Source organism: Vigna unguiculata, chromosome 6 (genome assembly GCF_004118075.2).
Source record: "Vigna unguiculata cultivar IT97K-499-35 chromosome 6, ASM411807v1, whole genome shotgun sequence".
NCBI classification, from domain to species: Eukaryota; Viridiplantae; Streptophyta; class Magnoliopsida; order Fabales; family Fabaceae; genus Vigna; species Vigna unguiculata.
Genome location: NC_040284.1, coordinates 21,857,694 through 21,929,782, shown reverse-complemented (window position 1 = coordinate 21,929,782; position 72,089 = coordinate 21,857,694). Strand labels below are relative to the sequence as shown.

The window sequence follows — 72,089 nt, the reverse complement described above, 5'->3', positions numbered from 1 at the left end:
TTGTGTTATTAGAAGTATGAATTCAAAATAAATAGCAAAAGCATATTTTCATTGTGTCAAATTTCGGTAAATATATTTTTAATTATTATAAATAAGTAAATTTTGTTATTGGTCCCTAAGAAAGTTAAGATAACAAGTTCCCTCGTGCTAACAAGCCATGTCTTCATCAAAAATAATTATTGGTTGGGAGATTTTAGAATATAACTTTGGGGGGCCCAAAAACAAACCGGGCTACTTCATAACGACCAACACGATAATCGCTATTGACACCCACCTTTGTTATTTAATCCCAACCTTGAAATTACCACCTCTCTATATTTGAAAATTTATATATAAAAAAATATATAAATTTTTTAAAATTCATATGTAAATACTTATAAATTACACTAAATTCCTTTTTTTCCTTTTTATTTTTGTATTTTAGAAGTATGTAGAGATGTTTTTACACATGTAACCTTATTTTCGACCGGCCTAACACAAGTTTGGCTACATATGATTGTCATTATTTTGAATGGACGTAATTAACAAGCCTGCTACAGCTTTTATCTTCTCATCCCATTCTCTTAAATATTTCTCTCACACAACTTCATACATACCTCAATCATCACTTCATCACTCTCTCGTACCAATGGCCAATGATCACATGGCAAAGCCAAAACCAGGACTTGAAGAACTGTACCAAGGAATCCCTGATGAGTCTGTTAACCTCACCTTTCAAGACCTTGCCAATGTCATTTCATCACACCACACAGACACTACAATGCCCGCAACTCAACATGTTTCTGAACCTAACAATAACCCCACAAAGGGACCATCACCTTCACCTTCACCCTCACCTTCTCTTTCCACTGTGCCTAGCCTTGACTTCAGAAAGGGCTTGGAGGGACTCAACCGCAACAATCATCACTATCAGCTTCATGGTTTTGGCCACGGAGGTGGTGACTCATCGTGGGGTCATTTTAACCATGCAAGTGGTAGTGCTGCAAGGGCTCAAATTAGCCGACCCAGTGAGTATAGCATGAGCTATGATGGCATCAAGAGTGGTGAGAGTTTTGCTTCTGGAAAAGGTGGATCTGGTCGACGAAGGAGGCCAGGGATTCCTCACTCTACTATCTGCACCATTTGCAGTAACTACGTTTATCTTTTCAGAACTAGATGCCTGGTATGTCTTTGCACTGATATATATTGATTGTGTTTTAAGATTTCACACATTTTTCTGCCTTTTTCTTTTCATATTTACAGCAGTTTGTCTAATATGTAGATTACAGTGTAAGGTTTTTGAAATAATTATTCTGGGGTATATGCAGGTATGTGGTAGGGTTTATTGCAGGCAGTGTGTGGAAATAGGCATGGGAGAAATGACAGAAGGAAGAAAGTGCATCGAGTGTCTTGGATTGAGATTCAGCCAAAGGTAATGATATCAAAATTAACTGTTTTACTTGTAAATGCTGCAAGAAACTCGTAGACAACAAAGAAACCATGCTTCATGCAAAAATTGTTCTAAATCAAACATAAGTGGGTGTAATCCTCACCTTTTATGTCGGTTTGTGAGACTTGAGTTAGGCTTAAATCTCATTCTTTAACATATTAGAATACTTAGAGTCTCTATATTTATAGTGTGCAAATACTTCAACTTAATTTAAAGTATATACGTGTGGTTGTAAATCTCACATTCCATGCCGATTTTTGTTGTTTTGAATTAGGTTTAAAACTCACTTCTAACATGAATACAGTAAAATGTTAGCCACTACGCCATTTTTATATTTTGTAACATGATAAAGTATTTTGTGGGATACATATATATGATGATTGGTGACACAGGTACATAGAAAGAGCAGGGATGGGAGGGTGTTGCAGTTGGAGGTATCCAAGCACATTGAAGCATGCTGAGGTTATGTGGGCTGAGAAAGGACCAAGGAGGAGTGGTGATAGAGGGTATGGTCACCATAGCATGGCCTCTTCAAGACCTAGAAGGTCTCCTCTTTCCATTGCCAGCACTGAAGCCTCCTTTGTCATGTCTGCAACTCATTCTCCTTTCTCAGCTCATTACAATCTCCCTCTTTGAAACAACAACAAATATTAATATATTCTACCATATGTTATAATTAATATACTGCCTCATGATAATGTCTTCTTTCTCAGTTTGTTTTTATACTATTGTTTCATTCTATTTGTTGATTCTATTTGAATTGAAAGCTCTATATATTATATATCATTGTGTCTTTTCTTGTTGTTACTGGTATCAGTATGCAACAACTGCCAATGTCTGGCATCAAAATAATCGCCAACTATCTTGTCTGCCACCATCTCATTCTCTGCTAACTTCCTAGTCATCCTAAACGACGAATACAAGTTGTTCAAATTGCACGGATCAAATTGATGAATGAGAAAATGTTTATATACTGCTAATGCCGGCTATATATATATAGTGACTTCTTCGATCAATATTTTGCTGGCTAGTTCTTTCTCCCACATGGTTTTTACTTTTGATTTGTCTGTCTTTGATTGTGTAGTTACATTCGAATTACAGTGGTATAGGTAGAATTTTTTATATTTTCATGAAATATAAAATTTACTGAAAATTACAAAAAGAAAAGCTTATAAATTATTATAAAAAAGTTGTCAAAAATCATAAAATATATATAGATATAAAAAATCTAATAGTATTAAAAGAAAATAAAATGTTTTTATTAAAAAATATCTCCAAATTGTATTAGAAATTAGGGGAGAAAATATGTACCGTCACCCATCTTAATAAAAAAGTTTTTTATTTCTTCATAAGTATTATTTTAGCATTACAAGTTAAAACTAACTCCGAAAGTAACTTAAAATAAAAAATAAATAATATTATTTTAATATTATTTGGAAAAAATTTGTTTGATTTAAGATTTATGTAGGAATAAAATTGTGATAAAAAAGTAAATTTTTATATTTATAAAAAAAAAAGTGAAAAGTATCAATGATAATATCAAATAAGAGCAAAACATTTTGAATGTCAAAATACCATCTGTCCATGTTTGCTCTTCATATATATATATATATACTGTTGTAGTTATAATAATCTTCAACAACAAAAAAACATATCAACAATTTAGAAGAGAGAATATTAACATTGATCAGAGTGATAACAATCATAATTTACAGCGATGATAAGATACCAATGGAGTTTATAAGAAGAGGATCAAGACATATTAGATCTGGGTTTGATCTTAATTGGGAGACCCATTGATGGATATGGCATTGGTTGACGGGTAATTGGTTCTTCTGGGTTTACTTGAGACCATTCAAACAGTTTCACAAAGTTGTGAATAGTTGTCAAGGTCTCAATCCTTGCAAACTCGTTCCCTATGCAGTAATGAATCCCTGCACCAAATGGAAGGTAAGAATATGGTGGAATTGGCTTTGTCGGATTCTCAAAACGAGATGGTTCAAACTTCCGTGGATTCTCAAATACATCATCGTTCATATGGGTTCCATATGCTGCCCAATACACCTGACCAAACAACCAAATTAACATTAAAGTTTGTCCAAAAAAGGTGTCACTGTCTCAAGCATAAGAGGATACACATGTGAGAGAGAAAAAAAATGATTTATGAAGTTTTGAGCATGGAAATGTTACCTGCCACCCTTTGGGTATGTCATATCCTTGAAAGCTAGTATCTTTAAGTGCTTTCCTAAAGCTTCCAAACAAGGGAGGGATCATCCTCATCAGTTCCTGAGCCACTCTCCATGTATATTTCATCTTTTGAATCTCTTCCCATGTTAGCCTCTCTTCTGTTCCTTCCCTATGCTTTATAATTTCCATTTGTTCTGCATAAAAACATTCATTTCCTTCTTACTTTTTTGTTTCAAAAACTGTTTCTATAAATAGAAATCAAACACATCCTAATTCTCTTCAGTGTAAAAATGTGGTACCTTCTAGAACTCTTTTGTAAACTTCTGGATCTCTAGATAACTTCCATATCATCAAGCTCATAAGAGTGGCAGATGTGTCATGACTAGCAACAAGTAAAAATATAAAATTGTCTGTGATTAAATCATGTGCCAGAGGTTGATGATGTTCATCCCTTAGTGCAAGCAAGCCAGAAAGCATGTCATTGGTAGAGCTCACAACTCCTTTAGACACTTCCTCCCTTCTTTTGTTCATAATAGGAATCATTCTGTCAACAATTCTTGCCCTGGCTTTTTGGCCTCTCCAAAATGTGGTGCCAGGGAAATTGATGGGAAGAGAATGAATTGCTTTAAATGCTAAAGTGAAATCCACAAACAAAGCCTCTCTGCTCTGCTCATCCTTAATGTCAAACAATATATTGCATGATAAATCATAAGACAGTTTCTTCATGAAGACCACAACTCCCATTGTTTCTTTCTCTGTCACTTCTCTCACTAATGTAGCATTCACCAATTCATCCATCTTTTTTACATAGTTCTGAAGGCATTCAGGTTTCAAGAACTTCAGCATTTCCCCCTTCACCAACTTGTATCTGCATCAAAACATTAACACAGCCCAAAATAAAGGTTGTTTGATCACATCTGAAAACCATGTTGGAAATCAAAGTATTTGATTATCTCGTTAAGAAGTGGAGTAAACCTAATTTAACCTCAGAACACTAGTTTTTTTAACGTGAAGTTTCCACTCATTTATATATTTTAAATTGATTTTATTTCTAATTGTTTAGATATTATTTGATATTATTAAGATATTGTTAATCACGATATCAAACAATATCTTCTATTTACTCTATTTATTTTCAGTTACTCTTTTTAATTGTACTTCTCTCTATTATAAATAGATTACTCTATGTGTGGTTTATACATAAGGGAGATTAATCTCAATTCCTATTTTCTTTATTTTCAACATGGTATCATAACCGATGGTTAAAACCAGTTCAGACGAGTACAGCATTATATAAGAATAAAGACACCCATAAACTCCTAGCCTTAAGGTTTTGGGTTAAGAGTGGTGTCGATTCCTTATGTGATTGAGCTCAGGTCTCATTGGTATTGTATCTCCCCAGTGATACCCTTTATTTTCAATACTAATCGATATGAGATTTTCGACATACGCTCTCACGTTCCCTCATATCAAGATATATACATATAAACGTAAAACTGATATGAATGAGTTGTCTGATAACGAATGGAACAGTATATCCAACAAACAACCAATCTTGCTACGATAGGTTTTGATATATCCATGAAGAAATTTAATTCATTTTGGCAATTTCTTTTTAGGATTTTCAAAATAAATTTTGTGGTGAGCGGAAATAATATATGAGGAGTGAAAATTTCTAAAACTTTTTCTTAGACATGGACTGATTTTGGTTGAGACCTGCAAATAGACATTTACAGTTCTAAAGTGATTTTCCTTTACCATTCAAATAAAACCATTTCCTTTAAACCCCCTCTTAAAATATCATGCCAAACACAAATAAACTGTTTGACCTCAACTTTTTGAAAATGTTTTCTATCAAAAACTGAAACAAGGACCACCAGTAAATTCCTTCATAAGAGTATTTGTATCTATCTCAGTACTAATGAGTTATCCTTCATAGAGTTGAAGATTATGTACCTGTGTCCTGTGAGTTCAACCAAGCTTTGTCTTCCAAATATCTTTTTCATGGTGAGGGGTTTCTTAGCAGAAAGAACATCATCTGGTGAAGCAAGGATAAATTTGTTTCCTGCTTGTCCAATTGCAAACACTGTGGGGGACCCCATTAGGCAGGTTTTGAAGACAGGACCATACTTAGATATCCGTTCTTCCAACCAATCAGAACCACCCTTGTCTTGTCTCTGTGCTTTAAGAAAACTAAGGGTCTCTCCGATGATAGGGTACCCCAGAGACCCTTTTGGAACATTTTTTGTTTGACCTTTTGAGAACCATTTTGAGAGTAGAAAAGCTAGACTCAAAGTGGATGAAAATAGGACAAAGAAGGATATCCCCACAACCATTGACTTTAGCCTTATCGAATGTTGAGCTTTGTTTGGCAAATGAAACAAACACAGAAATAGCTATATGTGCATCAGATGACAGAAAGACTCAGATTACAGAAATCATTCATGCCCTTCTTAGACATTCAGGGATGAAGAAACATTGAAAACAGAGTTTCTTTTTTCATTTTTTAATTTGGTACGACTAATCTACTCAATAATTTAATCAATTGAATAATCAAATTGATGAGATCAAGATGTTTAGTACTTTGTTCTTTAATTAACTGAACTCATCTTAACATTATAAAATGTTTCTTTTACTTTAAAAAAGAAAAGGTATATTTGTGTTAAAGAAATAGCGTAAAATCCCCACCTTTAACATAAATTAAAGCTCATCGAATGACGGCCATAATAAGATTTTATTAAAAAAAAAAACAAGAAAACATGGGGTACATCAAATTTATGATAAAAATACATGGCATTATATAAAAAATATGGGTTAAATATGTTTTTATCCCTTAACTTTCGGTAGAAATTGAAAATAGTCCATCCTTGAAATTTTAGATTAATTTAGTCCCTCAACTTTGGAAATGTGTTTATTTAGTTTTTTTAACCAAATTTTTTTTTAATTTATTTGACATTTTAAACGCATCTCATGATAGACGTCAATATTTACTAGAAACGCATTTAAAACGTCAAATAAACTTATCAAAATTTGTTTAAAAGGACTAAATTCACCTATTTATTAAAGATGATAAACTAAATTGATCTAAAGTGTCGAAGATTGACTAATTCCAATTTTGACTAAAAGTGAAGGGATCAAAAATATATTTAACCCAAAAAATATCTATGATAAATAAATTGAGAAATATACATAACCCACATTCAATCTAAAACTACTTTGAATACCTTCATTTTCTTTTTTAACATCTAAAACATGAATCCAATTACTTCAAAAGCGGAAGCAAAACACACAGTTAATAACACCAAAATAATTAGCGTGGTTAGTTAGGTTATGAAGTCTAATTATTGACTCAACTTAGGTTTTAAATAAATTAGAAATTTTGATAGACAATTAAGGAAACAAATTGAATTAGAAAAACTAAATTAAAAGCTTTAAGTAAAGTGAGAAGAATACTTTACCAACAAAAAATAAGATCTCAACAACTTGAATCTATATATCTTACATTATATCCACCACTAGTATCAACTAGCAATTTAATATGATTAAAGGTAACAAATAATCATATTAAAACATTGAACTTCTTTACTCACATTTTCTCATATAGTTTTATTGATGTCGTCACCAAAGTACATTATTCAAATAAACTTCCTTCCAAAATTATGTTCATTATCTTATTAATCAATACCTTAATTGTATAGTTATAGTTTTTTGTATTTTAGGATCTCTTTGAATCCAAATTTATAAAAATGGATCTCTGACTTTTTTTTTTGTAATATAGGGACAAGTCGTCAGGATACAAGACGACATTACATGTGAAATCATCTTGTATCCTATCGGTTTCTATTTTTTTTTAAAAAAAAACAAAGTCGTCCTCATGCAGGACGGTTCCCGTTCATGTAAAAAGTGAAATCATCAGGACACACGACGACTTCACTTTTCAATTTTTTTTAAGTTGTCATTTTTTTTATATAATTCTCTCTTTAAAGTCAAAATAGCATATACATATGGTTACTTTTTTTTCTATTCAAATTTTTAGGATGCTTTTGATGGTTGAGTGTGGGACTCTAGAAAAGAAAATAAATTAGAGATCAAATTAGTCCAACAAGTCATGTATTAATGTGATTTAATTTGATGTTAAATCAAATAAAAAAGTTTTTAGTAAGAAGCGAAAATATTGAAGTCGTGCTTTCGATAAAAAAAAATTAAAATTGTAAAAAAAAATTGAGAAGTGAAATCGTCACGTGACGACTTTGCTTTTTAAGAAAAAAAAAATAGAAACTGACCTGTAGTGTCATCTGTATCTTGACGACTTGTTCCTATATTATAACAAAAAAAAATCAAAGACCCATTTTTACAAATTTAGATTTAAAGAGACTCTGAAATAAAAAAATAAAAAAAACCTGTAGTTACATGTAGGACAAAACTCTGCCCAAGGTGATATAAAAACGTTTTACATTACATCCACATTAGATGTAAACATTTTACAGCCACATAATAAAGACTTTTTACCTCCATGCATGAAGTGTATTTATAAGTCAATATTGTAATAAAATTGTATTAAGTCAGTTATTAATTAATCCACACAATCCTAAATGTTCACGATAACTGGCCTGATTTACGGAAATTAAATGGGTCCCTTTAATGCATTATTAAAAGATATTAAGTATTCATCATGCTCAAACTTCAAACATATGGTAGAATTAACCTAGAAAGAAAGTGTCTTCATTAGTTGTTAAAGTTAGTTAAAACTTTAACTTATAGCAGGTAAAATATTTTTCATTTTATTACGTTACATAGAATGGATCCTTAATGATTGACAAAGAAACATTACAACAGTTATGGGACAAATATTGTCGAAACAAAAACTCTTGTTTCTTTTACCACTGATTTAAAGTAATAAAAAAATAGGAAGCCTTTAGTAAAATGATATTTATTATCTTAAAAATATAAAGAAAATAACATTTTAAACATTTTTTTTACTATTAATCACTTAAAATAATCTTACAAACTAATTCTACGGTACACGTACTAAAAAAACATTGAATCATTGTTTTCCTAAACACTTCTAAATAAAACAAAGAATGAAATATCGATTACTTAAAATTAATTTGTGTTTAAACTAACTTTTATTTATATATAAGATAATTTTGCGGCACTCGTTACCATTCCCCTAAAACATCTATGGAAGTATTTGTAATAATAAATTGGATGTGAATTAAATCCCGAACCAATCATTGTGTATTAAATGTTTTTACCCCGTTAGATAGTTAAGTAATTAAAGTCGTTTCCAAGAGAAAAAATTTAGATTAAATTAACTTTTGGTCGTTACTTTTGTTGATAAGTGTTAAATTAGTTTTTTAATTATTTTTCCAATTTGGTTCTGGTTGTTTTAATTTTTAAAAATGATTAGATTTAGTTATTGCTGTTCGTTTTTTCATAATCACAGATAATGTTAAAATCAGTGTCACGTATTAATTTGTGTTTTTTTTAAATTTAACGTTATTTGTCAAAAATTAGCAATATGTACCAAACTAAATTATTTTAAAAAAAATTAAAACTAAATTAAGAAAAAAAGACGGGAAGACCAATTTAATACATAATTTATGAATGTTTTTTCACGACAAGAAAGTGAAAATTTATTATTTATGTTTTAGTGAGTGGTATTTTGTCTTGAATTAACATGATGCAATGAAAGATTTTCTCAATTTGGAATGCAAAAGCGAACGAGTAAAAGAGCAGCATCATCATTATCCGAACTTAGCTTCAATTAATTTTAACGGGCAGCATGATGATTCATGATCATAATTGAAGCTAGCTTCCATTAATCTTAGAGTGATTCGAATTTAGGACCAAACAACTTTTTGAGAGCATGCTTTATTAAGTTATTCAATTTCCCTACACTTGTCTCAACTTTTAAATATTTATTCTCATCGCTCTTGGTTTTAAAATTTCCATTGCACTAATGAGTTTTCTACATTACACTAACGAGTTACTTGCACTTTTCTTGTGGCCATTATAATAAAAAAAAAATTGAATCATTTGTTATTTAAGAAAATAAATGAAATTACTTTTGATCATATTACACCATAACAACTTTTTTTTTATTAAAATGGAATGTTTTTATATCAAAATTTTAATGAGGTAGAATTTAATATTTGTTCTTTTAGTTAAACAAAATTATCCATCTTCAAATTTATGAAGTGTTATTTTGTATTTTTTAAACTATTACCAAGATATCATTATAAGGACGTAAAAATTGTTTTAAGAGTGGAAGAATTATGAGGTAAAGTATAAATATTTTTTTTATTAAAGTATAAAACTTATAAATACAAAATATTAACAATTCAAACTTTATTTCCCAAAAATTATAATCTCTTTAGAAATATTTTTTCTCTACTGTAACTTTTTTTTGGATTTTTTAGAAATTTTCTCATCGTTTTGTAAATCAGAGTATGTCATATAAATTCTAATGGAGAATAAAGTAAGTTTGTCAAACCAAAAGTTTTTTTTTTAATAAGTTTCTCTATATCTATTTTCTTGAGTTAGTTTTAGAGAGTTTTGCACGCATAAAAGGAAGGGATCTTGTATGTGATCTTGTTAAGGTAAAGATGAATATTTGTAAACCTACAAGTGTAAGGATACTTTAAAATCTTTTATCAGAGTCTTTGTATATAGATATAGCTTTCCTACGAGAGTATTGATTTTTGAAACCTTGAACTTGAGTCAAAAAGTCTTAACAAGTAAGAGAAGTTAGTCCAATTTTTGATAGTACACCAAGATAAATTATCTGAATGTGGAACTAACTTGATTACTATACTTTTTATTTATTTATACTTCGTGTGTCTGTTTAATTGTTTTATATTTAGTGATTTGTGTTAGAATGAGTAAAGAAAAGTCAAAATAAATCAAGTCAAATTGGTTCGTTCAGAATTATGTTACTTTATTAAACCAAATATATCATGTCAGACATAAGAAATAACAGTACTGCAAATTGACTTTTTAACAATGGTTGAAGTAGGCATGTAACAACAAATTTTTGATAGTCATAATTTTAATTGTTGTTGGAACATTCAACGATGATATTTTAGTTGTTAAAAATGTGTAAAATATTGGAGGTCAATCGATAACCATCTTGGATATAACTAAAAAAGGTAAAAACAAATAATATTGCGATACAATGACTATTGGTATTATAACCATTATTAAAAATAGGATATATGACAATAGTTGATATTGTAACCGTCATTAAAAGTCATATTTAAAAAAAGATATTCATTTTTTGTGAAAATCACAGTCTTACATAAAATTTCATATACAAATTCATTTTACAGCTTGACATGACAACAATTCAATAGTACAAATTAGTAATGTTCAAAACAAAGTTTAAATAAAAATATAAAAGTTATATGAGTGGAATGAGCTCCTATAATTATATTGTAGCAACAACTTAATGAAGCTAATATTACAAGTGTAGATCTTTGAGATTTTATCTCACGAGTCTTCTGAAAATAAAATCAAGTCTTTGTGATATATGATGTCAGTAATTTGTCACATGAGAGGTAGCTAGTTAGACTTAGATATAAGACACTTGTTTTTTTTTTTTATTGATGTTAAATGAATTTGAAATTAAATCCAAGAGGAAATGGATTAGAATAATTTCTATAAATTTGATATATGCATACTTGTTTGAAGCTTGAAAAAAAATCTAACATACCATATCTTGTTTGTATGCTTGTGATGTTTTATCAACTACGATGATCATGTGTTACCCATGAACAGAAGATGTTACACGAGAATAGTCTTGTCAGTGATGAGTTGATGATAAAAAAGGAATTATGTTTTATAGTTTTATTTACTTTCTTCAAAAATTTGTATATGTATAAATGTTTTTTTCTTATTAAAAGCATATGTATGTGTCTGAAAAAGTACATGTACCATGTGTCCTTAAATCGATAACCATAAAGAGTAGTACATAAATATTCATATATTCATCTATTGTCTATTGATTACAACCTGCTCTTAGACCGTGACTCACTCTCTATAAACCTTGTAGAAATGCACATATATAAACTAATTATTTAGTAATTAATATATTTATATAAAATAAGTATGTTGTGAAGTTTTTCTTTTAATATAAATAAGTCATAATTTTTCAACCAAAAGATTTTAATGGAATTAAGAATTATCTAAGATGTAAATAATTTGATTTATCAAATACTCAAGTTAATGATAATAGATACTTGATGACACAAATCTTTCAACCTTAAAAAAAATAATGAAACAAGTTCCATTTTTTTTTTTTTTGTGGAAAACTTGTCTTTACTATACTGGAAGTTAAAGTTTGTTTGATCTCACACATTAAGTCCAATATTTCATGTGTTATGAGCATTCCTAATAAATTCTTTTATGATCCTCAATTCTAATTCATCATTGAACAGTTTTTAACATCTTACATGGATAAAAAATTATTGGAAAAGAACTATGATTCCACGTGACTTTAGATACTAAGCTAAAAAAGACTTAATAACATCAATGAGGATTCTTATATAAATATATAAGATCTCAATTTTCTAAAAACCGAGGTAAATTCAAAAGACATATTCTAATTATACCTCAATTAACTTAATTAACTTTATAGTACTCTTCTTATATATATATTCATTTTAAATTCAATCTTTCACATCATCTATACTATCATAAATTTTTTAAACATTTCTTAAAGTCAAAAGGCCAACTGTACAAATAAAATGTTTATTGCACGTTATACTAGGAAACAGATGTTAAGTAACCAAGTGAATGTATTTGCAAAATAAAGTAAATTAGGTTTTAATTAATTAGACTATTTGAATATGAAATTATTGCGTACAAATATGAGCCACTCCCCTAATAATTATTCGCTGTATAGCAACATATCAATCTTTATCAATTGAATCACATTATTTGCATGTGAAGCTACATGCTTTTTGAAAATGGTGTACACGATAATAACCTTTATTACCAATTAAGAAGTGAATTAAGTAATGTTTGGATTTACAATAGAATTTTTCTTCATCATATTCATTCATTTTCAAGCGATTCACACCGCAAGAATAACGTGAAAAATGTTTTCAAATAGGGTATGTTTCACGATAGATCGTTAAACGTTTACGAAATAGTAAGAAAAATTATAAAATATGTTTAATTTTTAGTTTTTTTTTTTCATTTTTCATAAATTATACTGAGATGTCAATATTTTTAATCTGTAGCTAATTATATAAGGAAGTTTAAAATTTGCATTACAAAGATGAAAAGGTTATGCAATTTCTGTTTTAATGATAAGTTTTTAAAATTTATAGTTAAAATTATTTTATTTTCTCATATTAGAAACTTATATTTTTATATTAAATCTTGAAAATATTAAAATACTTTTTAGAATAAATATTATATTAACACTCTCTGAGTTCATATTTTGTAAGATAAAGACAATTATTGCATTTTTTTTGTGTGAAAATATAATGGTATTGTTATTGTGTAAAAATATTTCATTTTAAAATTTTAAATTATTTATTCTTTTATACAATTTCTGTTAAGTTAATATTTTCCTCAGATTAAATTTCGTTAATTTTTTCTTAAATTTAAATAATTTATTATATCTAATTACTTTAAACATTTTTCATTAAAATAATCATAATTTAATTAAAATGTAGTGGAGAAATGAACACATCTAATATTATTAGCTAACTATTACATGTACATAATAAGTCGATTTTATAATAATAAACATTTCGTTTCATAATTTACAAATTTTTTTTTTTATTTTTTGCAATGCCATAAGAGTTTTTTTGCAAAAAAACTAGAGAGGAAAAATAATAAATCCGCATAATATATACTATGCTAAACAGGAATTTTTGTTATTTTATAAACAATATTAAATAATATAGTTTTATTTTTCTTTTAAGAATCTTTAATATTTTATGTGTTGGCAACGTGGGGAAGAAGAAAGACGAGAGATTGCGCGTTATTGTGTTAGAAACAGAGCATCGATCGGAAAATAACAGAACTCAGAAGAGAATGGCCACACAGACGCAAGATTCACCTTCAAACCCTAATCCCAATGCCACATCACTAACGCCGTCTTCTTCGTTGTTCTTTCGCGGCGCCGGTGCTTCCGCTGCTCCTGTCGCCGGCTCCGGTGAGTCCCACTCGCACCACCGGAGAGCACTCTCGGAAGTCAGTTACCGGCTTCCGGATGACATGATGGACCTCTCGCCGTCGGATCCGTTCAACGGCGGATCCTCGACGGCGAGCCTAGAGGAGATCGGATCCGAAGACGACCTCTTCTCCACCTACATTGACGTTGAAAAGCTCGGCAGCAGCACTAACGGCGCCGGCCGTGGAAACGGATCGGATCAGAGTGGTTATGGAAACGGTACTAACGGACACCATGACAGCGAGAAGAGTCCGAGAGATGAAGAGCGGCCGAGACACCGGCACAGTAGCTCCGTCGACGGTTCTTCGTCGACTAACATGTTCGGAGAGATCATGGAAGCAAAGAAAGCAATGCCTCCCGATAAACTAGCTGAACTTTGGAACATTGATCCAAAGCGTGCCAAGAGGTCTTTTATCATCTTCCTCCAATTTTTTTCGGAATTTGTTTTCTGGGAAATGTTTATAGTTTTCCTCTCATCTATCCGTGTATCCGTGGTTGCCGTTGCCGTCGATATCAGTTTCCTATTTAAATAATTAATTTCATAATTTGAATTTCGCGTTGCTCTAAGAGAGTTTACTTTACTCTTTTACTCACCAAACAAAGACATATTCTTTGATTCTAATATCTTTCTAACCTTGAAAATTAGAAAATTAGAAAATTAGAGTTGTTTTTAGATGTAATTAGATGATGCGAGACTCTTAAAATATAAGTAGAAATACAAGTAGAAGGAGAATCTTGCTATGGTTGACCATACATTTGTATATTTGTATTTCTTTGTTTGTTTCATAACTCTTCATAACTCTGCGTGTATAGATTGTAGTTACATTGTAGTTACATGGCATTCTGAATCATTAAATTATATAAAATACTTTTCATGGGTTTTTTCATGGGTTTTGTAATGGGATGACTGACATAGTGGGATGTGATTGATTTCTGAATAGTCAGGGCAAATATTTCACCCTGTGTTATCGGTAGAAAGTATGACTGGTGTGGTGCATTCAGTCTTGGAGGGTTCGAAGTCCGCAATATAATCGCAATGTAATTGTAATTGTAATTGCTGATTGCTACTTAAAAAATGATCTGTCATTAAGACTATTCTCTCATTTTGACTGCAAATTATGTTAAATCTAATTATAATGGTTTTATGAATTGGTATGTTAAAATTTCTAAATGTGCAGAGAGACCATTATGACAATTATGAATCTTCTTCCTTTATAGTCTAAATTATTTTGATATAATAAATATATAACGGCTGTGTCATTGTGATTTCTAACAGTTGAGCGTTTAAAATAGGGATGGGAGGGAGACTGCGAATGCGAGTGAGTGAGCGTTATGCCAGAGATACTGCTTTCTAGTTTCATTTATCTTCAGTACCTGTATTTTGGTAGTTGCCATGCATTTGTTTTGTTATTCTCAATAAGTATTGTTGTTGTGTATAGAATACTAGCTAATCGGCAATCTGCTGCGCGTTCAAAGGAAAGAAAGGCGCGCTATATACAAGAACTAGAGCGCAAAGTTCAGACCCTCCAAACCGAGGCAACAACACTTTCTGCCCAACTCACATTGTACCAGGTTTGTTTTTTATTTACATCTATATGTACTAAGTATTTGTCATCCTCCCTTCAAAGAAACAGAGGCGATAATGTTTATTGGCTCTGCATTTTATTGGCTTCATATTTTTCTTTTCCAGAAATATGTAAGAAGTTGGCTGACCTAGCCTGCTACTGCAGTTTCTTGTTTTTTCTCTTGTTATGATTCTTATTATATTACCTTATTAACTGCAAAAATTGATTCGACCTTATGTGAGCAATGCGCATATCTGTTCACTGTGTTCTCAAAAAATGCACTTAAAATATAACAGGATAAATATTTTTGTTGGTACTATTTTAATGACAAGAATTTGACATAGGTGATTAGATACAGCTTTGTCTTTCTTTTCACAAATTCCTCTACTTTTTTAAATCATAGGTTTGGGATTTAATTTTACAAATTACCTTAGTAATTCCTGGTACACTTTGAGTTTTTTTTTTTTTTTTTTACTTCACATTTAGTTGACTTGCTTCCTCATGCCTAAACTTGTGGCTGAATAAGAGTACGACTTATACCCTTATACCGTTTCTTGGTTACTTATAGAGGGATACAACTGGTCTGAGTAGTGAAAATACCGAGCTTAAGCTCCGTCTGCAAGCCATGGAGCAACAGGCACAACTTCGTGATGGTAACTGTCTTAGTCAATCACTTCCTTTTGATACAACATCATACATATATTTTACATAATTATATGCTAATTTACCTCTGTTTTGTTGTAGCTCTTAATGATGCATTGATGAAGGAAGTTGAGAGGCTCAAGATGGCTACTGGCGAGGTATTGAACAACCACTCTGAGTCTTTCAATATGGGAATGCACCAGATGCCATTTGCAGGGTCAAATTTCTTTTCAATCCCACCACATTCAGGTCCTTCTAGTCACCAGAACATGCAGTTGCCTCCATATGGTATCTCCCAATCTAGCATGCCAGCTCATCAGCTGCAACAAACACATTCTCACCAAATCTCAGATATATTGCAAAACGACCAGCTTGGTCGTTTGCAGGGACTTGACATTAGTAGCAAAGGATCATCCTTTGTGAAATCTGAAGGCCCCTCAATATCAGCAAATGATAGTAGTACCACGTTTTGAATTTGACGTAAATTGCTTGACCTGCTGACTTGTCCATGGCATCATTCCCTTCTCTTCAATTGTCTATAGTGTTGACGTGCAGTCATCTAATGAAGGTGCTCTGTTCCATTAAATATTCCTTTCAGATCAAGGATTAATTATTAATTGTTTATTCTTAGGGATGCTCCCCAAAAAGGGAAAGCAGCCCTGGGGTTTTGTCGCAAGATTTCACCCACGCAGTCATCTTCTTGAAGCGTGGCATTTTGGTGTTTGTGGGTTTTAGATCACTGGGAATGAAAGGTCATTCTCATGGTATCTTACGAGGGGGAAGAATCTTGACCTACCCCTTCCAGTCATTTGTATCATTATTCAACGTGATCGTGATTTGTTGTTGTGTTCCATTTCAAGGATTGTAAGATGAATCAAAACCAAGGAAAGGATGTGTAAGATGGATTCTGTTCAGTCCATAAATGTGTCTTATTATTGTAGTTCTAGATATATTGAAATAGTTGTGTACACTAGAGTTTTGGAGACTGGACTTGTGTATTATTATGTTTCTCAGTTTCTCAGGTATTTATGAATAACAGCTAGAATATCTTAGCTAACTGTATCTGATTGATATTTTATAATAGGTGACTCTGGTGGGGGACTGCATCAATGATGAATTTGGAGATAAGGTTTGAAATGTCCTCCACCACGTATTTTGATTTTGGCATTGGTAACAGCTCCTGTCATTTGTCGTAAGTTTTAGGGATAAGAACGACAATCGCCCGTCCTCGTCGTTCTCTCTGTCACTTCCTAACCTTTTAACTCTCTTTCTAGTTTCCCATCTACTTTTTGTCTTATAATACATTAAATTTCAAATCTGTTTGGTCGGTCCCAAAAACACTGAAAAGATAAAGGCATATTTGTGTTTTTAGCAGCTGTCTTTTCTTAGGTGACCAATACCCAACTCTATTTAACCTGCACTGCTACCTGAACCCAAATTTACCTGGATTATTGAAGTCCCTTTTTACCCTCATCTGAAAAAGTTAGTAATATATTATAGGGGTCATGCATGACACAATAAAAATCTTAAGTGATGGACTCTATTATTGTTGTGGGTAGGTACCGGCCTGCCAATTTTTATAGGCGTGGCCCATTTTAGCTTTAATTGTTTGGTTCTTTATTCATGCACCTCCAAAATTTTTTTTTACACCTCCAAAATTTTTTTAAATCTCAAAAATATCTTTTGACCAAACAATACTTCCAAAATTACTAAAAGTACTTTCAGATGTCAACTTTCGAAAGTCAAAATATATTACAGGAAATCGACTTTTGGAAATCAAAATATATTACGGAAAATCGACTTTTGAAAGTAAAAATATATTACTGGAAGATGACTTTCAAAATTTAAAATATATTACCGGAAGTTAATTTTCGAAATTTAAAATATATTACTAAAAGTCGACTTTCCGATTTTCGGAAGTCAAAATATTAATTCTGTTTTAAATATTTTTAGTTTTATTTAAAGTGTATGTTTTCTCAATTTTAAATGTTTTTTTTAGTTTATTATTTTACTTATTTTTTATGTTTTCATATTTCTTAATATATATTTGAAAAATAAAATAAAATATTAATATCTATATATATAATTTTATTTTTATTTAATATAGTGAAAAAGAAATATAAGTAAAAAAATAAATAAAACTAAAATATTATTAAACTTTAAATAAAAAAACGAAAAATGAAAAATTTATTTTGTTTTAATTTAATAATTAATTTCTTTAAAATAATCAAACTTTAAATTAAAAAAAATAAAAGAAAAAAATACACATATATATATATATATTAAATATAAAGTTTTTTAAATTATTTTTTATTTTTATTTTTATTAAATTTTTAATAAATTATATTAAAATAAATTTGAATTTAAAAATATAAAAATAAATCTTCAAGTATATATATATATATATATATATTTTTTTTTTTTTTCACATTTGAAAGTCTAAAATTTTAATTGGATGTTGAATTTCAGAAGTATCTTTTATTGAAAGTCGACATATGAAAACAATTTTAGGATTGTGATTTTCGTGGTTTCGCTCAAATGATTAAAGGATATTTATAGAATTTTAGAAATTTTTGGAGAAGTAGAAGAAATTCTTGGAAGTGTAGAAAGAAAGACTCTAATTGTTTTAACTGATGGGCTATTTTGTTCATAGAGTTTATTACTGATTCATCAAAAATAATTTAGAAAGAAGAATTAAAATTAAAAGAAATATATATATATATATATATATATATATATATATATATATATATATATATATATATATATATATATATAATTACATTGTTTGAATATTTTAATAAAATAGAAATCATAAAGTATTATTAGCATAATAATCATTGACAAATAAATCTAAACAAATTAATTAGTGATCGTTCCTAACTCAACTCATTTGAGGGTTAGATAGTGAGGATTCTAACAAATTGGTCGGTTGAAAGTGTGTCAACTTATGTCGCGAATACTATAATTGTAGTTAGTCCTTAAATTCAATTTCTCAATGAAAACACGAGATGAAAATGATTTCAGTGATGATCAATCATGAAAAATGTTAAATATAAACGAGGAGAATCAAGAAATTAATGATAATGTTGTTACATAAAAATTAATCCCTATGGAGATTACAAACGTGTAATAGACAAAAGAAACATTTTGGAAGTATAAACCGTTAACATTTAAGAAAAAAAAAATCGATGACTTAATTTAAAAGTAAAGATATTAACTGTAAATAGAACCTGTCTACAGTAATTTTGTCACTTAAGTGTGATTTTCAGGAGTAGATATTATGATCACTACAAGAATCTGATTATACACGTACTCTTAACTTTAAATCTGGTTTCGTTATCCTAAAAAAATATGTTAAGTAGAAAGTGATTTATATGTGGAGAAAAGAAAAGAAAAGAAAATGATTTGTTAGAATCATTTGTTAAACTTTCTAGCTTTATTAATCATTTGTTAATTTTGATTAGACATCATATATTTTTTCTATAGTATTTTAACATATATATTAAATATGATAAATGAAAATTGACACGTGAACATAATTGAAATATCAATTTAAAAAAAAAAAACCATCATTACCAATGAATTTATGCCTTTTATTTTGATTTGTATTGGCATTTATATCTTACTATCCTCCAAATAATTTTTTTTTAACAGAAGATATTTTGATAAAATAAATTGTATGTGTAAGAATGAATAAAAAGAAAAAGTCATGCATAATTGATGCGATAATCCCGGAAGAATATGAGGTTTTTATTCCACAAAATGTGTGGTTGGTATATGGTAGAGAAGAATCAACGTGTTGTGATCCATGTCTTTGATTTGAGTCAACAAAACACAGAAGCAAAGTCCTTAGAAAATTGATTTGATTATCTTTTTTCCACACAGGTCACTGTTGAATTGTTGCTACCTTTTCAGATTAATTTCCAACTTTGGAGTTTGGTGCAGACTTTTTATAGTGATTGGTTCCAACTTCATGCATGTCTGCTGCAAACAAAACATCAATGATCTTGTCAATTACATCTCAATTTTCTGGGCAAAGACAACTACAACTGAGTGTAATTATTCCCCACAAATTTACAAGATTATGCTTGTCACTGCATATATATCAAGTCAATAACACAGGCAGTGACTGTTTGGGGAATATGTGGAACCTTATCACAGATATATGAAAATTAAAATTAGTTTCGCTTTCATTCAATTTAGTCTTTAAATTATGTAACTATATTTACAGAATTTTAAAATTAAAATATTAAATTAGGTCAAAATCTAAAAAAAATAAATAAATACAATTTTCACTAAAAATAAAAAATTAAAAACATATTTAATCGTTTTATTACATATACAATAATAATTTTGAATTAGATAAATTAACGTTAAAAGTCATCCTTTAGATTGAAAAGTTATATTATAAAAAACATATTTAGCAAAAGTCTATATTAATTTAAAATTATTAAAAAAGATAATCAAATTTTAAGCAATGTAAAATTATTCAATTCTCTATTTACTTATTCACATAAAATAATTATACTACATATAAAATATTTTATTTAATATTTTTTATTATAGTGTTAAATATTTGTATAACTTTATTCAAATAATTAGGATAATATATAAATATAACAATTGAATCAGTTATATTTATATATTATCTTAATTACCTTAATAAACTTTTATAAAAAATAAATTACAATAAAAAATATTAAATCAACTATAATAATAATTGAATTAATTTTGTCGATAAAAGAAGTGAATCTTCATTCTGTAAAAAGTTATAAATTGTGTGCCTAATGGTTGAATTTTGAAACTTCGAAGTCTAATAAGAAATATATATTTGAAATTTAATTAAGTATATCTTGTCAATTATGTGTGCACATCATGGTTGTACTTATTTAGAAATTTTAAAGTTAGACAGTTTGTCTTTATATTTCAATTTGATATGTCTTGTCAATTATTTGTGTGTACAGTTATGTGTACTTGGATATTATTTAGAAATTTTGAGATCTTCTAAAAAAAATATTATTTTATTGATTACAAAGTTATTGATAAAAAATTTTAGTATAACACACCTTTTCAAACTTTATATCTCTTTAAAAAAACGACAATGGAATTATAATTTTGTTAGATGTTTAAATTTTTAAAAATTAAAGTGTTAATTTAAAAACAAATATATAAATAAAAAATTGAAAAATATATAAAATAAAATATTAAGTTATTTTTTTAAGGATTTTAAGTTTACAATTAATTTTTATTTAAATTTATTGATTATTTAAATTTATTGATGTCGTGTTATATTTTTTTAGTGCATTTTTATAAAAAAAAATATATCACTAATATCATAGGTTTTATTTTTTTTATTTTTTGACATTGAAAAGTCTTTTTAACAAAAATTTCATGCAAGCATGTTCCATTGCATTATAGCGGAAACTCTACATATAAATATACAATTGGAATGTCTCAACCATTTTAAGTTGATCTAAAATACGACATGTTCTTGAATCCTAAATGTAAAAACTTAAAAGCCACTTAGTTTTAAATATAACATCATTGTGTAATTCATTATATTTTACGGTGGAAGAATAAATATATATCTTATAGAATATATAAGTAAAATGTAAGAATAAATCAAGTACAAGTCTATTTACTAAAATTGATATTAAAATTATTTACAATTTATCTTTAGTAACGATAATAATAATAATATAATTTGTATTTTGACAATATTAAATAAATTTCATTTCAATTTGGATTATAATTGAGATTATTCATTATATTCTAGAAACTGTTATGCATTTTTAAGTTATGGTTTTCACGACAGAATGTTAACACGAGAATTAAACACAATTATGGTAAAGATGTTAAATTTTATTAATTTTTTTATGGTGAATTATGTCTTTACTCCCTAAAAACATGAAATTCAAATTCGTCATATTTTATATTTTGATAATTTTAATTTATAAACTTTAAAAATGAATATGATTTTTTTTAATCCAATAACAATAATTTTTTTTACGTGTTAAATGATGATGTTTAAGTTGACATTTGAATTAAAATGTGTCAAAGAGAAAAAGTATATATAACTTAAATGTTATTCTAAAACACTACATAACAAGTGAAAAGTTTAATGTGATTAGATTAAAAAATTATATTCATTTATTAATTTGAAGACAAAAATATATTAAAATTTGGAATATGGAAAAACTATAATTTTACATATAAATTTAGACTAAATATATGTTAAAGTAAGTAGATGAGACTAATACTCACAAACAAGAGGGGTGAATTGATTGTGATAAAAATTTACTTCTTTTTGGTTCAAGAATAACTTTCGAAAACTAAACTTTCTTTTATCAATTAGAAAATGAATTAATGTGATGCTCAATTTATGACCCTTTTAATCCTTGAATGCTTGTAAAGAAGATAAGGAAAGAAATAGAAGACAATGGATTTTATATTGGTTCATTCTACACGAATCTACGTCCAGTCTTCTTTTAACAACTCGAGCTAGAAGGTTTCCACTATATCAAAGAGTTTTACAAGAATTCAAGTACTCCTCAATAATTATAAACCCTAAGATATCAATATCTTGATAATCCTATCAAGAATTGCTTCCTAATGCAATGCTACACATAATTGCATCAAGAACATCATCACCTACACAATGATACAAAATTGTAAAGCAATAATAAAAGCTAAGGAACGAATATACCTATAAATCAAGTCGAATTTGTATGATCATCCTAAGCCAAGCAAGAACATCATCCCACCAATCAATCTTTGAACAAATCTTCATGAAGTAGTTGAAATTTATTAGTGCTCATTCAAGAATCCTCCAAGAACTCTCTGGTCTCTCTTTTGTTCTTTCAAAATTATGAGAATTGGGTTCAATCAATTCAGGGAGATGTTGGGCTCTTAACACTGTTCTCCTATCGCAATTAATTGATTGTACTGTTTTAATGTAATCAATTGATTCGATACTGAATTCAATGTTCATTGAGCAGACTTACACAGTTGATTCCATTAGTAGCTCTAATTAATTAATATGACAGTTTTGACAATTTTATCAGAGTCTAATATTCCTTTTGTGCTAAGCATACTTCTAATTAACTTTGTTGTGATTAATATGGTATTAAGATATTAAGCTTGGTCCACAACATTTCTAGACTCAATCATACAGTAATTCTAACTATGACACTACTATATGTGATTATTCTTCTCTTGGATATCATTAAAACTAAAGTTCTGAAATTTTAAAGCTCTTCTTTCCTTTGTTCCTTTGAATAACAATATATTTAACCTATTTTTTATATAATTTTATTCTGTTAAACAACTAATTTCAGCTTTCAAGTGATTCATCATCTATTATCTGAGGTGAGGACAAAAGAAATTTTAATTGTCAAACCATTGTCAATATTAATATTATTATTATTATTATTATTATTCTACGATTGAATAGAATATCCATCCAAAAAAATAGTTAACGAACGGATCCGATTAAATCATTATCAAATAAATCAAATTCAATTATATTTTTAATTAATCAGTTTCACACCACAGCCCTGTAAAGAAAATGATAAATTAAAGGGAAATATCTTTATTGCTGATATATACTCAAAACACATTCATTGGATTGTTAAACACAATCTATACTCTTTATTTCCTTCCATCTAAATACACATAATTATTTTTCAATATTCATACAGTAATATTGCACCCTGTCGCCAATAATTGCTTGCTTACTGCACACTGCACAATCACATAAAAAACATAAAGTTCAGAGTAACTGTCAGATATTTTTCCATGAGAAGAAGAGAAATTTGATAGCAGAAAAATGGTGAAGGGTACTTACGCAGAACAATTGGTAGAAGGGTAGACTTTGAAGGGACACTTAGTGCCACATCTTCCAGGAACTTCATTAACATGGTCATAGTTCATGCCAGGGATAAGTGCAGCTCTGTCCTTAATGCATTGGCATGCTCCTCTTCGATCATCACCATTCTTGTACGCAGCATTCAAAGAGTATACACCTTGGCAACACAAAGATGTCACATTCCCTCCAAAAACTCCATAAGGTATGCATGGAGTCAGCCAAATAGTGACTTGATCACATGACAAGCTTGATTCACCATAAGAGCATGTTATCATCATGCAAGCCATCATCGAAGCAACCAATGCCACCTTAGTCACTGCCATTCTTTTCTCACAACAGGCTTTCTGTCTTTTGATGAGTGACTGTGTTGATTAATGGGGTGTTAGCTAGGTTTGTACTATATATTGAGAGAATGAAGAAGATTGGAAAATTTTAATGGCTGCGAGAAATTTGAAGATAGAGCCAAAGATTGTTTTGGTGTTTCTGCGTGATGATTTAATGGGAGAAAAATATCTCGAGAAGTTTCAAAGAAGTGAAGTAGAGGTTGCGTGTGTTGATTACTTTGGAAAGCTAGGGATTAGGGATATAGGGTTAATATATGTTGTACACCAGCCAGACTATATATATGTTGTAGACACATGTGCTTGTCTTGTTAATGTTAATGTGTCAAAATCACAGTGTGATATTTTTGCGACAATTCGCTTATTATTGAAATATTGAATAGTAACTTTCTATAACCAAAATAAGATAAATATTAATTAATTTTTGATAAATTATATCACTTCAAGAAAATGTCTCACTAACGATCAATTTTAGTGATCAAAAGTTATTAATCATTTGGTTACTAAACATTAGCTACCACGTTTTTTCTTTATCGAAAGAATTGATTTTTAAATTAGTCTTTAATTAATTAGTAATTAATTTAGCAACCAATTATCATTTTTTATTCATAATAGTGTCTATTTTAGTAACCAATATTTTTTTTTAAATTGGTATCTAAATTGGTTGTTATAATAACTAACAGCTTTTGGTCATTAAGATTGGTTGTTAATGAAGCATTTTTTTTTTAGTGTATATAGACATGTGAAAGAAAAGAGGGTTAAATATGTTTTTGCTCTTTTAACTTTGAGTGAAAATTGGAATTAATTCATCTTTAGAACTTTAGTCTAATTTAGTCTTTCAACTTTAGAATTGCGTAAATTTGGTTCTTTTAACAAATTTCTTTGAAGTTTATTTGAGGTTTTAAATGCTTTTCATGATAGCATTTGAATTGTTTACCATATTTGATATATTTTTGGTTCAATGTTAAATAAACTTAGCAAAATTTAGTTAAAATGACTAAATTCAAGTAGTTCTAAAATTGAGAGACTAAATTGAACCAAAATTTTGAATATGGACTAATTCTAATTTTCACTCAAAGTTAACGGATCAAAAATATATTTAACCCAACAAAAATAAATCTTCCAAATAACTAGAAATAGTCCTTCATCGTGACAATAAAGTAAAATTCAAAAAATATATTATAAATAAGAATTTGCTCTAAAATATCGGTTTATATTAATGTAAGTAATAGTTATTTTTTAATTGAAAACATTTAAATTCATGTGTTAATATGGGTTGATTTGGATGTTGATGTTTTGGAGATGTGAAGTTTCCTTCACTAAGTGGTCGAACTGCACTATGGAGTCAATTTTCTTATCTGTGCTTTTGCTATCACCTTATTATATTTTTTCCATTTTTCTACTTTCTTTGGAATGTTTCAAAAGTTAATAATACACAAATGGTTGGAGAACATCAATCGTGTGCATATTTTTTTAGGATTTTGGTTCTTGAAATTTTTATTGTTGTCGGGAAACCATGTTTGCAATAGCAAATTAATTTCAGTATGCCCAGTTTTATTACAATAGCATATATTGACAGAACTAACAGTCCCAAGAACAAAGGCTACTTTGTTCTTTGCACTTAAAATGGTAATCACTGATCTTCTCCAATAGTGATAATTGGAGGCATCAAGGACAAGTGAAACCAAAGAGATAGCAGAATTTTCATTTGAGTGCTGGTATATAAAACTTTGCACTGGTTGTTCATCTGCCATAAATAAAAATTAAAAAAAAAAGGAAAGAAACCAAGATAAAAGTATCTGTCTCAGCCGGTTTTAACCATCGACTTTGATACCACTTGTTAGATTTAACGAAGAAATTTCATTAGGAAGATACAACACCAATAAGACCTGAGTTCAACACTCTCAACTCACGAGTCTTTATTCTTATATAGTTCTCTACTTTCTCATTTCTAGTAAATGTGGAACTTAGACTCACAATTTATTCTTACCAATATTTTTTCTCAAAAATAGTCTTCTATAAATCTTTTTTCTAAAGTTCTTCTACAAATGGACTTCTCCTCTATCATCAATCTTCTTCACACTTATTTACCTTGTTACAATTAGATGTTATGATATAATTTCTTCTCTTCAAATGTAGACTTTAATTAGTTGCCATTTGAACAGTTTCAGCTGATGTAAGACAATTTAATATTGTGCCATAGGTGGCATGATGGTTGTGGGGGAGGTAAGGTGGGAATTCCATGTGTCATGTCTCAAATCATGAAAAAATAATTATATTAAAAAAATGATAAATAAGTCATTTTCTTTGAATTTATCTAAAATATGACATGTTGGTGCATCATAGATGTAAAAACTAAAAAACCACTTAGTTTTAAACATCATGTGTAAATCATTATATTTTATGATGGAAGAATACAATCATGTTTAATAAGTGTGTATTTTGTAGATCCTATATTAAGTAGAAATGATGTAAAATTATAATATATAAATAATTGAATAACTGAAATTATACACTTTTAAGTTATGGTTTGCAAGGCAGAATGTTAACCCAAGAGATCGAGCACAATTGTGGTAAAAATGTTAAATTTTATCAATTTGTTTTATATAACTTTGTTCTGTTAAACAGCTAATTTCAACTTTCAAGTGATTCATCATCTATTGAGGCGAGGAGAAACTAAATTTCAAATGTCAAACCAGTCTCATTATTATTATTATTATTATTTTCTTTTACTCCTCTTTGCAGGCCTATTATTCATCATTAAGCCGCTAAAATTTTAAAGATATATTTTCTTGTTCTGAATGAATCCAATTAATATTCATCCAAAAAAATAGATAATGATGGATTCAATTAAATTATTATCAAATAAATCAAATTCAATTATATTTTTAATTAATCAGTCTCATATCCTGTACAGAAAATGATAAATTAAAGGGAAATATATGTATTGCTTATATATTTATATATATACTTGAAGACATTCATTGGATCCATAGTCTTTATATCCTTCTATCTAAATACACACATATAAACTTTTTTTCATTATTCATACAATAATATTGCACCCTCTTGCAGATAATTGCTTGCTTACTGCACACTGCACAATCACATGAAAAGCATAAAGTTTAGAGCAAATGTAGTTGAAGAGAAATTTGTTAACAGAAAAGCTGAGTGTGAAAAGAAAAAAAATGGTAAAGGGCACTTACGCAGAACAGTTAGTGGAAGGGTAGATCGTGAAGGGACAGCGAGAGCCACATATTCCAGGAATTTCATTGATAAGGTCATAGTTAATGCCATTGATGCGTGCAGCTCTGTCCTTGATGCATTGGCATGCTCTTCTTCGATCTTCCACACTCCTGTAGGCTGCATTCAGAGCGATTATACCTTGGCAACACAAAGATGGCACACTCACTCCAAAAATTGCAGAAGGTACGCATGGATACAGCAAAATAGCGATTTGATTACATGTCAAGAAGGTTTGACCATAAGAGCATGTTATGAGCATGCAAGCCATCATTGAAGCAACCAATGCCACCTTAGTCACTGCCATTCTTTTCTGTCTTTTGATCAGTAAATGTGTTGATGAATGGGGCATTACGTTGGCTAGGGTTTCTACTATATATATAGAGAGAGAGAGAGAGAGAATGGAGAATATTGCAGTGGCTAAAGGCTGCGACAAATTTTAAGATAGAGGGAAAGATTCTTTTGGTGTTTCTGCGTCATGATTTATTTATTTGTGGAATAATATCTAAAGAAATTTCAAAGAAGTGAAGTGAAGTAGAAGGATTCCCTTATTATACAATACCCAAAATAAGGTAATGCTAATTAATATTTAATAAATTATAGATATGCAATATTAGTGTGAAAAAAAAAAGATTAAAACTTCCAAATAACCTGAAATCATCCTTTATCATGACATTAAAGTAAAATTCAAAAAATATATTACATATGAGTTTGCACATATTAATGTAAATACTAATTATTATTATTTTTAACTGTAAACGTTTAAATTCATGTGTTAGTATGAAATGATTTGGATGTGTTGATGTATTGGAGATGTGAAGTCTCCTTTACTAAGTAGTCGAACTTCATTATGGAGTCTATTTTCTCATCTATGCTTTTGCTATCACCTTTGTTGAAAAGCATTTATTTTTATTTTTCTATTTTTCTATTCTCTTTCTATTGGAATGTTTCAAAGGTTAATAATACACAAAAGGTTGAAGCACATTCTAGACACAAATTTTAGTGACAGATTTTGTATCACAAATCAAGTTATAATAATAAAGATATAATGGTAGTTGAGAAACTCATGATAAAGGAAATGTTACTATTGTCGACAATTATTTAATCTCACGTATAAAATATAGATATTTAAATATAAAAGAGTGTGTTAAAGATTTTATATCTATTATTAATTTATAATATATAAATGAGAAGAGTCGACCATATTAATAAGATTAGAGAAATTCAATTATTTTTTAATTGCTTATGGATGTTTTTTAATCTATTTGAAATTGCTTAATTAGTTCTATTTATTTCACATGAAGCTTATTTTTCTGGGTTCTGATGTAATCTGTTTTCCTCTTTAGTCATGCTTAGCGTAGAAGAAACCAATGTCAGAAATGTCACGTGTTACCTAAAAAATTGAAATATAAGAATTGGGTGAATCCTTGTAATCACGTAGTGATGCTAAATGTTGTTTTAATGGCAATTAAATTAATTTGTTGCTAAATTTTGTAGTTTATTTTCCCTTTATGTTTGAAATGCCATCATTCATTCTCTCTAGGAAGCTTCTGCATAATAGGGTTCAGTGTTGGCCAAAATTACTACACTCCAAAGAGACAATCAATTTAATTAAATAGATAAATTTGCATCACAGTTGCAAAATGGGCAATTAGTAACCAAATAGGTTGTTGAACTTTTTTTTTTCATTTCGAGGGGAAAATAGAGAATAAAATTGATAAATTTGAAAATTGATAATTATTAAAAAGTGAGTTTAATCTTAATTTATTCTTATAAAATTTGTTCTTACAAAAATATGTATATGTTTATAATATAAGAATTATCATTCTTATATAATATAATTTGACTTATTAGTTAATATAAGATTTTCAGCATTAATTAATTTAATAAATTTGTAATTTCTCTAGTGTTGTTTGATATGAGGAATGTTTTATAAGCTTCAGTTGGCAATTTATGTTGTAATAACTTGTAAAATTAGTCGTAATTTGATGCTGTTGTACTTACTATAATAGAGCATTTTTTTCGAAAGTGAAAAACATTTAGTTTATCGACAAAAAAAAAACTCAATTAGGTTGGCTCACGTGTCTTCATAATTTTCCACATGAAAGACATATATACATTTGTTGAAAAATATTTATAATATTATTTTATTGTGCTGCCTGTTTTTTCAATGATTTTTCTTGAATGTCAAAATTTATCACTATAAAATTCAATTATAAATATAAATATATAAATATAGACATGAAGATAAACTTAAGTCTAAGATATTATTATCTAGAGTTAAAAGTATGATAATTAGTTACTTTTACTTATTTTATAATATTTTATTTTGAAATTTAATTTTTAATTTCCATCATATTAGTTTTTTCTGCATTTCAAAGAGAATGACTAAAATAATTATGACTATATTTTGTATTCTCTTTTACGCTGTCAATAAAAATTAATTTAGTTCATTAAAATAAACTTCCAAGTTAACAATTGGATAAATGTTGATTTTTTTTTTAAATTTAGTAATTAAAAGCATGAAAAGAAATATATCGACTATAAACTGCAGATTTTTCTAAAGTTTTGGAATTAAATAAAATAAATAAATAATATATTAGAAATTAAAAAAGAAAGTTTCCGCCATCTAATTAATAAATTTGTAGTTTCTCGTGCGTTTAAATAAAAAGAATGACTAGGCATTAAATAAAAAACAATCCATCAAGTAGCAATACTTGTATAGTCTGCTTTATTTAATAGAAAAAATATGATTGTAAAAGTTTTAGTAATTTTAATTTGAATTTATATGAACTGTTATATTTCATCTAATGTAAGATAATTGTAGCTGGAGGTAGAGAGAATAATCTTTAATAGAGAATCTAATTGCTATAAAAGAAAGATTAATTAAATACTAAAATCAACCACATGTTAAATCAAATGGTTCTCATTTCTTTAGTGAAAAGTCTCATTTAGTAATTGGAAATAGAGCCAAAGATTTTTGTTGTTTGCGTTTGATAATTCAAAAATATCTCATAAAACTTCAAAGAAGTAGAAGTTGCGTGTGTTAATTATATTTGTCAAAAATAAAGCATTTTTGGTTGTGTTAAATCAGGATATCTCCTATCAATATTAAGATATTCCTTTTAAGGAATAAAAATACTAAAATAAATGGTACCTTCTTCTAACAAAGTATTTCTTTTTTTCTCATTTCATCTATAATGATATTTTATTTTTATATGAATTCTCAATTTTAGACTTAATTAAGTTTAGGTATTTGATACATTTAAAAACTTTTAATTAATTGTTAATAATTTTTTATAATGTATTAAGTATTCAATAAATTTATATTTATATTTTTTAATATTCTTCTGTTAACTAGGTCTATGACCACTATGCCGGTAAAGTGATCTCGTGATTATTAGCACCTTACACATGTTTTTATATTATTTTATTATTTTTAATTTTGTAATTTTAAATTTTATAGTTTTCTAATTTCTTAGTTTTATAATTATATAATTTTAAACTTTATAATTTCATAATTTTATTATACTTAAATTAATATTTATTAATAATAAGTTAATATTTTTTTAAATAAAATAACATAATTTAAGTTGACTTTTATTTTCTTGAGAAAAGAAAAAGCTCAAATGATTTTTGTTTTTTGAATTTTTCAACCATCCTATTTAAATGGATTTTTTCAAAAAATAAATAACAAGTTTATATAATCAACTCTGAATATTTTCATGAATGTTTTAAATTACGGCTCTCCAATGAAGTAAATTATAAAAGTTACAAATATAAAAATGTGTCAACATTTTCTTTTAGTTATTAATTTTAATACGAATGCAATGCAATATAAATGGTAATATAATAACAAGTTATCATGTAATATTTATTAGCCTTTATAATAATTGTCATAAGTAAAATACCTTTAGATCAAGTACCTGAAAATCTTTTAAATTAATTTAGTATTTGTATAAATTCGTCCACTAATCAATCATTCAATCCCCCTAATATAAAAAAATTAAGCTGCTGAAAACCTAGCTAGTTTTGCGACCCAATCACTAGCCAAGGTTGAAAAAACACAAAAAGGAAAGGAAATAAGAAAAAATAAGACATCAATTAAAGTTTATGTACCCTATCTGTGAGTTCTTACTAGAGAAAAATATGAGTTAGATTATAAATTTACATGGCTATCAATATCATACATGTAGCCGTTGAAGGAACTATAATTGCATATACATATTAAAACTTAAATACCATAACTAGTATAATTCAGACCTCGAAATTGACTTGATTTCTTTCGTACTCTACCAGAATGGGAACCTGTAATGTAGACCCCAAGTTAATAATATACCTTTTCTTGTAATAAGCTACACCATGTCTTTCTACAATGAGTCAAAATGCTTCTGCAATTTGTTCATCAAGTTTTGAACAACATTACCAAGTTCCTTTCTTCTTCTGTATAATACACCAATTGAAAACTCTACACACAGTAGCTGCCAAAATGAATGCAGGTAAAACTAATACAAGCCTCTGATTGCCAATATAATTGCATATTTTATATGGTTGTCACTATTGTCTAGGGCAGACACACATGGATCGGTGTGACAAGTCGGCCACAGATGATTTTTGACTGAGAGAAAAAAAATATGGAACAACAGTATTGAGATTTATATTCCATTTCTTTATTTCAAAATTGGAAACATGAAAATTTTGTTGAGATTTTAAAAGGATGAAGTTCATTATATGCTGTACACAATGGCAAGAAACCTTACTCTACTGATACATTAGAATCTACTTTAAAACAGGTGACAACCATAAAACTTTCAGATATATTTATGCTATCGTAGTCGAAAAACAGCACTTTCAAATCTAACCTTCAGCTGAGTCGTTGAAACCAGTCACGGATGAACTTTGGATCCCAGTTGGTCCTCACTAACTGTACTATTTGATGCTGTTTTAACAAAACTTGATCGCAGAGAGAAGTTGCTATCAAAATTGTCATTACCTGAAAGTATTAGAGTCCTGCAGATAAGAATATTGTAATGTTGTTTACGGCATAGACCAACTTGATCCTCCAACTAAAAGATTAGAAGTATGAACCAGGAAGAAGAGAGGCAAAGAGCAAGAAAAAAAAAATTCAATGATCAAGAAACGTAAAACAAGATATCAATTTAGAACGCAGTTTACCAACTCCCGATATTATAATTTCCATCACATTTAGCAAGCTTTAATGTTCTAAGTTATATTTTGCCAGTAACATTGAGGCTGGGATATTGGAATTTGAGCAAAACAATATCAGAGTTTCATAGCATTGCTTCTTAGCAACATTGTTGTCGTGGAAGTATGGCATGATGGCAGCACCATGCTTGGGACCCATGGCTAAGCTACATGTATCAAATACGATGCATATCCAATATAGCAATATGCTTATTTTGAAAATAATAAGACACAATACGTGACTATTGAAATATGTAAAAAAAAAATCTTAAAATATAATAAATATATAATTGGAATTGTGTAAATCCAAAATACAATCATATTTATTAGACATTGTCAAAATAAAAAATTATAAATTATTGTAACTATAAAAGTATGAGTGTTTATAAATTAGATACTTCACCCATAAATATAGGTAGTGTCCTAAAAAATCTAATAGAGATATGTGATACAAATATAGGTAGTGTCCTAAAAAATCTAATAGAGATATGTGATACAAATTGAAGTATCATAGATGATGGATGGTAAACTTTTAATGAGAGGGGGTATTTAGAAATTTGTCACAAATGTTTTCAAAAAACTAAACCAATTCCAAATTTGTTTAGTGTGTGTTCAGTGAGAAAGGCAATGTCTCCATCTCAGGAGTGCTGTCTATTCTGGCAACTATGCACCATCTGATAACTCATTCTCTGCCGCTACTCTTAATCTCAGCAAATTAAGCATTGGCTTCATTTCTTGCCCTTGGCCCCCTCTCTGTTTTCACATCTCAAGTCTCACCACCTCTCAGCTATCTCTTACAAACTCACTAAACCATGATCCAACCCCAAGAAGCCACAGTCCTGAACAATTACTGAATCCACCATAAACCGTAATACCCAATTAACAGAATACTGTTAATCACCTTGAATCCTTCACTTTTGTTGACATGTAATGTTTTTATTTTAATTATTATTCGTGTATAGGAACCCAACTTTAGGGTTAGAGTTTAAGGGAGTGCCTTGACTCTTTGTATTCTGCCCCTTTGTACTCTATATATACAGTAGTAAAACTGTAACAGTGTAAGAAAACATTCACTGTTTTACTTCATTAATTTCTTCAAGTGGGGACAAAGGGATGCACCAAACAAATACTATCTTTCAGAGAAAGTACACAGGAAGAATCCAATAGGGAAAAAAACAGAACCATTGCGATACTTGATGTGACTGTGGATAGGATAAATTAGTTTAAGATCTTGGAAGAAGGTTGACAAGAAGTGGGATGAGGATGAGAAGAAAATCGTCAAATTTTTCAAGATAATAGAAACAAGATTTTCACTTAATAGATATTTGTTTGGATACTAAGATAACCTATGGTGTGCTTGGCTAATCCTTTAGTAGTTTAGTATTCAGGTTAATTTGGACATAAGGGTGGGAAGGAGAGTGTTTGACCACTCCTTCCACACACCCCTCCTTCTATATAAGGAGAGCATAGGTCATACTTTTACATACCTTCCATAAATCTGAAATCTAGAAAGATTTTGAAAAAGAGTCTTCATTCTTCTTCAGAAAGTTCTCATCGTGGAATTTTCAAGTGGCAATCCTCTTTCTTGCTTAGCTCCATACGAGTGGCGTAAGGTTGATTCAAAGCTCAACCATTCATGTTAGTTTCAAAAACTAGCAAATATTTTGGTAACATCTTACCATTTTTTGTCCTTCGTTCTTTGAACTTTTACTCATTTTCTTGTTCTATTCTTGTCTTCTTCTTTGAGGATCACATCCTCAACACTCTAAACCATCCTTGATCAACCAAGAACACCTCCATCTAAGCCAAACCATAACTCAACATAAGCTCACAGCCTTTGCCCAATTGAGGCACCAAACTATGAAGCAAGGGCATAGCTTCTTCAGTAACCTGTTCTAGTGTCTAACATTGACGCATGTATGACACAAGTCCAACACAAGTCTTACAATGATGTTAGATGGATGGATTTGATCCATTTTTGTATTAGGAAATAATGTATTCATATTCTTATACTTGACTAACTTTTTTATATATGATTTTGAATATATAAATCTTGATTGACAATGTAAATAATTCACAATGATATTCAATATACATGAGTATGTCTCTGTGTGCCCATGTCCTCATGTCCAACATTAAGGAGATTATAGGTGTTGCAATCAGTGTAGTAAGTATCGTACAACTCACGATACGAAACGTACTATACGATACAAGTGTTTGGTGATACGAATCGCATGGTGTATCATTTTTGTTCATGAATTGTGTTCTATACGATACGATTTAGGCCTGAATTGTACAAATCGCAATTCGAAACGCGATACAGGTTGAAATTGTTACTGAATTGGGTCGGGTCGACCCACCCATTTGAAACCGTAATTTTTTTCCCTTTTGTATTTTCGCGTGCTCATTAACGTTATCTCTTCTTCTAATGTCATCTCCTTCATGTTGCCTACCCCCTCGCCTCTCTTCTCTTCTCTCCTTTCTCATTCCTTCCTTTGTTTTTATCTGCGTCTGAGCGAGCAACAATGGTCGCGTCGTGGTCGTGTGGTGGTCGTGCAATGGTCCCGCAATAGTCACGCGGTGGTCGCGCAATGGTGGTGCGGTGGTTGTGCAGTGTTCTGGTGGTGTTCGCGCAATGTTCTGTTGGTGTTCGCACAGTGTTCTAGTGGTGTTCGTGCTTCTGGAGTTTTTGTTAGAGCTGTCAAAATGGGTTGGAACCCGCGAGCCAACCTGGCTCACCACGGGTTCGGGTCGGGTTGGGTTGAAACTTTTTTACAAATTTCAGTATGGGTTAATTTTTGACCCGGCTCATTTAGAACCTGACTCATCCGGGTTGAACCCGTGGTGAGCCGGGTTAACTCACCAACCCGCAGATAAAAGGGTTATACAAGTGTTTTTTATTAAGTTGAGCTTTACATTTGGGTCATGTTAGGTTTTTTTTTTTTAACCAACACATAAATCATTTGTATTTTTTTTATTTTGGTTTGTATTTGAATTGTATTAAAGTTTATTTAGATTGTAATTAGAATTATAATTTTGTTTTGACTTAAAATAAAATAAAAAAATTGTATCTTTTTTAATTAAGTAAACCCGTGAGCCAACCCGTTTAACCCGCTAACCCGTGGTGGGTCGGGCCAGGTTCGAATTTTTTGGCTTGCTAAAAAGTGAGTCGGGTTGGGTTGCCTCACTAAATCATCAACCCGTGGTGGGTCGAACCGGGTCGGGACGGGTTACCTGTTTTGACAGCTCTAGTTTTCGTGCAGTGGTCTCATGGTGTTGGTGTAGTGATCTCGCGATGGTTGCGCAGTGCTGCAGTGGTCGCGTGGTGCTGCAATGGTGGTCGCGCAGTGTTGTGGTGGTGGTCACGCGGTGTTGCGGTGGGGGTTGTGTGGTGGTGTGTCTCCTCTATTATGTGCAAGGAGGTTCTCACGTTTTTGTGCCTCAAACGTGAGTAAATCATTTATATATATATATATATATATATATATATATATATATATTTATATGTTACATTTTTATAATGTTATAAAATGTTTATGAATCGTAAGATTCACAACGATTCACGATTCAAATTTAAGCTCTTTGATACACGATACGATTCACGATTCAACTACCATGGTTGCAATCATGGCAGTTGAATCACGATACAAATTATGTATCAAAGAGCTTATATTTCGTATCGTCAATAGTAAGATTCAAAAGCATTTAAAAAATGTAACATATAAGACATATAAACATGTAATTAACAATAACAACCATATTCAAAAAGAGTGGTTGTATTGATGAGCATGTTAGATTAATGTTATAATGGTTAGATTGGGTTGTGTTGTATGACCTAATTCCTTTGTTAAATGGAAAAATAAAATGGGCAGATAAATGTTTGGCCAAAAGAGTATCAGAAAGAAAAGACAAAATTAGGGTTGTCTTCTCTTATGTGTGCTCATGCCTTTTCATTTTCTGAGGGCACTGCCTCTGCCTCTTCCTTTTCATATGGGAGCCACTTTGCCTCTTCCTCTTCACAGGGGACCCGTTGTGCTACTAAAGAAACCATTCATGGCAATCGAAGTAAGGAAATGCAGGAAGTATGCATTTCTTCTAGCTCAGTTCACATAATAAAATGAAGCAGATTAGGAGTTTTTCAAACCAGGGTCATGCGACCCCACTCATTTTAGAGTCAGACCTAAATCCACAATTCAAGATGTATTTCTTGTTAGAATCGCAATTCTTGCAACTTAGAGAGCAATATGAATGATACAACAACGACTAATGTATCGTGGCGATTGCAAATCGTATCTATAGCATGATATGAATCATGTATCATGCGACACTTACTACCATGGTTGCAATATCGATGTCATGTCTACTGTTTGTGCTTCATAGGCACCAAATCTGCCACATAAATGGCCCAAACTTCACACAAATATAACAAAATTTCAACCTAGCTCATCTACCTATAGCTTCTGCTAACAATCCCAAACCTTAGTTAAGCTTGAGTAGCTAGATCCTAATATTCAAGAAGCCTAAGTCGGCTCTTATGAATACTCCATTGACTTAATTCAGTATGGATGAATATAGTCATAAATCTCAACAGAAGGAATCAAGCAATAAAAGAAACCACACGTATCAGTTTGTATATCAACCCAAGTTAATAGAAAAAAAAAAAAATCTTAACGATAAAATGCAGGGAAAAATACCTCCACAAGATATAGACATAAATGTTCAAATACCTCCACAAGATATAGACATGAATGTTCAAGTAGCACATTAGGGTAATCGTATCATGTTTCTCCACTTGTCCTTCAGATCAACCTAAAAAATAATTGTTTTTCCAAAATCAGTTTGATATTACAGGTACAATTCCAGGAAGAAACACACAGCAAAGCATTTTGGGCAAGAAATTGCTTACTCCACTTCTGTTGTCAAATATGTTACTGTAAAAACTTCTGATCGTTGCCCAGTTTCCTTCTCCAAACCTGTATAAGAAAAAAAAATATGGTGAATGAGAACATGAAATCTTAAGGCACAAAACTATTACAAATTTATTAGCTTCCCAATGCACTTATATCTAATATCACATTTAACCAGGAAAATTTATGGTTTGACTAGTTTAGAACAAGTGCATACATTTTTACACCAGCCCTTAGTGTCTCCTCTTCCAACGAACTCCATTTCCTTTTCTTCCTCCTAGGCTGTATTACTTGTGGCGAGTTGTCTATTGAATCATCCCACTGGAAAATAAAAGGACATAACTTATATGTCAATGCCAAACTCAAAAACAAAATGGCAACCAAATTGAAAGTATCAGCAGCAGGAAAAAGAATCCATCAAAAAGAGACTATTAACCATCTTAATGATCAACATCATCTTTGGGAATCCACATGCCACTGGATCAATTGGTAGCAAGGTTTCACATGTGGTTTATACATCATGATCACTATTGCAGTTACACCAGTTTCATTGTATTGCAAATATGAAGCCCGGACACGCCTCATCAATGGCATGTCCCGTGTCTGACATCGGACACTGATACTCGTACGACACATATCAATCAAGTGTCCAATTTGAAAGACATTTTTTTGTCTTTAACATGATTTTGACATGACTCCAACACAATGTTAATAACCACAAATTCAATGATTTTCTAAAAAAACCTATAAACTTGTAAATTTATCACATAATTTTCTATTATGATTATAAAAATAAGGAAAAAATATTATATGATCACTACTTTTCACTTTTTTGGATATTAGATTGATAAATTAGATTCATTTTTGTGTTAGTTGACAATTTGTTAGTTAAAAGTTTGAAACTAATATGTATATGCATGCCGTGTCCCGTGTCCTATGTTTTTCAATTTAGCCGTATCTCCGTATCCGTGTCCATATCCGAGCTTCATAGATTGCAGTTGTTTAGAACTTGTCTAACCACAAGAAAGAAAGCATGGGGAGATGGTAATCCTTGCAGGACAGCTTCCTCCAAGAGATAGAAAGCATTAATCCATGAAAGAAGTTACCTCGACCAAGATAGCATTCTTTACATAAAAACTTAGACACTGGCTAACAATACAACATTAAAGGAATCTGCCCCTAGATTAAAGCAGACAATAAGAAACATTATTACCTCAAGCGTGTGGGCAGTTCTGTTTCGTTCCATTAAGTTGGGCTGATGCATATCACTACAATGAACAGAAGACTTCTTCCCAAGATTGGCATCATTAGACTGAAAAAGTACAATACTCCGGCAAACATTTGGATCTGGTACATCTACATCTGGACTCTGGTTTTCAATAGGTGGCTCAATATTTGTATCACTTGTCGCCAATTTTGATCTTACAACTTCAGATAAATGCAATGCATCAGGAAGAGGATCATTGACCAATGCTCTTAAATCGTAAGAACTTGATTTAAGGGATTCTCTAACTTTTCTGACTTCAGAACTACGAACAGAATCATGTTTGCTCCCTGATTTTGCGGACTCGAGTTCCCCTGAATTATTTATTTTAACTCCCTTATGACATGCACGAATTGTAGAGTGTTTGTGTTTAACACGAAGATTCCGCTTTTGAATTACTATTGGGAAAACAAATGTAAAAAAATGTAAATAACAGTGAAATAGTAGAAGAATAGCATTTATCGAACAGTGTTGTGACTTCTTCATTGAAGTTACTTCCAAATAATGAATGACCAATTTTAACAAATATGCAACATCTTTCAAAAGTTTAAGCCAATTTTAATTTGACAGAATTTTGTAGTGAGTGGAGTCCAAAGTGAGGGAAAAAATACTAATTGGTTCCACTTGACGATAACAATACTAGTAAAGGCAACAGCATATACACATCTTTATTAAAAAATGTTTTGCACGCATTCATATTGCAGTTGATACTCAATGAGACAAACAACAAATTACAAATTGATTTCCCACATCTTTGCTTTCGTGTTGTATACACGAACTAATAACATGTTTAGGAAAATGTTCCACATCCAAAAAATTCACATTCAAGTTGTGAAAAACACAAAAGCTAGAACTAAGAGTGAAAAATCACATCCACGACCCATTTCCAAATCACATCCATGATGTAGGGAATCATTGAGTATCCAAACTCACACTTCTTTCCACAGACAAACACTGTTGCATGCAGAGGCACGCACACCTTGATTAAAAATTCTAAGGCAGTAGATAAAATATTCATATACTTAAACTCAGAGTAATTAAAAAAAAACATATTTAAAAAACGTTGCAAGCGAAAACATAGAAACCTGGACAAAGCATGTAGTGGAAACTAAAAACATGCCTCACAAAACCCGACAGCTAAGTTCTGAACAAATTAAGCTTCCACCACTTCCATTAACTACCACAACTTAAACAAGCACTACTGAGTGTAACAACCAAAAATAAATAGCAAGTAACAAACAGTTCAAACTTCAAAGCAAAAAATCGAAATTCAATAATCAAATCTCACAGTCGTTAAAAAAGGTACCTTTATCTCTCTGAAGTGGCAAGTCACACCCACCCACTTCCGGATTCGCATCAATTTTCTCTTCCAATTGTTGCATGGCCTGATTCTCATCATGCATTGCCACATCCTCCATGCATGCATGATCACCATCATTTCCATTATCATGACCATTATCAATCCAGTTACCACTAACAACAAAATCCTCTTTCTGCTTGGTTAAACCCTTCGACATCGCCGCAACCGATTCCAAGAACGAAGGACCCATCGATTCCCACGCTTCGTTCAAATAGGTCATCAACTCTTTCATTGCCTCCCTCCTGCTATTCAAATCCGCCAGCCTCTCGCAAGCCCTAGAATCCCCAAGCGCTGCCTCCACGTCGTCCCGCCACCGCGTCAGCTCGCCAGACATAAGCCCACTCCGGCGCGCCTCCACCGCCGCCACGCGGCCGCGCCAGATCCGCCTCACGGCGCCAGAAAACTCCCCCTCTGGATCATCGGGTGCGGCGGCGAGGTACTTTACAGTGCACTCGACGGCAACGGCTACGTACGCTCGGCGGAGCGCGACAGAGGTGGAGGCACCGTCGATTTCTTCGAGGAGTTCGAGGATTTGGAGCACAGTTTCCGAGAGGGAGGCCTTGAGGAGGAGGCAGCGGAGAGTGCGTAGGAGAAGGGTCTTCTTGAGGCGGGAGTCGGCACCGGAGAGAGGAAGAGCGTTTAGGGCTTTTTGGATTAGGGAATCGGGAACGGAACTGCGGAGGAGGAACTCCATCACCCACCGGGAAATGTCGGTGTCCATTTTTCCGATTTCAAAGTTGGGGAATTTGCGCTCATGGAATTGGGATTTGGAGAGGAAGAGATAAAAATAGTTTCTTTAATTATAATTTTAATATTCTTAATTTTTCTATCAGTAATTTTTAATCTTCTATTTGTTTAATAAACTTAACTAAATTTAAAATTTGTGATGAATTTATATAATTTTAATTGAATTTTATCGTAATTATTTATCTATTAAATATTTTTATATTTTTATATTTTTTAGTTAAATATTTATCAACTAATTTTCTTATTAATTGAGTCATATATAATTATTATTTTATTCTATCACATTTTTTAAATATAAAATTGTATATTTAATGTAAAAAATATATAACTAATGGAAACTACACTGTAAAATATAAAATAAACATAAATGTCATAATTTATATATGTAATGATGAAAAAGATAAACATGAATGTCAAAATTTATGTCTTGAATAGTGTTTGGTGCGATGTAAGAGGAATTATAGAAGAAAAGACAGTGGAATTAAAAATAAAATAATAAAACAATTTATATTAATAGGTACTAGTGGAAACATTGTCGTGTTTTTTTTATTATAGATAATTAATTTAATTAAAAATAACTAAATTTAAATGATTAGTGATTTAAGAAACTAAATGGTAAAATAATTAAATTTATATTAACCATCATTTAAAGAATAAAAGTTGAAATATAGTTATTTTGGTTAAATAAAGTTCTGTAAAATCGGAAAGAAATATGTACAGTACAGGAAAAACAAACAATTTCTTCGTATAAATATGTAAATAGATAAAATTGGTGACGAAATTTGTATACTGAAAACAGGTATGAGACGATTACAGAAAATAATCCTCTCTATTAATGAATATAATAGTTGTTTCAAATTTTATTAGATAAATTGAATTGATTTTGTAGATAGCTTTTTATTGTAGATAATTATTTTAGTTAAAAAAAATGTTTAGTTGAAAAGAAGGTCAAGTTAAAAAAAAAATCATTTAAAATATAAAATTCATAAGAATTTGAATACATTTATTAACTCCAAATATTCTAAATTAGATAAATAAAGTCAAAAGTTCAAGTATTGTTTTATATAATATGCTTAGAGAGAAAATTATTTTGTTTTACTTTGTTATCATTATTCTTTTTATTCATTTTATTGTAAAAGTATGTTAATATTATATAATAGATTTGTTAAGGTTATGATTAAGACATTTTTAAACAAATCAACAAATTTTATTGGTATAATTTTTTTTCTGCTAATAATAACAAATGAAATTATAGGTAAATAAACTTTTTGTTCATTGAATAATTTGTATATAATTTCTAAAAACTATTGTTTTTTTCGATATATTAGTCAATGATTTAACACTTTTTACTTCTAAATCTTATAGAGATATTTTATATTATATTTTAAGTATTTTGTAAATAATTTGTGATACTAAAATTATTACTGAGGTATGAGAACCACTTGAATTAAATTATGCATATGTAAAATAAAATAATTATCTTGATTTTTTGTGAAAATTAATGAACGACAATAAATATATTTTTATAAGATTTATGAATTTGAAAATATTATTTATGACAAAATTAAAATGAATCGTTTTACTTGACACCACGTTTAGAATTTTATGATTTAAAAGTTGTCTCCTTCATGATTTATTTGTTTTTGAAGTTTAAAATATAATTTTATGTCTTCGTATATTTTTTCTCAAAATCTTGTTCGAATATTTTTATCTAATTATAAATTTGGATGTTAATACAATTATTATGTGTGTTGTTGTATTTGTTTTCTCATCTAAAAGATTTCATTGTGTGTGCTAATAAAAAAATTGTTTATTACAAAAAGTTGTTTTTAAGTGCAATTAATATGTTTGGTAAAGGATATATTTGTGATGCTATGTTTAAGTTAAGCGATACCTTTATCTTCTAATAAAATATTTAGTAGTTTTTCTTTAAATATTACAAAATGTGAAAAGTTGTGAAATATGGCATGTTATTATTACAAAGGTTAAGAAGTTTAGTAAGAGACTATTCAAATGATATACTTTTGAGTTACAAAGTTGATTACAAAAGAATAATTAAGATTCTTTGTTTTCATAAAGGTAATGAATATATTTTTAGAAATGAGTGATTTTTGTGAAACTTGTAGTATTGTGTTGTCATCTGGTGATAATATTATGTGTGATTCTTCTTGTTATGACATTCAATATGTGAAACTTCTTGAGATTATTCAAAGATATATTAATCCAAATTGGATTTCTGTTTCTGGTGATACGAAATCAATTATTGGTATTATGTTTTTCTTTGGGTGGAAATGCAATATCATGAAAGTCGCTAAACAAATTGTTGTTTCATGATCTACCATGAGAACTGAGATTATTGCTTTAGATACGGCTACCGCTCAAGCATAATTTCTTAAAATAAAATCTATATGATTACCATTTTTAAATAAGTATGAACCTTCTATCTCAATGCATTGTGATGTTAGCAAAAAAGATGTCTCCACTACCCCTTTGAAGCTAAAGATTTTGATGAATACTCAAGCAAAAATACTACAAGATTAAAGGAAGTTCAAGATAAAGATATAGAGTATATAGGGTGTCAAGTTACTCTAGATAAAGAGGAAGCAAAAGAGGAATAATCAGTCAAATCATCTCCCTTCACAAGTAAAACCATTTTCTCACGCACATAATCAATTAAGGTTAAAACATAATTAAATTATGTTTCTACATTTTTTCAAAATTAAAATATCTTTTGAATTGAAACTGATTTTTAAATCAAGTATTCTCTAACTATATCTTCTCCTAAAAATCATATTTTCAGCAGGGAATAAAAATTGATTTTCGAATCTATTTGATTTGACTTTATTTAATTAAATTGTGTTTTTACAGATTTTCAAAATTAAAAATATATTTTGAATTGAAACTGATTTTTAAATCAAGTATTCTATAACTATATTTTCTCCTAAAAATCATTTTTTCTGGTAGAGAATAAAAATTGATTTTCGAATTTATTTGATTTGATTTTTGAATTAATTGAATTATTTTTTGAAGAAAACTCAAGTAAAACTTTTTAAATAATCCAATTTGAGAAGAAAAAAAAAACAACACACTACTATCGAGAGGAAGCAAAAAAATATTGATTAAGTTTTTGCCTTTGTTATTCAAGTTCATTGAGAAAATTCATTTGTGCAAGGAGTTGATTCATGAGCATTCTATCTTTGTACTCTTACTCCAAGTGACAGTGTTCCAACTTTTTTTTTAATTGTAATTTTCATCCTTTGTTTTGTACAAATGAGGTGTTTCATCCCTTGTGTAATTCCATTTTTTTATCAAATAATAATTATTCAATATAGTAGTTGGGGCGTCACAAAAATCCATAAATTAGTCGCAATAATGGACACTTATCTCTATATGAATGACAATCCCATGGAATGAAGTTCTTGACCAGTGGCAGATCTTGACCAAAAAGTTTGAAGGGACCAAAATAATATACTCAAAATTTATATATTTAATTATTGTCACTAATATAACAAAAGTATGTATAATTGAGTTTTGAAATCTCCTTGCATGTTCCTCCTTACAAAAATGACAGGTTTTAAGTTGTATTTGATACAAAACCTATTATAAATAAGTTTTTCTAATTTCATCTCTTTATTATCATACATAACAATATGTAAAGAAGTAGATATGTCCTGTTTCCAAGAATATCTCCTCCTTCATCACTATAAAAATATGAATCTATTATTTTATTTTTCATCGATATACATATTTAACAAAAAAAAAGTTTAAGACTAAAAATAATTTATAAAAAATGAATAAAAAATAAAGAAATCGTAATTATTAGAAGAAAAATATATGATCATCAAGCCAAAACTAAAAAATGGTTATGAAAATACATATAGTATATAATTTTTTCTTCTATATTCATAAAAAAATAAATATACAAAAAATTTATCAGATGAAAAAAATACTAACTATTAAATTAATATTTAACTATCAAAAGATTAAAGAGAATTATCTATTTTATCTTAAAAGATGTAAGAGAACACATGAAAAAATGAGAGCAGAAAGAATGAACTTGTGTCTAACTTCCTTTAAAAAAATGCAAAAGTAAAAATTGGTAGAATACATGAGAAACTTAAAAAATAATGAGAGAGAAGATACAAAATATCTTAATAAATGTTTTTCTTTATTATATTTAATTTTATTTTTAAAAAATAACTCAATAATTTTTTTCTTTATTATTTTTAATTTTTAATTTTATTATTTATTAATATTAAATATCATACTTTATAAAATAATAAAAAATTATCTAATTTAATTTCCATATCAATACAATATATATTTTTAAAACTTTTTAAATAGTATATTTTTAAAAATATTTTAAAAAATTTGGGATATATTTTAATGAAAAATTAAAAATTTTGGGGAGGTCGTGGCCCCTGTAAAGGCACAGTATAATCCGCCATTGTTCTTGACTAAACTACACCAAATTATATGAATAAACGTTATGTTTCATTCCGATTGTGAAATGTATTATAAATTGTGATAATATTAAGGTTGATCCTATATAATGAAGTTTAATGGATAAGAATGAAGTTATTCTTGACTAAACTACATTGAATTATATATGAATAAATATTATGCTTCATTCCTATGATAAAGTGTATTATAAATTGTGACAATACAAATTAAAATATATGTATTATTATATTTATTTTTAAATACCTTTTAATAAACTCAATGATAATATGAGTCGCAAACTATCTTTTAAATGTTTACCTGATTGTAACCTAATGACAAATGACAGTTATTGAATCACAAACCACCCTTTAACTTTATTTGAGTAATATATTTTACAACTCAATTCACATTCTTTAAAAACAAACCATAACTCTGAATTATAATGATAAACAACTTGCCTCATACATAAATAATGCGTGTATTAAAATATCAATTATTATTTTTTATTATTCTTAAGAATAAAATGTTTTTTATCCACTAATCACATAATCGCATTTCTTCATTTATCCATTTTTTCACTTTTTAAAGCAAGGAAAAAATGAGAATTTTTAACATTATTTTAAATTTTTGTTCGTCAAGTTGCACGTACCCAAAAAAAAAACACATTATGTCAATTTTTTTTTTAATTTTTAATTTTTTTATTAAAAATAATTATAAATTTTGTTATAAATAATAATTTATATGAAATTTTACCGATTATTTTACAAGCACAAAATGATTTTTATCAGAAAAGTCTATAAAACATATTTATAAATTTTATAATTTTGTAAAAAATAATTATTCATAAAAAATATTTATAATTTTAAATTCTTAAAAAAAATATTTTAATATTTTTTCGTAATTTTTTTTTAAATTTTAAAAAATATATGAAATATGAAAAAATTCAATAGATGTCAATTCACCTTAGTAATTTGTTGTCCGACTAACTTGTAAGCACTATAATACAACATTTCTAATGAATGCATTTAATGACTAAGAATGTTCAAGTAATTAAAAAGGTGACTGTTATAGGTGAAATTTACGAAAAGTGAAAAATAAAAACAAATGCAAAAAAAGAATAAGTTGTGACAAAATTCTCAAAAATCACATAGGGTAAAGGAATAAAATATAAAACTCAATTTACTTAATTGCCAGGTGTTGACTATAGTTATAGTATAAATTACTTATTTTCTTGAAGCATTTTATTGCTAATTTAAGCATAGATGTTTATCTGAACTCAGAACTTTGAATTTAGAAAAGTAATTTTTCATTAGTATTAATAAAATCAATTGGGTATTATAGATTCAATTTATAATTTTTCAATATTTGAATTAATTTTCTAAAAAATATTTGTAGGCTTTTGTTTAAATAATTTTCTGTGGTCTTAAAATTATTTTCAAAATATGATAAGCCAGGATTGAATAGTGAGAGATCTAAAATTACAAGGCATCATAATGTGAAGCATTCATTATATACCTTAAGGAAGAAAAGTATTTCTAAAAACATGTAACCTGAAATGACCACACATTGTAAATATATTATATGAAGAAGCTTACATATATAATAATACCAACCATTAAAATGCTGATAAATTTTTAAATCTATGAATCTATGAAATTCAATAATGAGTATACCAACTCAAATAAGTAAAAAATCAGATTTCAAACAAACTAAAATATAAGATAACATTACAAATTACTTATTAATTAATGTTAGTATACGAACACATTTATTTAATTTATCTTGTTTTTTTTTAAAAAAAAAAAAACTATGTACACACCAAAACTAAATAACTTCATTATTTTTTTCATATTAAATATCATTAAAGTCCCAGATTTTTCATATCATTCATATATGGAATGACATTGAAAGTGAAATTGAAATGTGCTAAACCCAGTTGGAACTTTCACTCAAAAACGCAACAAGGATTACAACAAAATAAAACCATGTATGTAAATCAAATTGGTGTATATAAAGACATTGTTGGTAGCAACAAAATCTACAACGAACAAGTGAACTGGTTTATGTTTCCCTTTCTCTGGTCACCAGCATGACCAGGAGAAAGGTGAAACTTGCATTCATAGAAAACGATTCTGCAAGAAAGACAACATACAAGAAAAGGAAAAAGGGAATGCTGAAGAAGATTGAGGAACTGAGCACCCTTTGTGGAATTGATGCATGCGCTATAGTTTATGGTCCCGATGATCATGAACCAGAGGTTTGGCCATCGCATTGTGAGGTCCAAAGGGTGGTGGGAAGGTTCAGGAACATGCCTGCAGTGGAGAAAATCAAGAAGATGGTGAACTAAGAGAGCTTCATAGGGCAAAGAATCCAAAAGGGTAACCAACAAATAGTGAAACTTATGAAGGACAATGCGGAGAAGGAGTTGACGTTGTTCATGTTTCAGTGTCTTGCTGAAGGTAGGGTTTTGCCAGATGAAAATAACATGACCTTGGCTGATTTGAATCTCCTTTCATCAGTGATTGAACAAAACCTTAAAGACATCGGTAAAAGGTTGCAAACTCTGAATGTTGATCAGATACAACCGAATCAACAACCCCAGATGCAAACATCAGTGTTCCAATCACAGTTGAAAACAACATCATACCAACCCCATTTGCAAATGGCTCTTATGAGTTCTGGACATGGGTTGGATATGGATGTCAATCCCATGCAAAGGTTGTTGTTCATGAACTTGGTTAATGGTAATATAGATGAGACAATAATGCCTCCATTTGGTGATCCTAATCTCTAGTTTTGGCCAAACCTAGGCTTGTTATGTGTTTGTTGTTGATCCTATATGTTTCAGTTCAATTTTGATTTGTTTGTTGTTTTTCACTAATAGGTAGACAAAAGGGTAAGTTATTCATTGTTTTGTCTCAAGTGGTTTTTATTTTTTTATTTCTTTATATTTTAAAATATTAAAAAATGTTATCATATTATAAAAAAAGTTGTTAAAATATTATTGTTCTTCTTCTATACGTTCAAATCGAATAAATCAAATAGTTTTGCTGCACGTGTTCCTACTTGCAGAACATCATTATGGATAATGAGTGTTTTGCTTTTGAAAATCTAGTGTCTTATATAATAAATAGTTTATAATAAATAGTTAAGAATTTTAAAGTGGTGAAAAAAAAATGTGGCTCAAAATGAGAGAGTTTCGTGATGACTAAGGAAAATGATGCAGTATGTTTCATGAGATAATTTACTATGGTTTGGTCCGCCTATCAAAATATTTTTTTAATATTTAAAAATTAAAAATAACTAAAAATATATATATTATATAAACAAATTTTATAAACAAAAATTTTAAAAATTAAAAAAATTTTAAAAAAAGGTGATTTACTAGTCTGTCGGTCCGCTTTGAAACGGGACGTGTTGCAATATCTAACCCGTTTTCTAGTGACGGACTAATCCGACCCGACCCATTTTGACGAGTCAAGGACGAAGCAGGCCAAAACGGACCGGGTTGATAAATATAGAAAAATAAAATGCAGTTATTTTTTTCCTGTTATAAGTTGAATAATTGATAGTGATTATATTTCAAATTTAATAAGTACATTTTAGTTTTTATTAATTGAGATTCAATTTAAATGATTAATTAAGAATTAATTTTATATTTAATCTTGAATGATTTGATTGGATTTTGGAAAAATTATTTTTATACGCATCAATATGAGGTTAAATCTTATAAATTTGCTGAATTCTTAGTATAGTGAATTTTATTTTTGGTCTCGTGATGTATTTAATATTCGAGTTTTATCTCATTGAATTCAGCATGTATAGTAGTCTCGGATAAGAAATTTAATACCTCACCTCTAATTTTAACAAAAGTTTAACACTTTAATTTCAATTTCAAAAATTTAAGATGAAATATGATGGAAAATTATGAGTCAACTAAGTTATTGATTTTATAAATAAAAAAATGATTATATAATAATTTAAACTAATAAAAACCGTTGAAAAAACTATTTTGGACCACTGCAGTTTTGGAAAGTGTTCATTGTATTTATTCATTCTTTAAAGTAATGAGAAGAGGTTAAGTTCGGCTATATAATATTTGTGGTGGATTTTATATATGAAAGTATATCGACTATCATAATACGCGTATGTTTATAATCTTAACTAAATTTTAATGCTGAAAATGTTTCTAATACATATAGGTGTGAGAAAACAAGTCAGTCCGACTTTGGTCCGTTAGTGGTCCATTAAAAGTGGATTGGGTTAGCTTACCTATCCAACAAAAACGGATCATTAATGATAACTTGTACTGTACAAGATAGACTAATGTATCAATTGTTGGTTTATAATTTTTTTTAATTTCTTTTCAAAATTTTTTTATTTTTTATTTTTACAATTTAGTTATATAAGCATATAAATGATACTAAAACCATATTTAATCATATAAAATACTTTCTAAACTTTTAATGGATTAGTTAATATTTTTTATTAGATAGATTAAAATAATTATTATATTTACATGTTAAATTACTTTATTATAACTAATAATTAGAACTTAAATTTTAAGTATTAATAACTTAAATTACAATACTATTATATATCTGCTCCTTTAAAAAATATAATATAAACATTTATATTTTAATTATTTGTTATTTTATTTTATTTTTTTAAATGGGTTTTTGATCTGTTAAATTAACGAGCTGGATGGATCAGGTCAGTTGATGGGTTGAAATCTTCGACCTGACATGTCTCTCTTTAATACAACCCGTTTTGCTATCCCTTTATATTTCAACCATTTTTAATTTTAATTTACCTTTGAAAAATATGTAAATTACATTATGTTGATACATTATTCTCTTATAACACATTTGGAATTTTTATTTATTTGTAGGAATTGTTTAAATTTGTCCTTGTTTTTACAAATAATTTTTCCATTGGCCGGTTACGAATATAAGTGTGTACATATCCACCACATCCTCATTCATGTACTCTTTAAAATTCTTATTTGTCATAATCTTTATTACCGTTTAAATTATTAAAATACTTATAGTTGATCAGGTAATATACATATACCCTTTAATATCCATCTTTGTTCTCTATTTTTAATTTTATTTATACCCTTATTGATTCTAGCTATACCCTTTCCTCCTTTATTCTAATAGTTTGACTTCTTTTATATCCACAAAATCCACTTACATCTCCAAGATATTTTTACTATTATCACAACCTTTGTACGATTATATTCAAATGGTGTATTATTGACTATAGCGAATCAAATAATTTGAGCCTCACATTTTAATATTACTCATTTTTTATATTTTTATTTATTTATTTCACATGAGAATATCTAACTTTGAGGTAATAAAAAATTATTTTTTTTATTCTCTTTGATCCTTAATTTTTTTTCATTTGAAAAAATTTTGTTTTAATTAAAAAATTTACATTATCTCCTCAAAAGTTTAACTAAAAAGTTTTCTTTGATCTCTAAAAAAGTTTCCGTCTTACATATCCATAATTATACATTTATTTTTTTTCTACGATTTCGGTCAATGGTGTATCAAATTGTATTAAGACAACATTCAACAATATAATAATTTAATGTCATTATCATAAATCTTGTTTATCATCATCCAACATAGAGTGAAGTTCAAAAGATAAAATATTTATGCTAAATTTTACTATTATTAGTTTAATATTGAGTTAAATATGTTTTTGATTCATTAACTTTCAATAAAAATTGAAATTAGTTCCTCTTTAAAACTTTCACTTATTCCTTCGGCTTTAGAAATGTGTACTTAATCCTTTTACTTTCAAATAATGACTAATTTCAATTTTCACGTAAAAGACCCAAAACATAGTTTATATAAAAGAAGAAATTTCACATTAGAATTTAGAGAAAGGAATATAAAGAGACATTTTGATAAATGTTTTGATTGTCATGGAATTTTATTTCTTACTCTATTTTAAAATGTATACAATTAAAATTTATTTCTAAATATTTGATATTGAATAAACTGTAATAGATTTTTTTTTTATATTAAATATTTGATAATATCATATTTTCTTTTTAATGATATTTTATTTTTTGATAAAAATTAAATAGTTGATATTGAAATATTAAGAAAATTGGTGCATAAGTGTAGGTATACCTAAATACTCAATGATGATGAGAGTGATACAAAAGTTTTATATCCATTGCATATCCCATTGCATATCAATATAGAGACGTGAGTAATTTTTTTCTTTAGAGTTTGGTATAGAATAATGAAACTCATGTCCTTCTCACTTGTCATCCCTACTAAACAATATGAATACTATAAATCCAATAATTAAGTTTCTCACTATTCGAATTAATTCTCCAAAATCAATTATTTTTTGGTTTAAGTCATCTTTCTTTTATTCCTTTCATTGATATTTAAAAATTACCTTTTTAAATAATTTTTTAGTCATTTAAGATTTATAAAATTGTGTAAATGATTTATCAGTTTTGTAAATCTTTGTCATTATTCATTATTTTAAAAATTTATTAAATATTATTTTTAAATATTTGTAGATATTTTTAAACATAGATATCCCCGGAAATAATGACCAAGTAATAAGTTAAAGTTTTCTTTTCATATTGAATAGCATATAAACTTATCCATGCAACCCAACCCATTGTAATTCCTACTTTTTTTGGTAAATTGTTTATTAAAATATGTACTTATAAATATAACAAAAGTACTCATAAATCCTAAGTTTAAATATTTATAGTTAAAAGTGATATAAAATAAATTTTTATATGATTTTATTTCTACCGATAAATTTCCATAATGTATTCCTTTAGAAAAATTTCAAGGGTGGTATAAAACTTAATTTATGTCCGTAATTGGTTCAAATGAAAATAAGTATATCTTGATATGATAAAATTCTGACCAGGGATGGTAAGGGATCGAGTAAGATACGAATGGTGCCTATCTGCAATCCAACTTGCAAGAAAAATATTCACCTGCTACCCGTTCGTTTATCTGTTGGATACTCCCTTAAAAAATACCTGCAAATTTTTTTGAAACCTGTGTGTACTCGTAGATACCCACAAATATTTAAAAAAAAAATATATTTTATATATTTTTTAAATAAAATATAAATAAAATTATAAAAAATATAATATAATATAATATAATATAAATATAAATTAAATTTTAATTTTAATTAAATTTAACCTAATAAAATATATTTTTAATTTTAATTAAATTTAACTTAATAAAATATTAATTTAATTTAATTTAAATTTTTGATGTTATAATATAAATATAAATTAAATTTTAATTTTGATTAAATTTAACCTAATAAAATATAAATTTAATTATAATTATAATTTAATTTAATAAAATATATATTTTATTTTATTTTATTTTTTTGTGAGTAATGGGTATCTCTGAATACGAATAATATGATATTCACATCCGACTTATTTATAAGAGAAATTAAAGTACTCGCTACTTACTATCCACGGATAATAAATGTCTATAAATACTAACTATCCGTTACAAATTTTATCCATAAATACCTATATATATATATATATATATATGAATATTTTTACCATCCTAATTGTGACAATAATTACTTAATCAACTAAATATGGATATTTTTACCATCCTCATGACAATAATTACTTGATCAGCTAAAATCTCAATCGAAGGAAATTCCAAAGAAGTTCAAGGAACTCGGTAACCTTTGCGACATTAATTGAGTACAAACCCAATTTTTTGTCTAACATACAATTTTGTTCAGTTTTTTTTTTTTTTTTTCTTATCCACACTGTGTAGATATGTTTTTATTAATTGATAAGAATTTTACAGGTTTGTGTGGACAAATGAACGGGGCTTGAGCCAGGTTAATGTTTTCGGTTCTTCTTAAATTTTTGAAGACTATTTCTTACTGTAGCTCCATTTTCTCTTCCCTCACCCCTATAAAACATGATAACCCGAAATTACCGCTTATTAAAAGTGTCTCTTTATTTTTTTTTCCGATTGTACGGAATATACTTTCGATTTTGGAAAATACATTCCAGAACGTAATAACAAAAACGCTCTGGATTGCATAATGTATAATATATTTTCAAATTTAGAAATATATTTAATTTAAAATACATTATATTTAAATTGCTCTTTATCATATTAAAAAAATATCTTTACTAATAAACACAATACAATGAACCTACACAATAAATAGGAAATATTTATACGAGAATAATCTATGTGAAGTTATTCTATGATCCGTTTCCATTTGATGGTTTCATGAGTACTCTCATTAACATTATTGTACAAATTAGTTTTTGTCATTAAGATATTTAAATTAATCTTAATAATATTAAAGAAATATATTTACTAATAAATACAATAAATAATAAACATAAAATATTCATATTTTATTAATAATATTAAAATAATAATATTTGTAACATCCCATTTAATAAACAAAAGCTATTGAAATAAAATATCACATGATTTGATATTTTGAGTAACACAAGAGAGTATAAAAAAGTCACCATTATAGTCATATGAAATTTACAGGAATTTTAAAAGACTACTCAAAATATAGTACTAGTACAAAACACATAAAATCTCTATAAAAGGGTACTCAAAGAAGGAAACCAGCTACAACGACTAAGATAAACAACAACATCTCCCTACACAGGGTCCAGATCAACATGCGCCTAATAATCTACTCCCACCAATAATGGTGATTATCGTGAAAAGAAAAGCCAAACAAAACACAAAACATAGATAGAAGGGTAAGCTAATGAAAATAATTTTTAACAGTTAAATAAACAAGTTATGAAACACAAGCAACATACAACCAAAGAATAATTCACATGCTTATCTTCATCTAAACAAGTAATGGACTCTCAACTCAATTATCCGAATTATGAGATTGATATAAAATTCTAAAGGAAGTATGCACATGTGCTAGTTTCTAAACTCTGCAAAGTCTATACACAAGGGGTTATCACCTACCACACACAAGGTTAGTATGCCTTGGGCCCAAACATGTCCCAAGACTAGAATTTTCTGTCACTCTCACCACATAATTCATTTTACTCTATATGAGTGTGAACGATTATCAAAGTTCATACCTTCCTTTATCAGGCATCTCCTATGTCAAGGCATACACTAACAACCCTATTACCAAGAATTTCCCTTGAAGCTCTTTCATCATCACCATTCCACATGTTATCTCATAATAATTATCATCCCATGCTACACACATCAAGTACAGGTCAAAAAGAATGCCACATCATGCATAACTTCATACATCATATTTCTAACATTAACCCAGTCAATCACAAGTTAAAATAAGGAATTAAAAATTCTACAGCAATTCTCGCTTAAGCTAGATTGATATTGCTTAAGCTAGAAATTATCGCTTTAGCTAGACTGATTTCGCTTAAGTTACAAGTTCTCGCTTAAGCTAAAATTTGAACAGAGAATAAAGTGAAATTTTGCTATTCTCGCTTAAGCTAAAAATTTTTGCTTAAGCTAGACTGATATCGCTTAAGCTAGAAATTCTTGCTTAAGTTAGACTAATCTAGCTTAAGCTAAAAATTCTCGCTTAAGCTAAAATAACAGGTTTTCACTAGTTTCAACATGCAAAAATCCCAAACAACAAAACTAAAAAAACACAACCACGAACATCAAACCAACATTTTAAGCACGATTCAAGACCAAAAACAAGAAAGACACTTAAAAAAATTTATTAAAGTCCTAGCTTTCCTTACCTTGATTGACGCTAACGTGAGGGAAAGGAAGTCCTAAGTGGAAAGCACTAGAAAACCCAACTACAGGCTAGGAAGCTGACATGCAAGAACATAGGGGAAGAAAACATGAGACATGAGACCTTGATCTAGCTCAGACAGAGATGAAACTTCAGAGGCAGAAAATGAAAGAGTGTGAAGTTGGGGTTAACTTACACGGAGGAAGGGAATGCTCAGTTCGTTTCGACGAGAACTCCACAAAAGTCTCAGTTTTAAAGAAGTGGTAGAAGCTGAGTTAGAATCAAAGAAAAAAATATGTAGGGGTGAGTTTGAGAAAAAAAAAAGGAAAACATAGAGAAAAAAAGCTAGAGTGAAGGGGACTGAAAAGTTTTCTGAATAAGGAACATGACTACAAGAAAATGCTTCATTAGTAACCAATTTTAGTGACCAAAAATTTTTAGTTACTATAATTACTAATTTAGATACAAGTTTACAAAGTAAAAAAATTATTGGTTGCTAAAATACTTACTATTATGAATAAAAAATTATAATTGGTCACTAAATTGGTTTTTAAAATTAGCTACCATAGTTTTGGCTACCAAAGAAAACTAGTCACTAAAAATTAGCTACCTAAGTTTTGGCTACCAAAATAACTTAGTTACTAAATTGGTCTCTAATTAATTAGTGACAAATTTAGTGACCAATTATAATTTTTTATTTATATTAGTAACTATTTTAATAACCAATAAATTTTAATTTTGTAAAATGGTATCTAAATTGGTCACTACAGTGACTAATAACTTTTAGTCACTAAAATTGGTGACTAATAAGACATTTTCATGTAGTGATGTGACTGAATTGGGCCTCTTTTTACTAAGGCTGGGCCCAAAATCTGAATTAAAAGTGGGCCTTACAATATTAATATATAAATATTTTTTGTTTATTATCTATATTATTTGTATTAATTAATAAATAATAATAATAATAATAAATTACATAGTTTAAAATATATTTTTGGATTAAAAAATGGTGCAATGTAACAAAAACCTCCTAGAATGACAAAACACCCAACCCATCTCCCAATCGGTGAAACAATAACAACTTGGGGTGCTGCAAGAGAAGGAGAAAGCTTAAATGTGAAAAGGAAAAAAGAAAGCTTAAATGTAGAAGGTGCACGAACTTTAATGCAGAAGTGTGGTGGGAACAATGAAAACCCAGTGAGGGGGATAGGATTAAGGGTTTAAACCTAATTTTAACAAACGTTATTTTAAGGATTAATGGTTTAAACCTAATTTAACAAAGGTTATTTTGGGGATTAAGGGTTTAAACTCAATTTTACCAAAGAGTATTTTGGGGATTAAATAAGGGTTTTATGGGGGTGTTGCAAAAAAACGGGATGTGTAAGAAGAAATGGTAATTTTTGAATGGTTTTTACTCATCAACTACATTGGTCATTCTGATAGGCTTTTGCTTCCCGTACCTCTACAATTTCTTCACACATCCCCAGTTTTCTAAATGACTATTTTATCTTTTATAAAAGTGATTTTTGGATTATCTATTTTGGAAAATTTGTGGGTTTAGCTTTCTGGAATATCCAGAATATGATTTATAAAATGGGATTTCTAGTATGGAATTTTTTGAATGAGGTATCTAAAATGAAAATTTCAGAATACGATTTTCAAATCGTATGAAATGCATTTCAAAACAAATTTTCCAAAACAGGATTTCTAGATCAAGTTTTTTATAATGTATATATTACTTGCAAAATGAAATGTCTAAAATAAGCTTCCCAAAACACATGAAATGTGTTGCGAAAAGAGTTGTCCAGAGCATTTTCTTTTTCTTCATGCTCTCTGTCTTCTTCTTTTCCTCTGCAGTGGTAACGACGTGAACAACACTAGTAGCAATGCAAAAGTAGTGATGGTTAGATACAGTAAATGAAGGTATTCTAGATTTATTTATGTTAGTGTGAATTTTTTTTTATATTATTTATAAGATCAAAGTTGGGTCATTGAAATTTAAATGATTAAATATGTTCTTGATCTCACTTTCAATGAAAATTAGAATTAGTCGTCATTCGAAACTTTCACTTTAGCATTTAAGTTGTTAACACCAGTTGACTCATTTATGTCACAATATATTAAATGAGAAACACATTTAAAACGTCAAATAAACTTAATAAAATTTGGTTAAAATGATTAGATCCAAATATTTTTAGAGATAAGAAACTAATTCCAATTTTCAATGAAAGTTAAAGGACCAAATACATATTTAATCCAAATAAAATAATTGTGTTCCAAAGGTCCAATAGCCTTACAATAGAATCAATTGAGGAGAAGTTTAACATTTTTGGTTAAAACCAATTAGAGGTGAATTGCAACTATTGTTGTTTGCTTTTGTAAATTTTTTTTTTTTTTCATGATGCTTTTTATTAATGCAACTTTAAGTTGTATACATTACAAAAAAATTGCATATTACCGACAAGTCTAATTTGTCAGTAAATCATATTTACTGACGGATTATCGACAATAAAAAATTCATCAATAAAGTGGTTTTCATTAAACTTTACTGACAGATAAAAATGAATTGATAATTATTGACAAATTTTGGCATGCGTTGGTAAAATACCCGATTGAGTCTCCTTTCTCCTCTTTTTCCTCTTCTTTTTCCTTTATTTCTTCATCTCCTTCCTCCTCTTCTCATTGTCGATGTTGTGGTAGAGTTCCACCACTTCATCATCCTTTCTTGTCTTCCTCTTTCCTCTTCCTCTTCTTCTAACTCCTCCTCTTTCACCCTCCTTATCTAACTTCAGCAACCACCATCACCACCATCTTCCACCTCCACGTCAACACCATATCACTGACGTTCCTTTGCGTCACTGGCGCACCTCTGTGTCAATGTCCACCCACTATCGCATCGCCACCATGTCGCCTCCTCCTCGTCCTCTTCTCCTCTTCTTCTTTCCTTCTTATACTCTTATTCTTCTCACCCATTTCCCCTTTTTAATGGATCTATTGACAAATTTAAATTGTCGATAGAGATAATGGCAAGTTATTGACGATAATATCTGTCAATAATAAAAATTGTAAATTTTCGACGATTTTTGTTGTTGGTAATTGTAATGATAAATTATCGGTAAAAATATCCTTCAATAATACTAATTCTTATTTATTGATATATTGTTCTAACATATTTTACGGATTTGACAGTGATAGAAGTATCCGAAAGAACACTATGGTTGGTCCTCATGACTTTCTCACTTGGACTCCTATAAATCTAACTTGTAGCATGTCAACCATCCTAGATCTTGTTCTTCGTTTTGTTCTTAGTCCAACTCTAGAATCCACAATCATGTATTTCTTGTAAACCCTAACCTTTGTATCCTTTCTAACTCTCACTCATTTAGTGACATTTGACCCTTCCAAGCTCCAATATATACTATGACTAAACTAGTAAAGTCTTACGTGCAAAATAGAGAAAAGAGTCATACCACTTTTTGCTTCAACCTATTTTACTCTTGGCTTATAAAAGAGAGTGAAGCTCATGTAATTGACTTTTTGCCAAGCGATTCATGAGAATATTTATTCCTATTGCAAAAGCAGTGTACAATGATACTAGATATTCCTACATTAGGATAGGAAGATAATTTCTAATAGTAAAGAGTGAAGCAATATCTCCGTGAATTCACTTTAACTATATTCATAAAGTACGAAGTTGAGTTTTTTGTGAAAATTTATATGAAATTTAGCAAAATTTTGATAGATAAATTTGTTTGGGTGTGTTTGAATATGTAATAAAAGCTAAGTATGTATTTTTTGTTAAAGGGTTGAAGTATCTCAAATACTTCATACTCAATATATTTCTTTGTCGATAAAAAAAAATATAAGTCCTTAAAAACCTAATAATTAATCACGTCCGCAATTTTAAAATTCTATTAAAGGACCGCCCTACACATATATCTTACCAACTTTAATCTACCTCTCTATTTTGCCATTTATACCCAATTAGCAGCTATGGACCAAACATAAAGTATCATTACACCTTTTTTCCTACCTAAACTATTAAATTATTGACCACATATACAAATAGATAGTCAAATATATCATTCCTGATACAAGTGTGCCTTCTTGAATTTATCACTATTAAAAAAACTCATATTTTCTGCCAATTTTGTTTTGAATTTTTTTTTAGGAAATACTTATAAATTTTGTTATGAAAAAAAGATTTGAAGGAAATTGCTGCCAATTTTTTTATAAAATATTTTGTATAAAACACTTTTCGCAACAAATTTTGTAAGAAATACTTGCGAATTTTATAATTTTGTAGGAAATAATTACCCACGAAGAAATTATCTGCCAATTAAAATTCTTAGAAAAAATAGCAGAAAAAAGCCTTTTATTACAAATTTTTTTAACAAATTTGCAAGAAAATTCTCATGTAATATGAGAATTTGTAGTAATCTCATTTCAGACCCATAGTTTAACCTAGTCCAAGATAAATATTTCTTCCGCCTAATGCATATATGCATGCTCATTATCAAATTTATGTACATATTTCTATTTTTCTAATGTAGTTACATTTCACATACATTTTCTATTTTATAAAAAATTATACATTCACGTATTTTTTATGTTCTACAGTACACAATAAAAAAATCATTAATTTTTTGGAAAGAAAAACTATCCCAAAGATATACGTTGCTTAAAAATGATAACGTCAGTTTACTTTAAATTTTAGAAATTAAAAACATAATTAAGTCTTTATTTATTTGTTATATGTATTTATAAAAAACTTTTAAATATATGTTTCTTAAAATGATCACACAATTAATATTTCCTTTAGTGATTTACTATAAATATATGATACAAAGAATATTAACCTGATCTTTGAAAGATAATGCCCTAATGACAGCATTTGGAATGATATAAATGATAAGAATATACTTTATATACACATACACTGAATAATTTACTAATTATACAAAATGACATTGACAACTTAGACATCACTGTTTATCCTATTCCTCTACACCAATCATGTGTGAATGACATTTAAGTGAAATTTCAATGTGTAAGACCACAATGAAAACATTAAAATGGTGTTAAAAAAATTCTATCTATGTATTCACCAAATTCATTGATATGATTCTGGTACCAAATCATTCTGTATTTACTAACTCACAAACAATGTAAATTTTGTACATTAATTAAATGCCATCAATGTGGTGGATTATTCATTCCTTATGCATGCAATGATGACACTTCGTTATGTATGAAATCAGTTGGCACTTTATGCACAAAACCAAACACTGTCATAAAATGCTGTCATAAAATTGGTGTATATAAACATGGCTGGTGGCAGAAGAAACTACAAAGGAACACAGTTTTCTCTTCTCACTTGTTTCTCTTGTTTTCTGGTGACAGTGATCATGTCGAGAAGAAAGGTGCAACTCACATTCATAGCCAATAACTCAGATAGGAAGGCATCATATATCAAAAGGAAGAAGTCACTGCTGAAGAAGACTGAGGAAATCAGCACCCTTTGTGGTGTTGAAGCATGCACAATAGTTTATGGCCCTTATGCTCCTGTGCCAGATGTTTGGACATCCAAATCTGGTGTTCAAAACGTGGTGGAAAAGTTCAGGAATACATGTGAGCATAACAAGAAGATGGCGACTCAAGAGAGTTTCCTTTCGGAAAGAATCGCCAAGGGTAGAGAGAAGATGAAGAAACATGTTAGGAGCAACCAAGAGAAGGAGATGACCATGTTCATGTTTCAGTGCCTTAAGAATGGGAGGGTTGAGCTTCTCAATAACTTGACCCCAGATGATTTGAATGTTCTTTCATCAGTGATTGATAGCAAATTGAGGGATATTAATAAAAAGATGGAAACTTTGAATGTTTCTGAGATGCTACCAAACCAAATCCAGATGATGCCACCACCAGCAGTACTACCAGTAGCAGCACCAGAAAACATCATCGTACCACCAAATCATGGCGATGGAACATATTTGAATTCTGATGACCCCTTGCAAAGCCAGTGGTTCATGGAGTTGCTCAATGATAATGGTGATGAGGAGACAATGAAGTCTTCATTTGGAGATCCTAATCTCCCACCACTCTGATCTGGTTTTTGGCCAAATTTGAAACAAGCATACATATGTGCTTGTTGAGTCATGAATTGTCTATGGTTTCTAGGTTTGTTTGTGTGTCAATGTGAAGAAACAACAGTAACTCATTACTCTTTATGTTAGTTTTCTATCTGGTTGATCAATATGTTTATCATTGTTTTGTGTAAATTTCTCTGGTTGTTTGTTATAAAAAGTTTCTTCTGCAATTAAGTCTAAACTCACTTCATAGGATTAAGTTATTGCAAACAATTTACACTGTTACAGTTAGAAAGGTTTCCATTATACAAACTTTCTACAGTTGTGATAAATGGATCTAAAGTCTTACATAGATCTAAAAATTAAAAGAGATTTGTCTATTTTTAATTAATGTTCATATCTGAAATTTAAAAGTCTTTTTTTTTTCAAATGTTGTTAATTCACATGCATTTTTTATGTTCATTTGTTCTTATCACCACAATTTGTTTGGATAAGCACAATGATAAATTCATGCACCCACACTGTACTTATATAGAAAGAAAAAACTTCTGATTCTTAAAATTGTCACACAATTAATATATCTTTTAGTGGTATACTAATGTATATCTTTTTAATATATTACTCAATCATATATTTTATACATGAATAAAAAAATAACAAATGATGTATTTATACATAATGCAAATCTTATAAATTTAATATCATTAAATTTCTGGATTCTGTATTTTGTTCTTGCTTGGAAAGACACTAAATGTTACATAATGTGCAAAACCAGTTGGTATTTTCACTTCACACAAAATCAAACCACTGATCTATTAAAGGAGGTTGTTTGGGGCAGAAGAATCTGCAAAAAAGTCTTTTCACTTCTCTTTCTCTTTTTCTTTTTTCACCACCATGACTTGGAAAAGGTTAAAACTCATTGAAAGAGAATAAGGAGAAGGAAATGACCTTGCACATGTTTCAGAGCCTTGAAACAAGGAAGTTAGAGGAGGATGGTAACATAATTTCATCAGTGATTGAAAAGAACCTGAGGAACACACAAAAAGATTGGAAACTTTGAATTCCAATGAGATGACATTGGTGACGAATTTAAAACCCTAAGTGAATGAGGGCAATTAAAAATTATTTAAATCTCGAGCAAAATTAATAAATACAAATATATGAGATTAGGAGGACAAAATAATTTTTTTTATAGATATTTGGTAATAATTTTAATCAAATTTGTCCATGCTCAAGTACAGGTAGATCTGTCACCGGATGATACCATGTCAAACCCAGGTGCAACCACCAGCTGCAGCTGAAGAGACAAAACGGGTGAAGAATGATGTCTCAGAAATGAATGCTAATGCTGATATAATCTCCAACTTTAAATAAGAAGTATTCTGGGGATCATGTTCTTTTTTAATAGTTTAAGTTTATTGTGTGTAAATGTGAAGACACAACAACATTAAGTCATTTATGTATACTCTTCATAGTTTACTTTGGTGAATGTCAGTTAGTTTTGTGTGGATTGGCTTGCCATATTTGTTTGATGTTACATGAAATTGTTTTCAGTGTTTTAATTTATAGAGGATGATTTGGTTTTCTTGAATAAATAATCTTTTGGTGTGTGGTTACCTCTTGCTTGAAAGTTGTTTTATTATGTGTTATTCAATCTAAATAGTTCACAATTTTTCAACTTAAAATCAAATAATATGATTTTATTAATGGGAATTTTAACTTTTGAAATATATAATTTTAATTTTTTTTATTTCCGGATTGTATATTCAAAAAGGTAAAATGAGAAAAAAATATTAAAAAGATGCAAGGAAGAAAGATACATACCTAATGCATCAATGTGTGCAAAATGTTTTGTTAAAGGGTTAGAGCACCTTTCAAGTGTTCTCTTTAATTTAAATTTATTCTTTGTTGATAAAAAAAAGGAAGAAAGATACACAGGTGCAAAACGAAACTGCCTCAATATTGACTTGATTGTTCAGTTTATAACCCTAAACCCAACACTATATCTAACATAATATGAGTTGATTGTTTTTAAGTTTTTATATTTTAATTAATAATAATAATGTTAAAAAGTCAAATTAGTACTTATCTGATCAATAATATTAAATTATCATGAATATGTAAATATTTTTTGTGATAATACCATGTTGGAAAGATCTAAAACAGATAATAAAGCGGAAGTTAAACTTAGTTCAAATCTTCAAAATAATAAAATGTATAAAAGAGAGAAGAGATGAATAAGCAAAGATCAAAACTTGTAACACAATGCTAATATTTCATAATCTAATATAATTTCTATTGTAGTCAACTGAAATAATAAAATGCATAAAACAAAGAATGGATGAATCTGCAAAGACCAAAACTTTTAATACAATGCTAATAGTTCATCATCTAATACAATTTCCATTGTAGTCAACTGATTCACCATATTATGCAAACTGCTCAAGTATTCTGTCATTGAAGAACCATTCTTGTATTTCAAGTTTACTATCTTTCTAATAAGAAATGTCTTGTTCAAGAAACTTTTAGACTCAAACAGCTCACTTAATCTCTTCCATAAATTGTAAGCAAGAGTCTTACCTAACATATGATAACAAATAGATTGATCTATCTATTGTCTGATCACACCAATAGTTTTTCTATTTATTTTCTTTCAATCTCCATCAGATTTATCTATTGGTTTAACACCATTTTCCTCGATAGAATCATGTAGATATCTGCAAAATAACAAATCTTTCATGCGAGATTTCCATATTGAATAATTCGCAAAATTCAATTTAATCATGGTTCTTACACCATCATTATCTCCCATTTTTAAAGCACAAACCAAAGCTCCTAACTTGGCTCTGATATCCGTTGTTGAAAAGATTTCAACAAATAACAAATAACTAAGCAGAAGCAAAATTCAGATTAAATCTTTCTTAAATAAATAATATGCAAAAATAATAAAATACATAAAATAGAGAAGGAGGAGCCAACAAATACCAAAACTTCTAATTTACGGTGGTTGGTATATAATCACAAGATATTAGTGGCAGCCCTACTTTAGTATGTTTTTTAATTTTTAATTAACTATTATTTTTTCATTAACTTGTTAAAAGAGGTCATGTCTTAAATCATTCAAGGTGTTTTAGTGAAACAAATTGATCTGTTTAAATAAATATAAATAAATAAATTCGTGTTAGTATTATTATTATATTAAAATTATTTACACATTTTTTATTAATAATAACTAATATATAAATAAAAGAATTAGACATAAAAAGAAGAAGCACGAAGATAGTGCTCCCAGAATAACAAAACAGTTTCTTTGTGGGTTAATATAGGACAAAACAATTTTTTTTTTTTTTTTTGTGGTTGACAGTGCTCCGAGACAATTTGTAACTCTATACAATACATACCTAAGTTTGTGAAAGGTTCATCCTGTTCACATACTTAGGCCTTCCATTTTTAATGGTGCACCTAGGAAAAAGGAAAGATGCTTAGTATATGATGGATATAATTCAACTAGTTAATATTGTTGTGGGAGGCTTTTTTCCATAATTTCAGAATTTAGATTTTCATAATTTGATGTTACTTGTGTTTTGTATACATGGGACTAGGTATAATCCTCCCATGCTTCCGTTATTCTTTCAGTTTTCTATCTTTATAAATCACCACATCTTCTCAGCATTAAGTTTTAAGATAGAATTTTATATAAACAAAAAAAAAAAAAATACCAATAGTGAAACACTCTAGATCATTGTTTTTTTTTTATCAAGAATAAAAAATATGAATTGAAAAAAGGACAATAAGATTGTCCAACCCTTAGATTATTGTTGCTTTATAGTAATTTGTGATTACTTTAGCTTAGACAAAATACTATCGTTCTTCTTCGGAATTGAGCATAAACATTCTAGGAGGAAAGATTGGAGCATATAATTGGTTCAATCACCTCTTAAGTTCTCTATTGATTTAACTTATCTTCTTATTTTATTGTTTGCCCTACCTTAATACATTTTTTTACCTTAATATAATTGGGTGCTTTAACCTTCTACACAGAAAAAAATTAGTTCATCAATTATATATCCAACAAATTTAACATATTGCTTTAGCTACTAAGATCATGCTCATCTTCTTATAAATTTTCACAAAGAGTTTTTTAAATTATTCTATACACACAGGTAGAGTCAAATATGAGGCTATTGTTTTACTCATTTATGTTCTATTCAATCCTCAAGCACGATATATCAACATGTCACAAGCTACATACACTTCTCTTGCATATTGAACATGCATGCCCAGAAAATGGTTTCAATGAATTCTTAGGTTAAACATGTCCCTACACCCACTTTACAAAGAACTCATCAAAGTATAATATAGATGATTATTCCATAGATAGTAAGTTGAAGACCGCATTCTAAGGAGAAAAGCAAGCACTCTAAACTGTAAAGTCTAGGTTATAAGTTAAAAAACCTTGTACAAATAGCCTACTATTGTTTCTAGCACAGTAGTGAAAAAGGATAATGAGTTTCTAAGCTATGAACATTAAATAAAGAATGAGACATAGGCACCCATCAGAAAAAGAAAAATTGATATTTGTCATTTTATTTTTCAATCATACCATACTTTTATTTGGGTCAAACTAAAATCTCTTATGGGTCTGGTACACCTTTCTTAGAAGTAATATTGTTCTTATGATTCCATAAAGTCCACACTATAACAATTCACACCCCTATCATAATATATTACCTTTGTAGTTTCTTTTTTTAGTGTTTAAGTTGGATGAACCATGACTACACATAAAAAATTAAAGAACAAGCAATAACTAATACTATATATGTTGCTTTAGATTTAAGATTCAAAGAGTATATCAAACCAATTCAAATATTGTTTAAATGAAAGTGACCTAAACTTATCATAGTTTGGCTATCTTCGGTCTTCCTAATATATAAGGATTGTTTTTTTTTTTTTTTTCATTTACAAATTATTATAAAAAAAAATCATGTATGTCCTTAAACTAAATTCTACTTCGATTGTTTCTAATGTAAAATGTTACCTAAAAAGTTAAAAATTGATCGATGTTAAAATATTTGTTGTATTGGATAATAATATTTTAATTCACATTTTTTATCCATTTTAACTCATTTCTTTAATCATCATTAGATAATCTATTTTGATTATTTTTAGTGATGTGATGTAATGATATAATGATATGATGATTTAATAATGATTGAAATGATAAGTTAAACATAAATAAAAAAAGTTGATTAAAATATCACTATGCTAAAATACTCCGTGTCTAGATATGTATCATCACAAGCCTTTTTCTATCTTGGTTCATATCACTTGCATTTGTTATATATGTTCATTAATGATTTACAAAAGCGTCACATATATTTCCATAATTGATTAGATAAGAATCACATGCTTTTAGGAAGAAAAACTTCTAAAATCGTGTTTCTTAAAATGGTTACAAAAAATGAATACATAATTTCATTGTCTATTTTAAGTATATGACACGAAGAGTTTTACTCTAATATGATGACAACTCTTAAAATGCAATTAATAAATTAAGAAAACTATGTATCCACGCATAAAAATTAAATGATGAGAGTTATATATACGAAACCTGTTGCCATTTTTAAAAATGAAAAAACTTTAAAATACTATTAAAGTTGCAAACTCTCTATATATGTATAAAATTAAATTACGAAAATATCTTTTAATATATTTCCATTCTCGTAAATTTCAAAATATGCCGGATGTAATTCATGTATGGAATGAATTTAAAAGGTGTGTAAAACCAGATGACATTAACCGTTATAAATACTATTAAAAAGTTTAGTCTATAAATATATATCCATCAAATTCAACAATGAAAATAAAGATTTTCTATACATAATATTGTTTTACCAACTCAATAGTAATCTACTATCTCATGCATAGTGTAGATTTTTGCAAAGTAATTAAATATCATTAAAGGTTCTGATTCTGTGTATCTTCTATGCATGTGAAATCTGAATGTGCAAAACCAGTATATAACATAAAGTGGTTTCTGGTGACAACAGAGAAACCAGAAGAAAATCACCATTTTCTTTTCCTCAGAAAACATGACAGGGAGAAAGGTGAAACTGGCATTCATAGCCAATGATTGTGCGAGAAGGGCATCGTATAGAAGAAGGAAGAAGTCAATGTTGAAGAAGATTGAAGAACTGAGCACCCTTTGTGGCGTAGAAGCATGTGCCATAGTGTATAGCAGCTTTGATCAAGAGCCACAGATTTGGCCATCAGAATCAGGTGTGAAGAACGTGGTTGAAAAGTTCAGGGCCATGCCTGAATGGAAGAAGCACAAGATGGGGAATCAGGAGAGTGTGATGGAAAAGAGTATTGTGAAGGGTAAAAGGAAGATTACGAAACTTGAGGAAGAGAATAAGGAAATGGAGATTACCATGTTCGTGTTTCAATGCCTTGATAAAACTAGGGTTCAGCCTCCACATAACATGACTTTGCCAGATTTGAATCTTCTGTCATCGGTGATTGAACAGAAACTGAACGACATTAGTAGAAGGTTGGATTTCACAGATGTTACTGACATTGTAGATACTAATCTTAAACTCTAATGAACTATATATATATAGCTTCAGAACTGTTGTGTTTTTCCTTTGGAAAAACATTTGGTTGTAAGCAGTATTGTTAGTTTAATGTTGGTGTCTGATCATGCTCTGGTATGCATAAAAGTTCTGGTGAATTGTTTTATATGAAATAATTCTCAAGCTCTCCACAATTATTATTGGGTTTAGTTTTGAATTAACGACTCTGATTTGCATATCACAATTACAGCCATATGATAGTAATAGAATGTGTGTGTCAGAGAGAGAACACATTCTTTATAGTTAACAATTTGATTGTTCCAGCAAAAATTGTCATCTCTGTACATAGGATATTCTATTCACGATTCGTAAAAAAGAAAAATTAAATTCTGTTTGATTTTATTTAAATTTCTTAGAAATCTCACATCAACTAGAGATGAGACAATTTCATAGGGTGCAACTTTCTTACAAGTCGATTTTGTAAGGTTGAATTAGACTTAAAATCTATGGCTTAGGATAAGATCGAGAGGAGTGTGTTGGAAGTTCTACATCAACTACAAATAAGACAATTTTATAGTATTAATATATAAGTTTTTTGTGGGTTGAGTTAAGTTTAGATTAAAGAATTTTAATTTGAATACATTTTTTTGTTATTATTAAATTTTTAATTTTTCAAAAAAAGTTATAAGATCTTTTTGAAAATTTGTTAAATTTGATTTATATGGATTTTGAGCTTGAAATAGGCTCCTTGTATAATTTTAGAGGAAGTATGAAATCATTCCAATCTAGTGTAATAGTCAGATTCTATAAAAATGTTCATTTTTATAACCATTGTGTATTAAGAATAAATCTTTTTTATTTAATAAAGCATATTTTATAAACATGATATGTTCGATTTATAATAAATTTATTAATTTTAAAATATCTACTATAAAATATAACTTAATGTAAGTTTTATAATTATTTTATCCCACAGTTAAATATATGTAATGTTAATTCTATATTTTATATTATAGAGTTGAATCAACTAAATTTTAATTCGATTGTATTCAAATTTAAACTGAATATTCCTGAACGAAATTTACAGTTTTTTGGTGATTTCTACTCCACAAACAATCTCTTAATATATCGATTACTTTGTTACATACATGGTTTGATTTTTCAAGTAATCATTTGTTGTTTGTACTAAATCTTGTTTTCTAAATGAAAGATATATTAATTATTCGATTATGGTTATTATGTTGCAAATAACAACCTTTTTTTTATTAAAGTGATACTAAATCATTTTTAACTTAAATTTTTCTTTTAATGTTATGAGATTTTGAGTCTTGTTTTTCATATGATAATTACCTTTTTCATCTTTATATAATTTTAGACTTAGATTTGTAACACGATGGATTCAACAAACAACAAATTTTGTTAGGATAAATTATATTATGACTTTGCTTTTATGTTGAGAAGTGAACTCTCAACCTTACAGAATCAGATTGTAAGATGAAATTTACACTCACTTATATACTATAAATTAACCTTATCTTTAGTTAACGCGAAAATTTCTAAAATTTCTGATAAGTTAGTCTTACATGATACATGTACATAAATTGATTTTCTTCCAATCTCAAATTGATCTACTGGTTTAACACCTTATTCCTCAATAAAATCATATAAGTCTTCTCAAAATAACAAATCTTTCACATGAGATTTTCATATTAAAAGATTGTAGAATCCAATCTAATCATACTTCCAACATTATTGTTACCTGCCATCTTCAGAGCACGTACCAGAGCTTCTAACCCAAGTTTTGATATTATAATCGTTAAGAAGATAACAAAAATAATAAGCGAAAACAAAACATAGATCAATTTTTCCTATTATAAATAATATGAAAATAATGGGATGAACAAAACAAAAAAGAGAAAAACCAACCAACAACAAAACTTTTTAATATGGAAAAAACTCAATATGAATAAACCACACCTAGCGACTAATATTATCATTTTTTATTTATAGCAGTGACTATTTAGTAACTAATAATTTTTTATTTGTGAATTGGTATTTAAATTAGTTACATTACGATGATTAACAATTTTTTGTCACTAAAATTATTTGTTAATAAAATTTTTTTGTAAAGTTAAGTAATCACTAGTCTAATAAATTGATCACCTAATTTACTTTTTTTCTTTTCTTTACAAAAATAATATTAAAAAATAAAAAAATTGTTATTAAAATAAATTATTTAGTTATTTTAAAATAAAAAAAGTTTTTTAATTATTAGTTTTATTAAATAAATAAATACATTATTTTTATTTATCAAAGAATAAAATTGTTTAATTAAAGATAACGTGTCTTCTTTATAATATAATATAATTTCACCATTCTTTTTAAGATTCAAAGTTTTTTTTTTATAAATGATCATTTAATTATAGATATTAATTAAGGTAATAAATTATTTTTAAGGTCCAACACTTTAATTATATATATATATATATATATATATATATATATATATATATGAGTTTATAGAAAATAATAATAATCATCTGATGACTTAATGTTAAAGTCTCTGGAAATCTTTTAACTAATATATAACTATTGTCATATATAAGAATGACATGTATATATATAACAAAGTATCAATTAGTAAATTTACTTGTTCAATTTTTTGTTTTATGCCTCGAAGTTAATGTCATTATTTTTAATTAGGATTATATCGTTTTTTTTGTTGTTGTTCTTTAAATTAGTTTCCACGTTAAGTACTCAATTAGTATACTCGGTTTTTAACATGAATCGAAAAATAAAATTTAAATCCGTATAAGATTAATTTTTATCTTTAAAATCTGTGGCAATTTAGTCACAAAACATTGAATAGGAATTATGGTGTTTTTATTCCAGCTTTCAAATTATGGTTTTTGTCTACCTTGTAAAATTAAGACATGTACGTTGAAAAATATCGAAACTTTGTGTTCCTAGTGGTAACACCTTATATATTTTCTATTGTTTGAAGTTTTACCGCGACTAAAGATAAGATCAATTTAGAGTATATAAATGAATACAAATCTCACCTTACAAATTGATTTTGTGAGGTTGAGTTAGACTTAAAGTCTAATTCTTAATATGGTATGAAAGTTATTGTTAAAACCTATTCTAGTGAGAGTTGATGTTTGTTGGACATATTGTTTCATATGTTATTAGACTACCCATTAATGTCTATAATCACACGTTCGAACTGCACATACCTCGACCTGATGGGAGGTGTGTTGGAAGTCCCACATCGAATAAAGATAAGGCCAAGTTAGAGTATATAAGGAAGTGCAAACCGAGTCCAAATTCTCTACTGACTTTTTGGATATTATCTTCGGTTGAATATTAAAAATACTCTATATTGGTACTTTAAATATCTTTTTAATATATTTTAAAATGTCAAAATTAGTGATAATTAGTGTATTTTGAAAACACAGTAAAGAAACAACACAAAAAACCCAACAGAAAATCCAAAACCTCATCCTTATCTTGTAAACCGATTTTGTGACGTTGAGTTTCTAAAGTTATTTTTTAATGTCAGTAAAGAATAAACAAATTGGGTGTAGTTAAAAAATACAAGTAATATTCCATAAATATTAATAGAATTATTAATTGTTATACTTATAGAGGAAGTGATAAAAGACAATGTAATACTAATTGTTACCTATCACTAATGACTACTGAGAAAGACAAAACTATGGTATTTTTCATTTATATTCCACGTATGGTAAGCCTTGTAAACAATATATCTTCCACGTATTGACTTACCAATTTTTGTCCAAGACAACTCAGATGGCACAGATAAAAGCAAACATCTCAGATGAACCCTTGCAATTTGATTATGAGGATCTCTAATAAATGTCCGTAGCAAACTTTCCCAAAATTCAATCTAGTTGCACCTAATTTTCTTTTATACATAAACATGTATAGCAAACGGAATTAAATATTTATGAATAATCCAATAATAAAATTGAGTAATAAGTAACATAAATATCTGTAGATGATTTGATATCAATTTTAATCTAATTTTACAAAATTCCATTTGTAAGATAATTTTTTTAGTTATATAGTATAATTTGTCTTTATCTACAATGGATATACAATAAAGATTTCTTATCTTATCTTACATGGAAATGATAATTAATACACTGTAAGCAAATTATAACATGATAGAGAGAAACATTATTATTAATTTTGTAGATATGTTGCGTCCATTATGTATATAGAAGGAAGAAAATGTTTCTCACCTCATGTTTTTT

The 72,089-nt window shown here is 28.7% G+C and overlaps 8 protein-coding genes and 1 pseudogene across 15 annotated transcripts; 5 read left to right on the top strand and 4 right to left on the bottom strand.

Annotated features, from left to right (window-relative positions):
* The first annotated feature begins 631 nt into the window (after positions 1-631).
* Positions 632-2,065, top strand: LOC114186939. Its single transcript, XM_028075017.1, has 4 exons — positions 632-948; positions 988-1,162; positions 1,308-1,411; positions 1,822-2,065. The coding sequence occupies exons 1-4, from the start codon at positions 644-646 to the stop codon at positions 2,063-2,065; spliced, it is 828 nt and encodes a 275-aa protein (XP_027930818.1). The 5' UTR covers positions 632-643.
* A 1,018-nt stretch (positions 2,066-3,083) lies between these two features.
* On the bottom strand, positions 3,084-6,112 carry LOC114187090 (taxadiene 5-alpha hydroxylase-like). Its single transcript, XM_028075219.1, has 4 exons — positions 5,573-6,112; positions 3,916-4,484; positions 3,620-3,810; positions 3,084-3,493 (listed from the first exon to the last, which is right to left on the bottom strand). The coding sequence occupies exons 1-4, from the start codon at positions 5,950-5,952 to the stop codon at positions 3,182-3,184; spliced, it is 1,452 nt and encodes a 483-aa protein (XP_027931020.1). The 5' UTR covers positions 5,953-6,112; the 3' UTR covers positions 3,084-3,181.
* Positions 6,113-13,580: 7,468 nt separating this feature from the next.
* On the top strand, positions 13,581-17,069 carry LOC114186847 (transcription factor RF2b-like). Its single transcript, XM_028074891.1, has 4 exons — positions 13,581-14,211; positions 15,245-15,377; positions 15,939-16,023; positions 16,115-17,069. The coding sequence occupies exons 1-4, from the start codon at positions 13,667-13,669 to the stop codon at positions 16,483-16,485; spliced, it is 1,134 nt and encodes a 377-aa protein (XP_027930692.1). The 5' UTR covers positions 13,581-13,666; the 3' UTR covers positions 16,486-17,069.
* Positions 17,070-23,583: 6,514 nt separating this feature from the next.
* Positions 23,584-24,460, bottom strand: LOC114187678 (non-specific lipid-transfer protein 1-like). Its single transcript, XM_028075985.1, has 2 exons — positions 23,862-24,460; positions 23,584-23,758 (listed from the first exon to the last, which is right to left on the bottom strand). The coding sequence occupies exons 1-2, from the start codon at positions 24,203-24,205 to the stop codon at positions 23,749-23,751; spliced, it is 354 nt and encodes a 117-aa protein (XP_027931786.1). The 5' UTR covers positions 24,206-24,460; the 3' UTR covers positions 23,584-23,748.
* Positions 24,461-27,144: 2,684 nt separating this feature from the next.
* On the bottom strand, positions 27,145-27,827 carry LOC114189012 (non-specific lipid-transfer protein 1-like). Its single transcript, XM_028077711.1, has 2 exons — positions 27,430-27,827; positions 27,145-27,320 (listed from the first exon to the last, which is right to left on the bottom strand). Exons 1-2 carry the CDS (start codon positions 27,816-27,818, stop codon positions 27,311-27,313), a joined length of 399 nt encoding a protein of 132 aa, XP_027933512.1. The 5' UTR covers positions 27,819-27,827; the 3' UTR covers positions 27,145-27,310.
* A 3,722-nt stretch (positions 27,828-31,549) lies between these two features.
* Positions 31,550-40,972, bottom strand: LOC114187915. Of its 8 annotated transcripts, none has more exons than XM_028076327.1 (7): positions 40,149-40,972; positions 38,792-39,240; positions 37,796-37,899; positions 37,578-37,644; positions 37,366-37,480; positions 32,329-32,476; positions 31,550-31,774 (listed from the first exon to the last, which is right to left on the bottom strand). In XM_028076327.1, exons 1-5 carry the CDS (start codon positions 40,921-40,923, stop codon positions 37,436-37,438), a joined length of 1,440 nt encoding a protein of 479 aa, XP_027932128.1. In that variant the 5' UTR covers positions 40,924-40,972; the 3' UTR covers positions 31,550-31,774; positions 32,329-32,476; positions 37,366-37,435. The 8 variants fall into 8 exon arrangements, with proteins under 8 accessions (XP_027932128.1, XP_027932129.1, XP_027932126.1 ...); XM_028076328.1 differs by having other exon boundaries at positions 32,329-32,459; XM_028076325.1 differs by having other exon boundaries at positions 31,550-32,084; positions 37,399-37,480.
* A 6,509-nt stretch (positions 40,973-47,481) lies between these two features.
* On the top strand, positions 47,482-48,186 carry LOC114188527 (annotated as a pseudogene).
* A 12,292-nt stretch (positions 48,187-60,478) lies between these two features.
* On the top strand, positions 60,479-61,255 carry LOC114188526 (agamous-like MADS-box protein AGL80). Its single transcript, XM_028077099.1, has one exon. The coding sequence runs from the start codon at positions 60,479-60,481 to the stop codon at positions 61,253-61,255; it is 777 nt and encodes a 258-aa protein (XP_027932900.1).
* Positions 61,256-67,336: 6,081 nt separating this feature from the next.
* LOC114188525 (agamous-like MADS-box protein AGL80) lies at positions 67,337-67,839 on the top strand. The gene has a single exon (XM_028077098.1). The coding sequence runs from the start codon at positions 67,411-67,413 to the stop codon at positions 67,837-67,839; it is 429 nt and encodes a 142-aa protein (XP_027932899.1). The 5' UTR covers positions 67,337-67,410.
* The last annotated feature ends 4,250 nt before the right edge of the window (positions 67,840-72,089 follow it).

What these genes read in the sequence shown, in the direction of transcription:
- LOC114187915 (XM_028076327.1), bottom strand. Translation starts at nt 40,923, where the DNA reads ATGGACACCGACATTTCCCGGTGGGTGATGGAGTTCCTCCTCCGCAGT. An exon ending in GAACTGCCCACACGCTTGAG is followed by an intron (nt 37,900 to 38,791) that starts GTAATAATGTTT and finishes TTTATTTTCCAG; the next exon opens with TGGGATGATTCAATAGACAA. An exon ending in CTAAGGGCTGGTGTAAAAAT is followed by an intron (nt 37,645 to 37,795) that starts GTATGCACTTGT and finishes TTTCTTATACAG; the next exon opens with GTTTGGAGAAGGAAACTGGG.
- LOC114188526 (XM_028077099.1), top strand. Translation starts at nt 60,479, where the DNA reads ATGGCTGGTGGCAGAAGAAACTACAAAGGAACACAGTTTTCTCTTCTC.
- LOC114187090 (XM_028075219.1), bottom strand. Translation starts at nt 5,952, where the DNA reads ATGGTTGTGGGGATATCCTTCTTTGTCCTATTTTCATCCACTTTGAGT. An exon ending in TTACAAAAGAGTTCTAGAAG is followed by an intron (nt 3,811 to 3,915) that starts GTACCACATTTT and finishes GTTTTTATGCAG; the next exon opens with AACAAATGGAAATTATAAAG. An exon ending in ACATACCCAAAGGGTGGCAG is followed by an intron (nt 3,494 to 3,619) that starts GTAACATTTCCA and finishes TTGTTTGGTCAG; the next exon opens with GTGTATTGGGCAGCATATGG.
- LOC114186847 (XM_028074891.1), top strand. Translation starts at nt 13,667, where the DNA reads ATGGCCACACAGACGCAAGATTCACCTTCAAACCCTAATCCCAATGCC. An exon ending in GATCCAAAGCGTGCCAAGAG is followed by an intron (nt 14,212 to 15,244) that starts GTCTTTTATCAT and finishes TGTTGTGTATAG; the next exon opens with AATACTAGCTAATCGGCAAT. An exon ending in CCCAACTCACATTGTACCAG is followed by an intron (nt 15,378 to 15,938) that starts GTTTGTTTTTTA and finishes GGTTACTTATAG; the next exon opens with AGGGATACAACTGGTCTGAG.
- LOC114188525 (XM_028077098.1), top strand. Translation starts at nt 67,411, where the DNA reads ATGTTGAAGAAGATTGAAGAACTGAGCACCCTTTGTGGCGTAGAAGCA.
- LOC114187678 (XM_028075985.1), bottom strand. Translation starts at nt 24,205, where the DNA reads ATGGCAGTGACTAAGGTGGCATTGGTTGCTTCGATGATGGCTTGCATG.
- LOC114189012 (XM_028077711.1), bottom strand. Translation starts at nt 27,818, where the DNA reads ATGCCCCATTCATCAACACATTTACTGATCAAAAGACAGAAAAGAATG.
- LOC114186939 (XM_028075017.1), top strand. Translation starts at nt 644, where the DNA reads ATGGCAAAGCCAAAACCAGGACTTGAAGAACTGTACCAAGGAATCCCT. An exon ending in CACGGAGGTGGTGACTCATC is followed by an intron (nt 949 to 987) that starts GTGGGGTCATTT and finishes TAGTGCTGCAAG; the next exon opens with GGCTCAAATTAGCCGACCCA. An exon ending in GGATTGAGATTCAGCCAAAG is followed by an intron (nt 1,412 to 1,821) that starts GTAATGATATCA and finishes TTGGTGACACAG; the next exon opens with GTACATAGAAAGAGCAGGGA.